Here is a 60,948-nt window from a genome sequence, read left to right on the forward strand (position 1 = left end):
CTTTAAAAAGTACCTGGATGAGCACTTGGCACATCATAACATTCAAGGCTATGGGCCAAGTGCTGGTAAATGGGATTAGGTAGGTAGGTCAGGTGTTTCTCACATGTCGGTGCAGACTCGATGGGCCGAAGGGCCTCTTCTGCACTGTGTGATTCAGTGATTCTGTGAATTACAGGTCACATATTCCTAGCAGAAATTTTTTTTTTATGAATGTAAATATTATACAGTAGAAATTATGATGGGTGAACTTCATGATTGAAGGCTCAATGTTCTCATTCTGCATTCCTGTGCATGCAATTGTTCCACAGAAGTTACTTCACCTGTTTAAAATACCATTCAGGAATGGTGTCCAAAGAAAGACGTATTTCTATAGTGTTTTTCATGACCACCAGATGTCTCAAAATGCTTTACAGCCAATGAAGTACTTTTGAAGAGTCGTCACTGTTGTAATATAGAAAAGCTGGCAGTCAATTTTTGCATAGCAAGCTCCCACAGACAGCAGTGTGATAATCATCAGACAATCTGTTTATGGGAGATTAATTGAGGGATAAATATTGGCCAGGTCACTGGGGGTAATTCTCCTGCTCTGCTTCAGAATAGAAACAATGGGATCTCTTACATCCACCCAAACAAGCAGATGGGGTTTCGGTTTAACGCCTCATCTGAAAGACCGCATCTCCGACAGTGCAGCACTCCTTCAGCACTATGCTGGAGTGTCAGCCTTGATTTTTGTGCTCAGGTCCTGGAGTGGAACTTGAACCCAAGCCTTCTCGCTTACGAGCAAGAATGCTGGTCAACTGGGCCACAGCTGACAAGTGCATTACGTATTCGTATGTGAAGCTCACAGTTCAGAATTCTTACACTTAACATCTCTAAAGCTTATTTTCCCTATTTTCACCTCAGGTGATGTGAGTTTTTGCCCTGCATGTCTAAGTTCTGCATGAGGATGAAAGCTATTGTGTTGGATAATCCAGCGACATCTGTTTATATTGGCCTTGCTGTTCAATAGTTGCTTTAAATGCCAAATTTTCAAACTAGGGTAGATTCTGGGTAGAGAGAGGCGGTAAATTTTCTAAGTTATCTGCCCTAGCAAACAACGAAAAATCATGGGTGTGTTGCTCTGGCAGCAGGCAAGATAGCTCATCATGTATGATTACTGAAAAATTAGAATGATCATGGAAACCTTTTTTCAATCACCAATAAGAAATTATGGGCAGAATCATCCCAGATTTGCATTAAGTGCGGTAACAGGCGTGAATAAAGTCATTTTAACCACCGGCTGCAATAGTGAGTTTCCCAGCATAATGCATTCATGGGAAACACTCCGGATAGTTGGCGGGTGGGCTCGGATTTGCCTGCCAGGCCGTGACCTCAGCGCTTCTTCACTCCAGGTGCCATTTTTCTTTATTCACTCACATGGTGTGGGCATCACTGGCTGGGCCAGCATTTATTGCTCATCCCTAGTTGCCCTTGAGAAGGTGACGGTGAGCTGCCTTCTTGAACCGCTGCAGTCCATGTGGTGTAGGTGCAACCACAGTGCTGTTAGGACGAGAGTTCCAAGATTTTGACCCAGTGACAGTGAAGGAACGGCGATATATTTCCAAGTCGGGATGCTGAGTGACTTGGAGGGGAACTTCCAGGTGGTGGTGTTCCCATCTATCGGCTGCCCTTGTCTTCGAGGTGGTAATGGGCGTTGGTTTGGAAGGTGCTGTTGAAGGAGCCATGGTGAATTCCTGCAGTGCATCTTGTTGATGGTACACACTGCTGCTACTGTGTGTCAGTGGTGGAGGGTGTGAATGTTTGTGCATGTGGTGCCAATCAAGCGGGCTGCTTTGTCCTGGACAGTGTCCAGCTTCTTCAGTGTTGTTGGAACTGCACTCATCCAGGCAAGTGGGGAGTATTCCATCCCACACCTGATTTGTGTCTTGTAGATGGTGGACAGGTTTTGGGGAGTCAGGAGGTGAGTTATTTAAAGCACACCAAAGCGAATACCTACGTCATGTCTACAGATCAGGACTGTTCCAGGTGACAGATGGCTCCAAAAGCAAAGACGACAGCAGCCCCCAAATTTAGTGACGCCTCTCTGGGGTGCCTGCTGGACACAGTGGAAGCCTGCCATGATGGCCTCTACCCCCGCCCTGGTCGCAGGACGTCCACCAGAATCACCAATCCGGCCTGGGAGGCGGTGGCAGCAGCGGTCAGCACCACTGGTGCACAGAGGAGGTCAGCCATCCAGTGCAGGAAGAGGATGAAACCTCTCATCCGTTCCGCCAGGGTAAGTCAACCACCTCATCGCTCTCAACTCTCTCACTCTCAAACCCATCACACATCCACAGGGATCTCACACCTCAAGGGTCAACACCACTAACTCTCACACACACCCTCACATCTCCATCAGTCTTGTATCCTCTCGAGCTTGTGTCCTCATCCCATCCATGGCTCCTCTCGCCACACAAACATTCCACCCAGTGCCATGCGTCCTGCTCACACACTCTCCATCTGTTTTCATACAGGAGAAGCTGGCTCACAACAGCAGGGAGAAGTCCCAGACCGGGGGTGGGGTGGCCCACATTAGGCCCCTCACTCAATTTGAGGACCGTGTTATTGCACTGACTGGTAAGGACGTGGACCATGGCTGCACGATGGTGAAGTTGGCGGCAATGGTGAGGTTGGTGGCAAACACCCCCGTGAGGATCCTGCATTACATCATCCCTCTCTCAGCTGTGAGTGCTCTCTCTCCTGCTTCTGACTCTGCTGCCATGCACTAATTATCTCCACTTTGGTTCACAGGGAGCCCAGCCAAGCAACCGATGGCCTCAGCCAGCTGGTCCCTCAGCTCCATCCAGGTCCTCTAGCGAAGAGAACATCTCATCCATTGAAGAGCTGGAAATAAGCAGCCTGGAAGACCCATCACAGCGCTTACCCATACCCTCTACCAGCTCAGAGAGACACACCTCAGTGTGATCTAGATCTAGAGCAGGCTTGGGTTCACAACCTGGTAGTCACCACATGGGCACCTGTCCGCAGCAGGATGAACCTCTGGATTCGGCCTTCCGACTCATCGTGGAGTGTCAGCAGAAGGCAGGAAACATCACGCAGAGCTGTTGGAAGCTCTCAACAGAGTGGCATGCGAGTTGGAGGAGTGTGTCCACCTGCTCTCTGATGAAGTGGTGCCCACAAGTGCGCGCATGGAGGTCTCCATTGTAAGGATGGAGGACGCCATGGAGACCCTTGTCCAGCAGAACGCAAAGATGCGCGCAGACCTACACTCCATCGCGGTAGCCATGGGTGAGTTTCTGAAGTGGCAACGTGAGAGGGAAACGGGGCACCTCAACATCCCTCCAGGTGCTCCTTCCCCTCGAGGAGTCAGGCCGGAGACCTCGGGCGCCCGAAGAAAGGAGGAGCAGCAGCTGGACACCCCTGGGTCATCCACTCAGGAATCTCAGAGGCTGTCTGCTGCCTCTGAGTCTCCTTTGCCTGTGACCCCCTCAACCTCGTACTCTGTCACTGCAGAAGGAGCTGCTGGCCCACAGGAGGACAGCCAAAGCGGCCAGGGCCCTAAAGGACGCATACCAAAGTCATCAGAGGCAACAGGGCCAACCATTGCACAGGTTGTCTCCACCCCTGCTGCGGATGTCAGGGCAGCACCAAGAAGAAGTGGTAGACCCAGAAAAGTTAAGAGTTTCTGATCACAAGTGGTTGCATAGGTGAACACGTTTTGTCACCTTATAATAGTTATAATATGTTCACTTTCACTCAGTAATGTGTAATGGTGTCTTTCAGCTTCATTGATAGACTCTGCGAGTCCTCTCCCTGCATCCCTCCTACCACTAGCAGTTCAGCTGCACGCAGCTGGACCAGAGTGATTCTGGAGGGAGCAGTGTGTGTGTGTGTGTGTGTGTGTGGCAGGGACTTTCGGAGCCTCTTGCAAGCTCTCTCCCACGCACATGGATCCTTCATCCATCACACTCATCTCAATGTCCTGAGCATTTTCAGTGCTGCCTGCTGGAGTTCACTTTCAGGTGTCCATCTGAGCTGACCTGCATCTCTACCCACCCACTGATCACACTCCCATGCAGCACCTGTGCCCGTCCAACACGAGGCTCCACTGACTTTTGATTTCAACAACCATGTTATTAGTGAAGTGCGCTGTTAGCTCCCACGTCCTTTTCCCTAACCCAGTCACCCATGTCCTTACCCCCCTTCACTGTCAACCCCTGGCATCAACTTCCACCCTCCCCCCGCCTACCAACCCGGACCCTTGTCTTTCCAGGATATCCAGGTGAATGTGCACATTCCCTACCTTCCTGAGAATTCCACCCCCATCCATGTTGACCTCCCTGACCCCCTCTTTCCCACCCCCAAGGTCTGTGTCTGCCTCCGAGTCCCCACCCTTGCTGTCCCTCCTACTGCTACCGATGCACCCTCACCCCCCCCCCCACTCTACTCACTCCCTCTGCCCCCTCCCATACTCACCATTCCCTCCTAACACATCCACCCTCAGTTCGCTCCCCAGGAGGCAGTCATTGACTCTACAGACCCCTCCCTTGCGCATTTACATGGACATCCCCCCCCCCCCACTTATTCCTTCATCTATCCTTACTCCCTTATCCACCCTGACTGCATCGTCCTCATCCATGAATCACAAAAAGCTAACATACAAGGTCAGCAGGTAATAGGGAGGCAAATGGAATGTTGGCCTTTATTTCAAAGGGAATGGAGTATAAAAATAGGGAAATCTTGCTAAAACTATACATGGCCTAGTTAGACCACATCTAGAATACTGTGAACAGTTTTGGTCCCCTTACCTAAGGCAAGATATATTGGCATTGGAGGCAGCCCAGAGAAGGATCACACAGTTGATCCCTGGTAGGGAGGGATTTTCTTATGAGGGGAGGTTGAGTAGGTTGGGCCTGTACTCATTGGAGTTTAGAAGAATGAGAGGCGACCTTATTGAAACATAAAGCTGTAGAGGCTGGGTCGTTAAATATATTCAAGGCTGAGGTAGACAGATTTTTAATCAGTAAGAGAATCAAGGGTTATGGAGAAAGGGCAGGAAATTGAAGTTGAGGATTATCAAATCAGCCTCGATCTCATTGAATGGCAAACAAACTCGATGGGCCAAATGGCCTACTTCTGCTCCTACATCTTATGGTCTTATAGTCTCCCTCCTCTACCCTTACTTTCTACTTCCCCAGACACCTTCCCCTCTCCAAACTCCATCCCCCACCTGACACCTTGCCCCCGCTGAGCTCCTTCACCCCAGTGAACTCCCTTCCTTACACCTTCCTCCCCCCTTACACCATCCTCCCCACTTGCTGCATTCTCCCCCATCATTTGCTCCTCCCCCCATACTCCCTCCTTCCACCCCCAAACCCACCCCATCCAACACCTTTGTTCCCCCCTCCCAATATTACTCACCCCCCCGACACCTTCAGCCCCCCTCCTCCCAACCTCAACTCCCGATCCTTCGTTTCCCACCCCACCCTCTCCACAACATCAACCCCCCTAACACTTTTGTTCCCCCACCTCCCAAACTCACCCGCCCCCCCGACACCTTCGTCCCCACCCTCCCAAACTGACCCCCTGACACCGTTGCTCCCCCCATTGCCAAGCTCACCTCCCCCCTCGATGCCTTCATTCCTCTTCCCCCCACAACCTCACCTGTTCCGGTATACCCTCCTCTCCCACCTCCACTGGTAACACCTTCCTCTCTCACTCACAGCTGCACCTTCCTCTCCCCACCTCCCTGGCCGATCATCCGTAGCAGCCCATGGCCAAGACCATGATGTTCCAAAGCAGACTTGAAGCATCAGCAGAGGCTCCTACCTTCCATGTGCAGCAGCCCTGGGCTGTAAGCACTGAGAGGTGTGCGCGCTGCTGCACTTTAAATATGCTGCCCGGTGTGGTGACGGCGTGGCAGGCAAATCGGAGGCCACCCACCAGCAAAACGGCGTTTTTCCCTGGAATGTCTGATGAATGTGGCAGGATTGGGACAGGATGGCGTGAAAACCCGCCATTGCAGCCAGCGGGTAAAACATCCTTTTTCCCACCCGATACTGCACTTAGTGCAAAGCTGGGACAATTCTGCCCTAAGCATATTAATGTTGACTACATTAACAACCTTGCTGTGTCCTGTTTAAATGGAGCACCTTAACATTTATCCTGGCAGGTATCCAGCAGCAATTTCAAATGAAGTAACTGCAGGAACAGTATAAGGAGGCCATAGCAAAGACTGGCATAATGCCCTGTATTAGTGGGAACCATGAGAGTCATTATTGTTCAAAAACCTTGATTATTCAGGTGTAAGGGACCTATTCTATTTCAAATTCGTCCCAACAGCAAGCAGATTATCTTTAGGCCACACAATGTACAACAGGCAGAATAGATTAAATAATCGTCTCTGGATTTTTTCTAATATTGCCAGAGCAGAAAGTGTTAGAAGCTAAAGAAAAATATTCCAGCATTTCAACTATTAAATGGTAATGATGCATTCTGAAAAAGTGGGTACTCCAGACATGTCAAACTGCACAATCTGAATGAAGCCAGCAGTGGTTTAACTCTGAGCTATTTTGTGTGTGTGTATATATATATATATATATATATATACACACACAATTTATATGCCAACTTTGTCAGATGCTGAGGCTTTAAAGTCATATTTTAATGAGGAATCGAATGATTTTATTTTTAAAAAATAAATATTCACTTTTTGTGTTATTGTGAATACATTTTTATTTTGTTTCCACCCTTACTTTGGACTTAGAAATTTCAGTTACTGAGAAAATGACTCTGACCTTGAAACTTCCAATACAGCACCACCCTCAGGTATCATAGGTAATTACAAAAATGTGAGCATGTTTATTATGAAATTTCCCATAAAGCCTGGTTTACAGATAATGGAATGCAGCCCCAAGCACTAATTTAATATAGACATATATTAGGGCTAAGCGTTAATCAATCGAGTTACTTAGCTATCTACCTATCTAAAAATGGTGCAACCAACTTTCCTGACCTATGCCTCATGGAACATATATTTGTCTGGGTATAAAGGTCAGGAGAAAGAGTCGCAGTCCTCCCACTGCATTCCCCCAACGAGCAGTTCAGCTACACGCAACGAGACAACAAATGATTCTGGAGGGAGAAGTGTGCGTGTTGCAGAGCCTTTCGGAGACTCGTGCAAGCACTTTCCCATGCAGGTGGAGCCGTCACACTTATCTCAATGTCCTGAGCATTCTCAATGTTGCCTGCTGGGGTTTGCTTTCAGATGTCCATCTGAGCCAACCTGCATCTCCGTCCGCCCACTGATCGCACTCACTTGCAGCACCTGTTCCTGCCCAGCACGAGGCTCCGCTCACTTTTAGATTTACAAGCATGGTGCATTTAACATTCTTCTTTAGCTGCCCCATCCTTTCACCTCCCCCAGTTACCCATGTCCTTTCCCCCATCACTGTTGACCATCCCACCCCAACCCCCTCCCTGCACCCCCAAGCATCACTTTCCAGCTCCCAACCGTCACCTACCAGCAGAACCCTTTTCTTTCTGAGGTTGTCCAGGTGAACGTGTACCTACCTTGCTAAGAATCCGACCCCCATTCACATTGACATCCCTGACCTGCTCCTTCCCACTCCTAGTGTCCGTGTCTGCGTCTAAGTGCACACCAACCACCTCGCCATCCTTTCTACCGCTACCATTGCGCCCTCACCTACCCACCCTACCAGCTCACTCTGGCCCTCTCTCATGCTCCCCAGTCCCTCCTACCACACCCACCCTCATTTCGCTCCCCAGGAGGCAGTTATCGACTCCACACACCCTTCCCTTGCACGTTCACCTGGACATCCCGCCCTTACTCCCTCCTCCCGCCAGGCTCCCTCCTCCCCCTGCACCCCCCACCCTGGCCCCGGTGCTCCCTCCTCCGCCCCCCCGGCCTCTCTCCTCCGCTCCCCCCCCAACCCCCCCCCAGACTCCTTCCTGCCCTCACCCCTGGACTCCTTCCTCCCGTTGACTCCTTCCTCCTCCTGTACTCCTTCCCCCCTGCAAACTCCTTCCTCCACCCAAAGTCCTTCCCCTCCCTCCAAACTCCTTCCCTTACACCTTCCTCCCCAGTTGCTGCATTCTCCCCATTACACCCTCCTGCCCCCTACTTCCTCCTGCCTCCCAACCTCACCTTGTCGCTCCCCCCTCCTAACCTCACCCCCCACCCCCCATCAAGACAACACGGTTCCTCCCCCAACAAACTCAACCCCGAGATCATCATTCCACCCCTCCCAACCTCACACCCATGCCTGACCCCCGGTACACCTTCCTATCCCAGTCAAACCTAGACCTTCTTCTCCCATGCCGCCCCACCACCTCCGGTACACCTTGTCTCCAACTCACAGCTGGACCTTCTTTTCCACCCCCTCAACGATCATCCATAGCAGATCGTGGCCAAGACACTGATGTCCTGAAGCAGCCCCTCAACAGTGACCTCCCACCTACTGTGAGCTGCTTTGCAGCAGAACCATGTCCATATAAATCCACACAGCACGCGAGGCATGCATTCTTCCAGGGTCTGGTAGCTGTAGGGCTCTAGCATCTTCTGCTCCTCGGATGCCTGCAATGTGAGCAAGTGTCACGAAGCTATATAATATTATTGGAAATTATTTTTTTTAAATAGAGGTTTAGTCTGTGAGTGTGTTTGTGTATGTCTGAATTGGATTAAAGCCGGCTTGTCTGGGTGCTTTGATGTATACTAGTTTTGAGGTGTAGAGAGGTAGAGGTACATTTGTATTTTGTTGAATAGAGCATTCAAGAAGGTGAGTGAAATCTGGCACCTAGCTAGCAGAGACCAAGCAATATTTATATTACTAATAAAATTGGTACTATGAAAGGGGTTTTATTGTTAGAAGAGGTGGAGCTTAAAGGGGTTGGTGATACAATGAGAATTTACATTCAACGAGCTGTGTTGGGTATAACAGATAGCAGTTTTGTGTGTGTACAGGGCAGAGGCAATGTAAGATCAAAGTAGCTGTCAGCCTACAACTGTCTCCACAGGAACCAAAGTGGAAAGAACCTCATTTTGAATTCGTACGGTGAAAATGCTTTGCCTGGTGTCTGGTTAAGTCTATGGGTTGCTGTTGCCTTAATGGAGATTAGTTTGGGAATTTGTTACAAGTTATGATAGTTTTAATTTGTAGCCATGTGTATGTGTTTAACGTGTTGTAAGTTAATAAAATGTTTCATTAAGATTAACAATGAAACATTTCGAGAACTCGCCCCTGGTGTGACAAATTCTTTATCTATCCCTTCAACCTCTGACTGCTTCATGATTTACCTCACTTTTTCTCCTACTTTTGTCAGTCTAGATGATGTCCTGCACTGACCTTTGGTAGATAAAAAGACTAGGGGAAATTTTCAACTGCCTATTGCTTGCCTGAAAATTTGGAACTGAGGCTCAATCACCCCATTAAAATCCAAGACCTGCGTCAAACTCGGCAACAGCCCCTCCCAAACACGCAAACCCCCATAACCGAGAAGGAAAAGAGAAACAGGACCTGAAAAGCTGCTCAACAGAAGACCCAGCTAACTTGCAGGCCAGAATTGTCCAGCCCCGTTGGTGGCAAGCGTCATAGCAGCCGGGGAGGGACAACATGGTGAGAAGGTCAAAAATGGGTTTTACGCCTGCGAGAAAGCACAGTGGGGATCATCCGATGGTGTCCGCCATGCTGGAACGCGAATCCCACTGGAGGCTGGCGTGAAACCGATTTGCATCCCGGTAATGCAAAGTAAGGCCCCGACTGGAATCATCCCACACTCCCCCCCTCCCCAATGCCGGATTTTCCATTACACCGGCAGGAAAACACACCGGCCCAGAACACATCTGGACAATTGTGACGTGCGGAAGTCGGAACTTACTGTTGGGGCCTTGCTCAGATCGCGGACATCCGAGGGGATGGTGATGCTGGAGCCCTACAGCTACCGGACCTTGGAAGAACACGTGCATCGCCTGCTGGGTGGATTCTCATGGACATGGTTCCAACGCGAAGCAGCTCACAGCAGCAACTGCAAAATGAAGCAATCACCATTTTCAAAATGAACAAGTCATAATTTCCTTTCCATACACAGGCAGGAAAGAGCTAAATTTCAGCAACCAGGCAGCACAAGGAAGCAAACCAGTTTGATCACTCAGATTTTTTTCCAGTTGGTTTTGGTGCCCATGTTAATTTATTGGCCAGCCTGGTTTACACCCAGGAAGTAACATTTAAAGCATTTATAATATAATAAATGTACGTAAAATTAAAAATACGCAACAGAAGTATTAAACCCATACAGTTATCTCTAGACTGGTGCAAGTCCCTGCAAATACCTTCAAGGCTCAGGAGGCTAGAACCATGGTTTTCTGTTACCATCAGTTGGTAAGCTGCTTATTGTCTGCTTTATTGCTCCCCAAAGTCCGCATGCAAAACAAGTTTATTTCCCTTCAGATTTTGCCCAGTTTGCTTCTTTCTGTGGCATTACTGACTGATGCATAGAGTACAAGAGCAGGGAGGTTATGATGGTTAGACCTCAGCTGGAGTATTGTGTACAGTTCTGGGCACCACACTATAGGAAGGATGTGTACGCATTGGAGAGTGCAGAAGAGGTTTACGAGAATGGTTCCAGGGATGAGACACTTCAGTTATGAGCAAAGATTGGGGAAGTTGGGACTGTTTTCCTTGGAGAGGAGTAGGCTAAGAGGAGATTTGATAGAAGTTTTCAAAATAATGAGGGGCCTGGACAGAGTAGATAGGGAGCAACTGTTCCTGCTCATAAACTGATCGAGAACTAGAGGGCACAGTTCTAAAGTGCTTTGCAAAAGAAGCAAATGCAAGGTGAGAAAAAAACGTTTTCACACAGCGAGTAGTTAGTGTTTGGAATGCACTGCCTGGAAGTGTAGTGGAGGCAGGTTTAATTGAGGCATTCAAGAGGGCATTGGATGATTATCTTAATAGAAACAGCGTGGAGGGTGACGGGGAAAAGGCAGGAGATTGGTACTAAGTTAAAATGTTCAGAGCTGGTGCAGACATGATGGGCTGAATGGCCTCCTTCTACACTATAACAATTCTTTGATTCTGTGATGTGGCAATATTTTGTTGCTATCCATTTTAGAAGTTTTTCTAAGAATCGGACTAATATTTCCATCATTACAAGGCATTGTATACTTAAATTCTTCGTAAGAAATAATAGGTAGTAGTATCAGCTAGTGGTTTGGGAAAACAGTGACAACTAATGCCAGTGCTGCAATGTGGTGTGCCACAAAGTTATAGGATGGAGGTTTATGCTGTCAGTTCTGCATGTGGCAAATTCCTAAACTCAGTTATATAGCATCAGTGGCCCTTTACACAGACCACAGTAGACCCCTGGAACAAGCTGGACCTGTTTTATTTGGCGGGCAGAGGAGACTACTTTTTACAAAAGGTAGAAACTGCAAGAAATTCAGGGCCGGTGTGATCTTTTGGACAAGTTTTGAGCTAGATTAGGTAGAGGAATTTCCCATATTTCTTTCCCTCAAATTGGCCTGGGTTTTCGTCTTTTTTGCCTCTCCTAGGACATTACATGGCTTTTGCGTGAGGCAGAGTGTGTATTTTGTTGTGCAACACAAAGAATCACAAATGTGTGGGGATGGCTGGATGGACCAAGAACATAAGAGAAAGGAACAGGGGTCGATCATTCGGCCCCTCTAACCTGCTCCGCCATTCAATAAGATCATGGCTGATCTTCTTGTGTTTCGATTTCCACATTCCCGTCTACCCCGATAACCTTTGATTCCCTTGCCTAACAAGAATCTATCTATCTCTGCCTCAAAAATATTCAATGACCCCCGCCCCCACTGCCTTCTGAGGCAGAGAGTTCCAAAGTTGCACAAGCCTCTGAGGGAAAACATTTCTCCTCATCTCTCTTCTAAAAGGGTGACCCCTAAACAGTGCCCCCTAGTTCTGGACTCACCCAGAGGTTTTTCTTTCCTGTCTGCCATTGTTTGTGTTATGGGGAGGTGATAAGGGATGGAGCTGGACATTCTATCCACTCGAGTGAATTCCTTATCAACCATCTTGAGAGTGGTTTTGGCAGAAGACTGAGAGCACAAGCCTTCTTGCACTCCCACTAATAATTAGTGTGAGCTGCAACATTGTCTCTAATTATTTTATGGAGCGCGTGGACGACCCCGTTAATTTTTTTTTTTGCTCATGATACTTTAAAGGAGTGGACTTGGGCATGACCTGCGCAAGGTTCTTTTGGGTTGTTGCTTGACCATGAAGCTTACAGGGGACGTTAGTGAGCTGCAGAGAGGTCAAACATGATGGGATAGAAATTTAAAAAGGAGAGAATTTTTGTTTTGCTTTAGAGATTAGACCACTAACTTCTGTACTGAGCACATCAAGGTGACAGAATTGTGCAACACTTACAAATAAAGGAGTGTGCAAAGCCCAAGGATTTTGTGATATGTTTGAAGACAAATACTGGAAAGTGTAGTAACTCACTGCGTTTCTAAGTCTACTACCAACAGAGCAAGTTCTTGCCAGTGTTATAAAAAGACATCTATCTGAGGTCCAATTATTTCCAAAAAGTCAGAGGAAGAATGAAAGAAAGACTTGCATTTATATGACACCTTTCATAACTTTGGGATGTCCCAAAGTGCTTTACAGCCATCCCAAAGCAAAGTAGATGGTAGTCACTGTTGGAAGTGAGTCAAACCAAATCTACTTATGCAGTTTCCTAGTGACCAATTATGGAGTAGTGATAGTTTCCCACATTACAACAGTGACTATACATTTCAAAAGCACTTCATTGGCTGCAAAGCACTTTGAGACATCTGGTGGTAGTGAAAAACGTTATATTAAATGCAAGTCTTTCTTTAGTAGTAGAGTTGCCAACTCTGGTTGGATGTATTCCTGAATGTTTCATCAAATGGCCCCCTGCCTCCAACTGCCCCACCTCCTTGCACCCACCATTGGACACCCAACTAAGGCCTTTCTATGTCAACTGGAAAGCAAGAAGACTTTTAATTACCTGATTGGATGATTCGTGACTATCAGCCAAGCATCCATTTCTCCCTCTCCAATATTTTAATATGTAAATATAAGTGTTCAAAGAAACGAAAAATTATTTTCTTAATGCTCCCATAATTTTTCTCCAGTGTCGCTCTCAGCAGTCCTGGGGATTAATCTTTCATTCCTGGAGAATCCAGGTCAATCCTGGAGGGTTGGCAACCTTAGATCGCAGGGTCATGTGACCACACAACCTGCCCATCATTTCAGACAGGCAATGAAAGGGGTGAACTGGAAAAGGAGGGGGAAAAAATTTTTGAAATAAAATTGGGCCTGACGTGTATGTTCTGCAAAATGTTCTTGCTCTATAAAATTTCTTCCCCTCACCTCCTAAAGACATGAACTAATCCAGGGAATTGTACAATTCCACAGGTGTCAATGTTACAGGTGGGATTAGGAACTTAAATTCTCCACTATGAATCTGGCCATCCTGTGTGGTCATTTTACATTTATTGCTTTCCTTTCTATGTGGTCTCCCTTTCTACCTCACTTGGGGCACATGAGTCAGCCAACTGTGGTCAAAAACAACTTTATTCACTGTTGAAGTGAATTTATTGAGTTGGCTGTGCTACAAGCATTCAACAAACAGACTGTACCATCTGGCTAGAAGGTTGAGTTTTTATTGTGAGAACTGAACACCAAAACTTAAGGATATATTTACCTAACTTATATCCTTACTTCTTCACTAAACATCTGTGTAATAATACTTATTGTTACCAAAGAGTTCCCTCTTGTGTACCATCTGTACATTCAGAATTTCCAATCTATACTACTCTTTACTTCAATGTTCATGCAATCTTTCCATCATCTCTTCTTTAGATTAAAATTTTATTTGTTGCTCTTATTTCCTTTGTTCTGTCTCAGATACACTGGAAAGAAGAGATTCAAGCACCCAAATCACATCTATTGTCATGACGACAGGAAACTGACTAAGTGAGATCTACCTATAACTTCACCAGCTAACCAAAAACATATTGAATGTTTAAAGAGGACCTGTTTTTAAAAAACATACAAGAAAAGATACTGACCAAAGATAGCTATCACCAGTCTCCTGATGTCTGGTATTGCAACTTGACCACTTTTCTGGAAAGTTCTGATATGAATCGCACTGCAGACCTGCCCTGACATGTTGCATGGAATTTCACACCTGGGTGGGTGCTAAGGTCCACTTCAAAAATGAGACTTTTGAAAGGAAGGCATTAAAAACGCAAAGTGTTGAATTGTAATCAGCAGCAGGCAGATACGCTCTGAACTCTCTCTCTCTCTCTCGCACGCGCTCTCGCTTTCTCTCACACTCTCAAGCCAAGATTGTCTCCAACAAAGAGCAGTTACCTGGACTTCAGTGCAACTCGAGGATTTTAAAGGAAACCAACTAACTTCAAACGGCTGCAACATTCAACAATCAATGCCTCAAGGAGAAACAAAGCACTTAATCGTATGTTCTCTTAACTTTTATTTGGACCCTAACTTTTCTTACTCCTGACAGCTGTGTGAGTATGTCGGCGTTTTATTATTTTTATTATTTTTTCTCGGTCTTAGTATCTAATAAACTTGCTCCTTCTTTGACTCAAGAAGACCTGGTTTGATTGGCTCCTTATTAAAAAGGAAATACATTTGGATTGGAAAAGGCATCTACGGGGAAACGAAATTTTAAAAAACCTCTTTGCAACCAACTGAAGAGGCTGTATAAAGGGGAGCCAATTCACCCCTTTTCACCCGTTCATACCACAAGATATTAGGAAACTCTTACATAATGCATACACTTCCTCTCCACAAATCCTACTTCCTAATATCATTATTTTGGTGATGCTGTTATATCATTATTTACCAATATAGATGCTATGTCAACATTTCCTGTTACATCTTGCTGTCAACTGTTATGGTGTACTTTGACGATTTGGCTACTAGGTGCCTCTGTTGACACAGTTTTTGAAGTCTGCCATCCAACTCTGCCAGCATCTTGAATATATGATAATATATTTTATACTCATCAATTTGCCAAGGGGAATTTACTAACTATGAAATAAATAAGAAGAGCAAAATTGGAAATCCAGATGTGGCTAGTTACATTTCTGATTAGTAAATAAAATATAACTAATAGACAGCATGGTTGGACTTGTGATCTTAATGCTCAAATTTGCACAGTGCATGCATGTTTAATATTTTTGTCTTTTTTTCAGTAAAATGCTAAGACACAGGGGAGGTGGTGGCATAACGGTATTGTCACTGGACTAGCAATCCAGAGACCCAGGGTAATGCTCTGGGGTCCTGGGTTCGAATCCCACCACAAAATGAAACCATTGTCAACTGCAATAAAAACCCATCTGTTTCACTGATCCCCTTTAGGGAAGGAAATCTGCCATCCTTACCTGGTCTGGCCTGCATGTGACTTCAGACCCACAATAATGTGGTTGACTCTTAAATGCCCTCTGAAATGGCCTAGAAAGCCGCTACGAAATCGATAAGGAATGAAACTGGACCGCTCAGCATCGACTTGGGCATCGGAAACGACAATGGCAAACTCAGCCCTGTCAATTCTGCAAAGTCCTCTTTACTAACATATGGGGGCTTGTGCCAAAATTGGGAGAACTGTCTCACAGACTAGTCAAGCAACAGCCTGACACAGTCATCACAGAATCATACCTCACAGACAATGTCCCAGACATCACCATCACCATTCCTGGGTATGTCCTGTCCCACCGGCAGGACAGACCCAGCAGATGTGGCAGCACAGTGGTGTACAGTCTAGAACAAGTTACTCTGGGAGTCCTCAGCATGGACTCTGGACCCCATGAAATCTCATGGCATCAGGTCAAATATAGCAAGGAAATCTGCTGATTACCACATACTGCCAGCCCCCACCATGGCCTCCCTCCCCCTTAACTGATGAATCCATACTCCTCCATGTTGAACACCACTTGGTGGAAGCACTCAGGGAGGCAAGGGTGCAGAATGTACTCTGGGTGTGGGACTTCAATGCCCATCACCAGTAGCACCAGCACAGATCGAGGTAGCCTAAAGGACATGGGTGCTAGATTGGGTCCTGTGGTGAGGGAACCAGCAATTTGCCTGCCACAGATGCATCTATCCATGACAGCATCAGTAGGACCGCACAGTCCTTGTGGAGAGAAAGTCCCAACTTCATATTGAGGATACCCTCCATCGTGTTTTGTGGTACTACCACCATACTAAATGGGCTAGATTTTGAACAGACCTAGCAACTCAAAACTGGGCATCCATGAGGTGCTGTAAACCATCAGCAGAAGCAGAAAATTACTCAACCACAATCTGTAACCTCATGGCCCGGCATATCCCTCACTCTACCATTACTATCAAGCCAGGAGATCAACCCTGGTTCAATGAAGAGTGCAGGAGAGCATGCCAGGAGCAGGACATTGCATACTTAAAAATGAGGTGTCAACCTGGTGACGCTATAACACAGGACTATTTGCGTGCCAAACAGCACGAGTAGCAAGTGTTAGACAGGGCTAAGTGATCCCACAACCATCGGATTAGATCTAAGCTCTGCAGTCCTGCCACATCCAGTCATGAATCTTGGACGTTTAAACAACTCACCGGAGGAGGACACTCCACAAATATTCCCATCCTCAGTGACGGGGGAACCCAGCAATCAGTGCAAGAGATAAGCCTGAAGTATTTGCAACACAATGTTCAGCCAGAAGTGCCAAGTGGATGATCCATCCCAGACCCCTCCAGAGGTCCCCAGCATCACAGATGCCAGCCTTCAGCCAATTCGATTCACTCCACTCATTATCAAGCAAGGGCTGAAGGCACTGGATACTGCAAAGGCAACAGACCCTGACAATATTCCGGCAATAGTACTGAAGATTGTGTCTCAGAACTTGCCACACCTCTGTCCCAGTACAGCTACAACACTGACATTTTCCCGGCAATGTGGAAAATTGCTCAGGTACATCCTGTACACAAAAAGAAGGACAAATCCAACCCGGCCAATTACTGCCCCATTAGTCTACTCTCGATCATCAATAAAGTAATGGAAGGGATCATTAACGGTGCTATCAAGTGGCAGTTGCTTAGCAATAACCTGCTCACTGACACTCAGTTTGGGTTCCGCCAGGGTCACTCAGCTCCTAAATTCGTTACAGCCTTGGTTCAAACATGGACAGCAGAGGTGAGGAGAGAGTGACTATCCTTGACATCAAGGCAGCATTTGACCAAGTGTGGCATCAAGGAGCCCTAGCAAAACTGGAGCCAATAGGAATCAGGGGGAAAACTCGCCATTGGTTGGAGTCATACCTAGCACAAAGAAGATGTTTATGGTTGTTGGAGGTCAATCATCTCAGTTCCAGGACATCATTGCAGAAGATCCTTGGCCCTACCATCTTGCTTTATCAGTGACCTTCCTTCCATCATAAAGTCAGAAGTGGGGATGCTTGCTGATGATTGCATAATGTTCAGTACCATTCGTGAATCCTTAGATACTGAAGCAGTCCATGTACAAATGCAGCAGGAGCTGGACAATATCCAGGTTTTGGGCTGAAAAGTGACAAGTAACATACACAAGTGCCAGGCAATGATAATCTCCAACAAGAGAGAATCTAACCATCGCCCCTTGACATTCAATGGCATTACCAACGCTGAATCCCCCACTATCAGCACCTGGGGGTTACCATTGACCAGAAACTGAACTGAGTTGGCCACATAAATACTGTGGCTATAAAAGCAGTTCAGAGTTTGGGAATCCTGCGGTGAGTAACTCATCTTTAACATAATAAAATATCCCAAGGTGCTTCACAGGAGTATTATGAAACAAAACCTGACACTGAACCACATAAGGACATATCAGGTCAGATGACCAAAAGATTGGTCAAGGAGGTCGGCAGGTTTTAAGGAGTCTCTTAAAGGAGGAAAGCAAGGTGGAGCAATGGAGAGATGTAGGGAAGTAATTTGAGAGTATGGGACCTAGGCAACTGAAGACATAGCCGCCAATGGTGGAGCAATTAAAATTAAAATCGGGAATGCCCAAGAAGCTGACGAGCATAGGTATCTTGGAATGTTGTTGGGCTGAAGGAGATTACAAAGATAGGGAGGGGTGAGGCCATGGAGTGATTTGAAAACCAGGATGAGAACTTTTAAATCAAGAAATTGCCGGACTAGGAACCAGTGTAAGTTAGTGAACACAGGGGCATTAGGATACATGACATGATACAAGTTAAAACACAGGTAGCAGATATTTCCTGTGACTGATATTTATTTGTTTGCAATACCTTTTCTAAAATAACCAAAAAAGGAGATACTGGGTTGATCTTGTCATCAAAAACCAAACAAAAGTGTCCCCTTTTTAAAGGGACAAATTTAATTATGAAAACAAAAGAAACTTATAAACCTAAATAATAATATTGCTGATGGTGTCCACAAAATACTTCAGTACTTTCAGTGCCCACTGGTCATGGAAGGCCTCACCGGTATTGGTGGGCATTGTATACTTTGTCGTCAGGATGTGGACTGTACCATTGGAAGAGAGGGAGGCAGCCTCCCCACCTCCCCCGCCATCAATCACCCCACCACCCCCTTACGGCCCTGCCTGCCGCGGCAGCATCCACCTGTAGATGTCCACCTTGGTCATGCCCAGGAGCAGATCAGGAGGACCTTCGACTTGCCCACCTTCCCCCCCCCCCCCCACCTCTCCCAATGGGTAAGCAAAGATCAGGAGGGTGGAACTGGTTGGCCAAGAAGTTGAGCAGTTTCTTCAAACAGTGGAAAAGGCGCTGTAACCTCCTGCACTGCACAAAAACGTGGAACTCAGGCCACACAGGTAACAGGCATCCTTGAAGTCTGTAAAACAGTTTAAAAATCTATTGTGGAACTGCTCCATTCAACATTCCCCATGCCAGACCACCAATGGTGCAGGGGAGCACTCTCTCGGACAGAGCTTCCTGCTGGACAGAAAGTTAGCATGGCTGTTTGGCTATGGTAACTTAACATTATATTTATATTGTTAATCGTTGCTTTTGCATTAGTTGGGCATAAACACCATCAAGTCCACTGTGAATTCGAACTCTCTCTCTCCACTTCAACCGTCCCTATTTCAACACCATTCATAAGAACATAAGAACTAGGAGCAGGAGTAGGCAATTCAGCCCCTCGAGCCTGCCCCACCATTCAATACGATCGTGGCTGATCTCATTTCGGCCTCAACTCCAATTTCCCGCCCTCTCCCCATAACCTTTCAACCCGTTACTAAGTAAAAATCTGTCTATCTCCCCCTTATATTTATTCAGCGTCCTGGCATCCACTGCACTCTGAGGTAGTGAATTCCAGATTCACGACCCTTTGAGAAAAGCAATTCCTCCTCATCTCTGATTTAAATCTACCACCCCTTAGCCTAAAACTATGGCCTCTTGTTCTAGAATGCCCCACAAGGGGAAACATCTGCTCCATGTCTACTTTGTCTAACCCCTTTAGCATCTTATATACCTCAATTAAATCTCCCCTCATCCTTCTAAACACTAGCGAGTATAGGCCTAAACTGCTCAATCTCTCATCGTAAGACAAGCCCCGCATCTCTGGAATCAATTTAGTGAACCTCCTCTGAACCGCCTCCAATGCAACTACATCCTTCCTCAAGTAAGGGGACCAAAACTGTGCTCAGTACTCCAGGTGCGGTCTCACCAATGCCTTGTACAGTTGCAACAACACTTCCCTATTTTTATACTCTATTCCTTTAGCAATAAATGCCAAAATTCCATCTGCCTTCCTTATTACCTGCTGTACCTGCATACTAGCTTTCAGCGATTCATGCAGGAGGACACCCAGAGCCCTCTGCACTGAAGCATTCTGAAGTTTCTCTCCATTTAAATAATAAGTCATCTTTTTATTCTTCCGACCAAAATGGATAACCTCACACTTATCCACATTAAACTCCATCTGCCAAATTTTGGCCCATTCAGCTAACCTGTCCATATCCATTTGTAAATTTCTTATTTCTTCATTGCAACTTACTTTCCCGTCATCTGCAAATTTAGTTCTTGTACCTTCTATCCCTGAATCCAAGTCATTAATATAGATTGTAAATAGGTGGGGCCCAAGGACCGAACCCTGTGGCACCCCACTAGTTACAGCTTGCCATCCAGAAAAAGACCCATTTATCCCGACTCTCTGCTATTTGTTCAGGGAGTGCGTGTCTCTTGCTTTGTTTCCTTTGTGCAGTACCTTGCACTGCATAAAGCCTTGTCCACAATTGATCTGTCCACATGTATACTTGTCCAATTCACTTCAATTTCTGAGCTGCTTTCTGATTCTACTGCTCCTCCCAATTTGGTAACGTCATAAAAATGTGACCACTGTCTTTTTTTATTCATTCATGGGATGTAGTCATCACTGGCTGGGGCAGGCCCTAATCGCCCTTGAGAAGGTGGTGCTGAGCTGCCTTCTTGAACCGCTGCATTCCATGTGGTGTAGGTACACTCACAATGATGTTAGGGAAGGCATTCCAGGATTTTGACCCAGCAACAGTGGAGGAATGGTGATATATTTCCAAGTCAGGATGGTGAGTAGCTTGGTGGGGAACTTCCAGGTGTGTGCTGTTCCCTTGTGTCTGCTGCCTTTGTCCTTCTAGATAATAGTGGTCGTGGGTTTGGAAGGTGCTGTCTAGGGAGCCTTGTTGAGTTACTGCAGTGCATCTTGTGAATGGTACACACTGCTGCCACTGTACGTTGGTGGTGGAGGGAGTGAATGTTTGTGGATGGTGTGCCAATTGAGAGGGCTGCTTTGTCCTGAATGATGTCAAGCTTCTTGAGTTTCATTAGAGCTGCACTCATCCAGGCAAGTGGAGAGTATTCCATCACACCCCTGACTTGTACCTTGTAGATGGTGGACAGGTTTTAGGGAGTCAGGAGGTGAGTTACTCGTCACAAGATTCCTAGCCACTGACCTACTCTTATAGCCACAGTATTTATATGGCTAGTCCAGTTCAGTTTCTGGTCAATGGTAACTCCAGGATGTTGATAGTGGGGGATTCAGTGATGGTAATGCCATTAAATGTCAAGAGGCAATGGTTGGATTCTCTCTTGTTGAAGATGGTCATTGCCTAATACTTGTGTGGCACGAATGTTACTTGACACTTGTCAGCCCTAGCCTGAATATTGTCCAGGTTTTGCTGCATTTGGACATGGACTGCTTCAGTATCTGAGGAGTCGCAGATGTTGCAAAACATTGTGTAACCGTCAGCGAACATCCCCACTCCAGGATTTTGACCCAGTGACAGGGAAGGGCGGCAACAGAGTTTCAAGTCAGGATGGTGTGTGGCTTGGAGGGGAAACTTGCAGCTGTTGGTATTCCCCTATCTTCTGCCCTTGTCCTTCTAGATGGTAGAGGTTGTGAGGTTTGGGAAATTTTGAGCCCAAGCCATTGACATAAATGAAAAACATTAGTGGGGTCCACCACTGAGCTCCCTCTCAGTACACTCAACCATCCCACCTAACCCCTCTCATGAATTCGTAAGGCTTTTTCACTGTCGACACTGAACAAGATCCCCAGTTACAGAGCCAATTAAAGAAACAGGGTTGTGTTTTAAGAGTAATATGCATCAAAAACAGATCACACTTTTCAACAAAAAATGAGTGACCCTTGACGTATACCTTTAATAGAACTAATGTTATATTTTTAAAGTTGCATGTTAAAAATTGGCTTCCTTTACCCTTGTTCGAAAAGCTTTTCTCAAAAGATTTTTTGCTTCTTGCTTTATTCAACAGAGGCAAAAGGCAAGAAACATTCACAATACTGTATTTCTGAACTAGTTATGTCACCCGGGCATCTCCAAGACGTTAAGATTTATGGCGCACAACACAGGATAAAGCATCTCCCACGAATTAATGAATGTGCAGATTCATTCCAAATATGGGTGGGTGGGTGCAAGATTGTCAAACGTATTTTAAGCATATTTTTTATTAAGAGTGATTTGCAATGGAACCAACCTGAAAATAATACATGGTTAATATATTTTGCAACAAGGTGGATTTTAAAAAAAAATTAGGTCCTGCTACAAGTCATGCAATGTTATCCGTTCGAAAAGAGATTAAAATTACACCGAATGTGAAGGAATATGCTACACAGCTCCACAGAACGAAAGCTGGTGGGAGCGGTCAATGGTTGCTGGAGGAGGGGGGGTTGTTGGGGGGTTGGAGCAATGCGAATGCAATGCATTGTACAGACGGTTTAAAGAATAGCTTAAACCCCATCATTTGCGCACACGATGCACGCAGTCGCTGGCAAAACAGCAAAACTTCGGTCGAGGGGGCCGCCTGGTGACACACCCCAGCAGCCGAAAAAAACATTGAGGTGATCCGCGCAAGGAATTAAAAAAAATATGGTGCAACCAAAAAAAAAAATGCCTGGAAAAGTGGTGGAGGGGAGGGGGGTTCGCTGCCAAGTCCGGCTGTCGTGAAAGCCTCGACAAGAGGGACGCTGTTATTGCGAATCCTATGATTGCATTATTTTTCAAAAAACAAATGCACGTTTTGCAAAGACGGCCATGCCGCGCTGCAGCAGAGAAACTGTTGCGTAGTTACTGTGGCTGTGCATTATTTCTGTGCCTGTGGCGCGGCGCTGGAGCTGGGCAGAGAGCGCCTGTGGGCAGGAGGTAAAACCACTTGCTTTATTTCATAGTTTGCATTGAGAATCGAAAGGTTTTGCGTCGTGGAATTTGCAATTTTTAATGTTCTTTTAAAAAAAAGAGAAATGTTGCGAGTAAGATGGCGCCCGGGCGCACCCACGTGACCCGCTGTATCTTCTTGTTGTTGTGTTACATCTGTTGCCGACGGATTCGATGGTTGCGGCGCGTGGTCGCCGCCTTTGTTCTCCTGCGCTGGCCGTTGGCTCACTGCCGCTGTCAGTCAGGCGGCTCGCCGTCCCATTGGCCGATCTGCATGTCCATCAGGCACACCCCCTTCCCCCCCATTGGTCCATTGGCATGTCGCTCAACTCAGCATTTTTTTTTCCCCCCCCGTCAATTCTTTGTTAATTATTTTCTCTCCCCCACCACCACCTTCTCTCTCTCTCTCTCTCTCTCTTTGGAGTTGTAGTTAAAAATTGCGTGTGACGCACATTAAAATTTATAGCACTTCATTTGCTCCTGTGCATATGCACAAAAAGTTATAAAAAATAGGCTTTCAACAATTCGAAATTTGCACTTTAAAAAATATTTATTTCTCTCCATGATTGGACAATAAGGTAATTAAATTTTTTGCATGCTAATGAAGAACCCTGCGAGAAGGACGTTGACTTTGTGTGCCTCATGACATGACAATTGCCCTACCATTTTGTTGTGTACAGTAAGCGACTGTTGCTTGGGCGGGGGGGGTGCTGTGTTATTTTGATGACTTGCATTAATGTGTAAACGAAATTGAACGGCGATTTAATTTCTTCTTTGATCGAGGCTGGATTAGTTTTTGCAAGTTTTTTTTAAAGAAAATAAACAACGCCACGTGATGGGTGCTGTATTTCGCCTCCTCCTCCTCTCCCCCCTCCCCAAGCTCTCTCCTTGATAAGGGATCCACAAAAAAATGTTTTAAGGGTTTGATGATGGGAGTTTTTGTAGTAGGGCTGCGTTGCTTGCTCTCGTCTTCTCAAATGTTGCCTTGAATCCCCGTGTGTTTCTCAATTTCAACTATTGCAAAAGGCTGAACTTTCCCAGTGAGGAACTTCTTCGGTTGGGACTATTAAGTTGCAGCAACCCTGTTGTGTTCATCTTAATACGTGTTGAGCTTGATTATAGATTTTATTTTTTCCCGTTTAAAGACAAAAGGAAAGTTGGGCTGGGGTGGCTTTTTTATTTAATGTAACGGGGCGTTTGTGGCATGAGAGCACCCCCCTTTTTTTTTCTATTTGCACCCATATTAAAAAGACGCCATTTGCCACCATGTCTTCGGCTCTGGGCTGCGAAGGGCCATTAAATGCATAGAGAGAGAGAGAGAGGGGGGGAAAAAATCTTTAGCTGCAACCCAACTTAACAGCTTGGAGCTCCCGCCCCTCCACCACCACCAACCCCCCCCCCCCGGGCCACTTCTCCCCTCTGTCATTGGCGAAGCCCTGAGCTGGTGGGATCCTCCTTGGCGGACGGGCATGTCCATCAGTGCAGCCTTGTCCCCGCCCTCCCCCCGGAGTTAGTTATCAAGTTGGGTTGGCTGGGCGGTGTAGTGGCGTGAGGCTGTATTACAAGCAGATCTCTCTCTCCCTGTGTGAAACAGCATTTTGGTGACCACAGACAGCGTTTGACTTCATATTGTGTATAAATCAGCCTTGGTGGCAAAGATGGATATGAAGAAAAGAATTCACTTAGAGCTACGGAATAGGACGCCTTCAGATGTAAGATTGGTCAAAAAAAAATACTTCTAGACTTGATTTAAATCTTGCTCTTTTTTTTCTTTCCCCCCCCCCAAAAAAAGGAGGAAAAATAGTTGATGTGGGGGTCCCCCTGTGTGTTTATACATGGAGCGGTTCCCATACCTGCTTTCCTAGGAATCTAGTTTGCAAGTGTGTGAAATATTTTATCCTGATTTTTTTTTTAAAAGTGCGTGTAGTTATTGTTTTTAATTGTTAAAAAAATTTAATAGTATAGTCAAGGTCTGTAACCTCAGTCGGATTGGATGAAATGCACCAAGAGTTTTGCAAGAGTCTCTTTGAAACTGATTACTTAATATAGCTGGAGCCGGAGCTCGGCAAACTTTTTAACATTTATTTTTAAAAAGTGGAACGTTTGAAGTTTGTAAAACGTGTGAGAAGAACTTAAGTAATTAAAGATACAACGAGATATTCCAATCGGTGATCAAGGGAGAATGGGGGAGCCATATTTGCAACTTCATAGTCATGAACGCGCCCATTCTCGGATATTTTTCTAAATTACAAAATACTCTTAATAATGAACAACAATCGGGGGTTCACAGGACGAGGTGGCTGAGGTTAATCCCTTAGTTGGTTTCTCGGAGAGGTTTTTAACCTTCTACTTCTTTTAACTTTGGATGTAAAATCTTTTTAGAATAAGCGAAAGACCTTGTGGGACAAAAATAGTTGCTGTTTGACATGAATCTCTGCATTACGCGCGTAGGAGAGCCCAGTGTGGATCATTTGGGATACTGTAAATATGTTTAAAATGCACAGGAGACGCAGCTTTTGAAGCTGAAACCTGCAGATTTCGCCTTCCGAAAGATTATAAACTCGAGCAGCCTCGACTGTGACAAAACTTGTTTTTAACGCACTTTTTCGATCTGGTTTTTGAACTCGCTTTTTTAAAAAAAAATTTTTTTTGAAGAGGGAGAGAATGGGGTATTTTCAATTACCGATTGTATTAAAAGTATTATAATTTTATGGAAGGTTTTCGGGGCTGGTGAGGGGTTTTGGGGGGGGTGGGGGAGGTGATTGCATTTTTGTTTCCAATACCTCGATTCCTCAAATATCTCTGTTCGTGGACGATATCCCAGCAGGTTTACAATAGGAGGGAGGGGGGGTGAGGGGGGAAGCAGAATAGCTGTGCGTTACCTCAATTGATGTTTTTGTAACGTTGGTACAGTATCACCGAAAAGGGGGAGGGTGGATTTGAGTTGAGCTTTGCAGCTTAAGCGGTGCTTTATTTTTCTTCTTCTTGATGTTTACAAGACGTTTTAAGCGCAGTCCCCTTTTTTGGGGGGGAAGGAACGGAGAGAAGTGCAAGCGTTAATAATTTACCAAAAAAATAACCTGCCTCAGCTCCCCCCCCCCCCCAGCGACACCAGCATTTGAGAAATTGGGGCCAACTTTGGAACTTTGTACCGCGTTGGCAGGATCCGAACCAGCGGAAAGTAGGACGGCCGCCATTTTATTAAGGGCTTGGAAATAGAAATGAAGGAATATCTTAATACCCGCGCTCCTTGAATGGGGCTTTCTTCCCAATTAACCTGACGGTGGACCAGGAGGGGACGACCCATACCGGATTGGGTTTAAAAGCGCGCTCTCGGGGGCTGTGGTGGAGCCGGGGAAAGGTAACAAGGCGAGAGAGAGAGAAAAACAACACACACACACAAAAAATGCAAGGACGAAAATACAGTAAGGTTACGTCATTGGGGAAATCGAGCCCATCAGCTTTTTCTTTCCACCTCGAGATGATTCTTGGTGTTGGGTTTGGGGATGGGGGGGTTCAACTCTTCAGGAGTTATTATTTTATTAAAGAAAAATTCGCATTCGGAAGCTCTCTGGCTGGTTTGAGACCGGGTGGGGGGGAAGCTGGCGGTCAGGCGGGTAAAAAAAAATATTGATCATATAAATCATTTGAGAATAAGCAGCCCAGGTAAAAGTTTATTTTTTGCCTCCTTTTGATTTGGCCCTGGTTGCCATTTTGTAATGTAGCGATTGTGTGGAAGGCGATGTAACAATTGTTGGTGTCGAACGTTCCAATTTGGAACTCTGCAACTTTCGCAGTGGCAACATTCAACGTTCTATCGGGAGCCGCCGGCCAGCAAGGTCACCAGGGTCCTCCCTCAACTGTTGGGTGGGAGGGGAGGGGGTTCGTTGGCTCATTCTGTAACCAGGACAGGATTTTTAGCGAGTGTGGCCTTCTCTGGTCCAGCCAGATGTGTGTGGATTTTCACTCATTTTAATACATAATTCTTAACCCCCCCACCAAAGATGTTAATTTTCACTGAGTTGGTGTGAATATCTGCAAATCAGTCCTGTTCGTACCCATGCCTTTCTGATGGGTTGTGCTTTTCATGTTATTGTTGCACGGGGGGGTGGGGGGGTGGGGAGGGGAGGGTGAGTTTGGTATAGTTTCTGAGAATTGTGTGAATCCTGCACTACTTAAGCCATGGGAAAGGAGTGCGACTCATACGTGTGAGGCACAATCACACAAAGGCCCTGTGAAATAGCTCCTCCCGAGTTTGTGGTGTGTTTCTTCTAGTTCCGAGTTCTAATCCCATGTTACCACAGCCCCAAATTACAGGACAATTGCTCTATGTTCTGATGCCGTTGTGCCTGTTTTAAAAAAAAACATTTCGATCAAGAACAGGCCACAATTTGACACTGGACAGTTGCACAACTCAGCTCTATATCCAAATTACTGTTTATAAACTTAGCATATTTATGTTATTGTTTCCATTTCTGGCCTGACTTGGATGTGCTTTATTTGTTTCTTGTGTAAGTTTGCAAACAGTTGGTTTGTGGCAGCTTGGTGATTTGCCATGTGCCATTTTTAGTGTAGCCATGAATGGTGACACTCCATACATACAGTATCAAGTGTGAATGACTGTTGCTGATGATATATGGAGTGTGAAGAATCCATTTCTTATGTTGGAATTAGGGGGCAAACAGAAAACACACAGATCGGCCAACATCTTGAAGAGAAGTTTTGAGGCTTTGCCTTGTTTCTTTCATTGTGCAAGGATGAAAATAGAGTAAGAGTTGAAAGGGAGTGTAAACTTGCCAATGATTTTTTTAAAAAAATGTTAGTGCTGGGGCACTGTAAGTTTATTAATTTTGAAAGCATTGTTGGCATCCTGCACTCTTTCGGAATCAAGTTTAGTACAGCCAGCTAAGGAGTTAAAGCTTTATCTCACTACTTTCTGCCCAATGTATGGAGCTTGTAGCCTCTTGAGGGAAATGGACATTAGTGCGATTAATGGTGAGTTTCTGAGCTGTGGGCCATTGCTCTCGAGGGCACATGGAGAGCCCTCAAGCTAAACAGTCTATGCTGTGCTCAGACTTAGAGACCTGAGAGTTTAACCACCTGTGCCATCCAGGCATTATTTTAACATTTTGCTTCCAGTTGAGTATTTCATTGTCAGTGAGGGTGGGTACCTTGGTTACAATATTGAACCTGAAATGGCCAATGTGTTGCTAAATTCAGTGCATTGCAGGCTGATTTCTTAGATATGTGGGGTAGATACTGTACAATTACATTCTGAAGTACTAAAACTTTTAGTTCTTGCAAAAGCTTTTCATAATATTTCTGTTTGGAGGCAGGATCAAGCCATTAGGCCCATTGAAGCCCATCCCTCCACACTGCATCTTAAACATCTTGGCTGTTTATGCCTTAGTTGCACTGTCTGGTAGATCATTTATATGTAATATCTTCATTGGTATAGGCTGCACACAATGTAGCTTGTGTGTTGCATTGACTTTCACTGTGTTAAGATTTGCATCTGAATGTTTAGACTGGTGTAAAGTAGGACTTGACAAATATTGGGCCTTGAAGTAGGATTTTGAGATGTGCACACCTTGACTGGCTCTTAGATTAAGGATTTGATAAGTCTGTCCATATACATACTATCCCATTTGGAGATGTGGAGTGGATGACAATGATGATAACAATGAGCTTTAGATAGTTGTTTTAAAAATCCAGCTGGGTAGTAGACTAGATGGACGTTTTGGGTGAAGAGGTCATGTCAGTGTTGCAGTCTATTCAGAGTAGCAAACATGACCTGACTGCAATTTGTATATTAAAATGAAATGAGGTAATGTAACAGAACCTTTGGATGGATTGGCAAAAGTATACACTGTTGGGAAAGGAACACTTTCCATTTTGGGCATCTGGTGTTAACATCAAGTGCTGTCAGGTCAGGTTTGACATGTGAGACTGTAAGTAAAACTTTGTTCACTACCTCAACAATCTGCCTTAGCCCAAACTCCAAGAGTACTGACGATACACCAATACATCATTGCCAGTTTCCTCTCCATCTCCGTTCAGTGCAGAATTAAGCATGATGTTATGTTCTGGGCAAGCGGGCTGATGCTTTGCATTGTCATTTGAGGTTGGAGGGCACGGTTTAGTATAGAATTTACAGCCATTCAATCCAACTGATCCATGCTGATGTTTATACCCTACACAGGGCACCTCCCATCCTACTTCATCTAACCCTGGTCTAATCCTTCTGTTCATTTCTTCCTCAATCACTTATCTGGCATTTCCTTAAATGCTTTAACACGATTTATCTCTACTCCATTTGGTAAGATCACTTTTTTGGTGTCTCGGCACCTTTCACTATGCTAAAGAGTGCTATATAAGTGTAAGTTGTTGTTGTAATGTGAGCCTGATGACCTTAGTTTGAACCTGTCTCCAACAGTGACTTGTGGACTTCATGTTCTCTCGTTTAAACTCACAAGTTGCCTGTGTTTTGCTTTTGATTGGAAGACAGTGTTGGGGGGGTGGGTTGGTGGTGGCCAAGACCATTTCTGTAGGCTCGGAAATTCTAATATTGTCGTCAACAACATGGGTCGTCTTGATGCTAAGCCTCTCAGAATTATTCAATAATTTTCTTGAGTGGATCATTTCTTATTTGTGAATCAGTTTTTAGCCATGTGTTCCAGGAGAACTATGGAATGCAGCATTATCAGCTTTGGGAACCTGTTGTCAACATTGAGTAACGGCAACAACTTATACATAGCAATTTTAGCATAAACGGACATTCCAAGATGCTTTGTGGGGATATTTTTGAAACAAAATGTGACACCGAGCCCCAAGAGGAGACATTGGGTCAGAAAATCAAAAGCCTGCTCAAAAAGGGATAGGTTTTAAGGAGTGTCTTAAAGGAGGAAAGCGGGGCGGAGAGGTTTACGGAGGGAATTCCAGAGTTGGGGGGGCCCAGGCAACTGAAGACATAGCCGCCAATGGTGGAGTGATTTTAAAATAAAGGATGCTTAAGAAGCCAGACTCCGATGAGTATAGAGGAGGGTTTGTGGGGCTGGAGGAGATTAGAGATGGGGAGGGGTCGAGGCCATGGGAGATTTGAAAACCGGGGATGTGAATTTTAAAATCCGAGACCTTGCTTGAGTGGGAGCCAATGTAGGTCAGCGAGCACGGCAGGGTGGGAGGCCGGGGGGGATAGGGGAATGAGCAGCCGTCTTGTCAGGCATAGCATAAGAGTTGAACAATCTCTACTCTTCCCTTGCTGCATTAGCACAATGTTTCACTTCTACCCTAGACTGAGTTACTGTAATAAGCAAGTTTGAGAATCTGCACTGCAATCCCACATTATTAGGGATTGTATTGACTCGCCAAGGCTGAAAAGGAGCATTGAAACCAGCACGGTCTTCACTGAGTTTGAGCACAGGTCTTGCGTATGAACATACGCGTCAGGAGCAGGAGTAGGCCATTTGGCCCCTGGAGCCTGTTCCGTCATTCAGTAAGATCATGGCTGATCTGATTGTGGCCTCAGCTCCTCATTCACACCTACCTCCAATAACCTTAGATTCTCGACTAACAAAGGAGTCAATCTACCTCTACCTTAAAAATATTCGATGACCCTGCCTCCTCCACTCCCCAGGGAAGAGAGCCAAAAAGACTCATGACCCTGTTGGGGGGAAAAAAATGTCTTCTCATCTCTGTCTTAAATCAGAGACCCCTTATTGGGAGTTGAAAGACTGAACGACTCGAACATTTCTTTTGAAGGCAGTGAAGAGAGTTTATTGTAGGCTTAATTGTATGGATTCTTGGTTTGCTTTTTGTTGACGGCCCTTCAGTAGAAACTGGCCGTAATCTCAGACCGAATAGTTGAATTGCCCTCCAATGAATTAAGTGATTTATATTCTGAATGTGCATTTGTTCAGATTTTCAGTTCGGAGTCATTCACTTGTGGCCAAGCTGTTAGCTTGAACTTTTTATTGGTGCCTCGCACATAATGGAACATGATTGGTTTCAACCTTATGTTGGGGTGTGGTGGAACTTTGACCTGGGTATGTTTTTTTTTTGACCTGATCAAATAAGCCAGGGAGCACAATGGTAACTGTACTGTGGAAATGTGACTTAAAGAAAGACACGGTGGTGCAACTATGGATATTGCAGAGTTTTGTTTCACTATCTGCGGTTAAGCAATGTCTGGATTTTAAAATCCTTATCCTTGTTTTCAGATGCCTCCATGGCCTCACTTTCCCCTATCTCTAATCTCCTCCAACCCCACAACCCTCGGATATCTGCACTGCTCTAATTCTGGCCTCTTGTTCGTTCCCGATCATAATTGCTCCACCATTGGTGGCCGTGCCTTCAGTTGTCTAGGCCCCAAGCTCTGGAATTCCTGCCCTACGCTTTTCAGCCTCTCCCTGTCTTGCTCCTCCTTTGCAGCGCCCCTTAAAACCTACCTCTGACCAAGCTTTTGGTCCTCTGACCTGAACTCTCCTTATGTAGTAGGCGTCATACTTTTGTTTTATAATGCTCCTGTGAAGCACCTTGGGAAATTTTATGTTAAAGGCACTAGATAAATACAAATTGTTGTCAGGAAGAAATTGTAGAATATTACCTCATGGATTAGTACCCAGGCAGTAGATGGCAAGTGCAAGATGGGCTGAATGGCTTTCCCTTGTTCGATCCTTTCTTCCATTCTAGGATGAAGGTTATCTTGCATGTTTAAAAATGTGGAAATTGTGTGTGGTTTTCTGTACTTTCTCTGGTCCCTTGATTTTTAAGAATGCGGAATGAATCCAAAAGCAAATCTTAAGAATTAATTCAAGGCTCAAGTATCAGGACTGCAATCAACTTGCTCAAGGGAAGTTCTGTTCAAAATGACCATCTTTGCTTGTTGCTGCATGAGAAGAATTTGTTAAAATTGTGATTTTCAGTTGTACTCTATTTAAAAAGCGAAGCGGTGGATTTTGCTGTTTTCATGCCTACGAGCTAGAAATAATCTGGGTGATGGGGGTCAAAAGCTTGTCTGTACAGTTGTGGGCATGATTATGGTCTTCAGGTTTGTCACTGTTTTCACTGAGTAGATTTAAGTGGGGAATTGAAAGGTTTGGGCTCGATGTGGATTCCCTCACCTAATTGGTTTTTGAAAGCAATTTTAAGAGGGGCTTGGAGATGGTTGAGAATGGAGGAGTAAGTTGTTACGTTGTACTTTTCACATCCTGGTTGAGTTTTAACAAATTCTGGAGTGACCTCCTCCCCCAGTGACTGTAATGGTCCTTTTCCAGAGTAGAAAGAGACCGTTTTCAATCCATTTCCTGTTGACTTGGGCTTACAGTTTTGCCAGTGTTCTAAAGGTGTAGAGGCAACTTTTCAGGCTCAGCTGCGTTACTGGGATAGAATATTAGAATGTCTTTCTGCAGTTGAAATCTGCTTGAAGCTAAAATGGGGTGCCTGAAATGCTGAGAAGTGTTGCTCTCCCAATACTATAGCGACGAGCTTAAACTTACCACGGGTACGGTTTTTAACTTGATGCCTTTTGTCAAGCAGGCTGGCCCAATTGACTAGTAACCAAGCCAAGTCCCTAGGTTGCAGACAAAATCTAAAATTGTTCAGAGTGCTGGGAAGTATTGATGAGAGTTGGACTAGCCATGAATGTGACAAAGTGCCATTGACTGTCACAGGAGACAATTGGCGTTCAGAACAATGGATAGAAAACCCATTGTTTTTATGGCCGTTAATATTGTGTAGGTTAGAGAAGGTAGTTTAAATAGTTCATGTTCTGCTACAAGAACAACATGCAATTACATCACACCTTTAACCCTATAAAATATCCTGAGACACATCACAGGGAGTGCTATCAAACAAAATTTGACAGGGTCTATTGGGAGATCCACAGTGGCAATGGATGGTTTCTGTTCGTTAGGATTGGGCAGAATGTCAAATGTGGAGAACGAAAAAAGACTTTTTCAGAGCAGTGCTCTTGCCTTGGTTCATTGTTTGGCCTTTTGCTGGGGCATTTATGCCCCTAGAATTGCCACCTCTCAGCTAGTTGGTAATTCAGTTGAAAAGCCTCATTACATGGCACTTTGGAATGCTCCTATTTTGAACCTTTTGAGTCTGGCTTTCAATCGGATACAGTGACAGTCTCTCTGCTGGTGGTAAGAGTCCTTTGTGAATGTTTGGACAGTCTTGACTCATTTCTTGGACATGCGTCACAGCCCAGGCACATGGGAAGTTGTAGGAAAACCTGGCTATGTTCTGGGACTGGTGGGAAAACAGTCTCTGGAATGTTGGCTCTTGCATAGCAGGTGTTGTGGGAATTTATTTACCACACTGAATTCTACAAATGCAGTCGTCTTTCTCTCCCACCCCCCCCCCCCCCTTCTCTGGTCAGAAAATTTCAGATGGGGAGCTCCTTTTTCAAAATGTTAATTTTCCAAATACTGCACCTTTTTATTTCACACAAGTGATTCAAAATGTTTTCAGTTTCCGCTTATTTGATACTTTCCACACGTAATAGTCGGAACGAGGAGTTCTGGAGATCGTTGAAGAATAGTTTGTGGCTCGGAGCTATAATGATGAACAGCTTCCTACCTTACAGCAATGGAAATACAAACTTCACAAAATTGTAACCTGGTAGAACCATGAAAATATGACTGCTTTCCAGTCACTCAATCATTTTGATATGAAACAAATTGAGGGAACCAATTAAAATCTGTAATTTGTAAATGTGGCGTAAAAGATTGAACAGCACATTTTGGGTATTGGGATAGAGATTTTAAAAGTTTCATCTAAACGTGGGCTATTGTCGATTGTTTTGTATAAAGTGATTTGTTTATTCGGTCTGCGCTGACTAGTGCAGTCTTGGAACCAATAGAATTGCTCTCCCAGTTAACTGTTTATATCCTGGAATTCTCTGTACACTCCTTTCTTTAAATACAGTGCGTTGGCAGATAAATTAATCCAGGCCATCAGGAGGTTTTTTTTTAAGTACTAATATTTTATGCCATTGAGTTTTCAAAAGTGTAATCTAGAAGTGGCTTTTTGGCAACTGGGCAATCCAGCTGCCTCGGCAGCTCAGGTGTTTTGCCTAGTCAGTGACTTAGTCTTCCAGAGAATTACACACAATCTACTGAGCAGACACAGACCATTTGGCCCAACTGGCCTGTGATGGTGTTTAAGCTTCACACAAGCCTCCTCCCACCCGACCCTGTATCAGCATATGCAGTAAAATCTTTATCTGGCATGCACAGGGAATGGGTGGTGCCAGTTAATGAAAAATGCTGGTTAACGGAGAGTCCAATTTACTGATGGAATACAGTGTGATACTTGTGGCGTGAACTAATATGCAAGTATTCAGGAAGTAAAGAACGGTTTCCTTCTTGCTTCTAATGTTCAACAGTACATTAAAACATAAAGTATAAAATACAGTCTACAGGGTCCTGAATAACTTTGTAATTGTTTCCACTTAGTAAAGTGACGATTCACATTTGGGAGGAATTCTGGTTGGTGGAGTGCCAGATAAACTCAAAGTTTACTTTACTGCTTTGTCTATCTAAATACAAACCTGGTAGACCCCAGACTTGATTCCTGGGTTGGCTGATCTTGCCGGGGGAAGATGCCTGGGTTTGGGAGGGGGAAAGGTTCTGATCTCAACCGCTGGTGTGGGCGATCGACTTTTGGGAGAGGGATTGTCGTGGTCTTTGACGCAGTGGTTGAGCAGCCATGGTATCAGCACTTGCTTTCAAGGATTACAGAGGAGCAATGCTTCCTTGAGTGAGTTACTGCAGGCTGTTTGGCATCTATGCCATCATCCCCTGCAGGAGGGGAGTGTATTTTGATTTTGATGGGTGGTTTGTGTTTTTGTCTCAAACGAGAGAGACATTTTCCCCGTTTTCTGGAGGCAAGTATGGTTTGTGCGAGCTTTTCTTGTCCTTTTCCATATTAGATTATCTGGTGCCCACGAGGTAGCTATTATGATATGTGGAGACTGGTGATTTCATTTTTTTTTCCAGAGTTTTACAGTACAGCTAACAGGAGTGATGTGGCGCAGAACGTTTAACACTTTTTTTACTTGCGCTATCCGACTTTAAATTCCAACTTTTCATGCTCTCTGTCAGGCTTCTGCCTGGGAAGTTTGTGGTGTGGGCCTCTATGTTGGAATCTCCAGCCTAGGCTTGAAGGATGGATCTGTGTGAAGTAGGAGGGTGGCTGGTTTAAGGGTTAGTGGGAGCCCCTCTTGCCTCGTGAGTTCGAAGGTTCTTTTTTATTCATTCCTGGGATGTGGGCTTCGCTGGCTGGGCCAGCATTTATTGCCCATCCCTAATTGCCCTTGAGAAGGCGGTGCTGAGCTGCCGCCTTGAACCGCTGCAGTCCATGTGGTGCAGGTACACCCACAGTGCTGTTAGGGAGGGAGCTCCAGGATTTTGACCCAGCGACAGTGAAAGAATGGCGATACATTTCCAAAGCAGGGTGGTGAGTGACTAGGTGGGGAATTTCTAGGTGCTGGTGCTCCCATTTTTCTGCTGCCCTTGTCCTTCTAGATGGTAGTGGCCGCAGGTTTGGAAGGTGCTGTTGAAGGAGCCTTGGTGAATTCCTGCAGTGCATCTTGTAGATGGTACACATCTACAAGATGTGAGCTCATAATCTAGGCTGACACTCCCATTGCTGTACTGAGTGCTGCACTGTCTGAGGATATAATGTTGAACTGAGGTCCCACTTCCTCTCTCAGGTAAAAGATCCCACCGTGCTATTTGGAGAAGCGGAGGGGAGTTCACCCAGTGTCCTGATCAATATTTATCTCTCAATCAATGTCTGAAAATAGATTACCAGGCCATTATCATATTGTTGTTTTTGGGAGCTTGCTATGCATCAATTGGCTGCTGCCTTTCCTCCATTACAACAGTGACTACATCCCTAAAGCACTTCATTGGCTGTAAAGCACTTTGGGGAGTCCTGAGGAAGTGAAAGGTTGCAAGTGTTTTCATTTTCCTGTTGGCTTGAGTCAGAGTTTAAGGCTGACTTCTGGAGGAAGATGGAGAACTTTATACCGCATCTGGTCAAAGACGTGGCAGCCATGGGAGCGCTTGATAACGAGGAACTACTGTAAAGGTAAGTTTCCCAAATGACGGCCTCTCGAGTTGGAAAGCATTCCAGGGTGAGGGTACCTGAGCCAAGTCCTGAAAGTCCGGATTGCTGTAACCTGGAGCCGGTTGTCTGAAGGTTCAGATCCCAAATCCCACTGTTCACGGAATTAATGGAATTCTCCTCTGCCTGCAGGATCCTGCGAGAGGATTTTGGCTCCCCTTGTTCCAGTGGGTTTGGGTCAACGGCTCCAAACTTGGGAGTTTTGAGTTGATAATCCTGCTCACTGGCCACCAGGATTGCTGGGGTGGGAAGCGGAAAATTCACTTAGGAGCTGTGGTAGAATAGAAAGAGCTTTTATTGTGCTGAATATTTTAGTACAATGGAGCCTCGGCGGCCATGTGTCAAGTATATGTCAATGCTCCCTGTTTGTGTATCTTTGGATGCTAATACTAACGTTAATAGTGTTCTAATTAGGATTTATCCACCGGTGCGCTATCTGAATAAGCCCTTTTCAAATTTCCAGGCCCAACAAAGCTTGAGGCTAATGAGTGAATAAGAAAAAGGAATGTAAATGACAGCTTGCATATTTAATATAAAACCTCACTAGTTGCTTCACAGGTGTATTATCAAACCCTATTTGGCACTGGGCCACATAATGGTGATGTCAGCAGGGACAGGTATTAAGGAGCTTTCCTAAAGGGAGAGAGATGGAGAAGTTTAGGGAGGGAATTCTGGAATTTGGGGCTAGGGTAGCTGAAGACAAAAGCCACCTGTGTTGGAGCGATTAAAATCGGGGGTGTGTAAGAGGCTAAAAATTGAGGAATATAAAGCTTCTGGTGGGTTGTTGGGCCTGTAGAGGTGAGATGCAGAGATTGGAAGATGTGGATGAAATCGAGATGTTACAAGACCCCGTTGCCACTCTTGGTGTGGGCTGTGGTTCTAGTCCCCGTCCGACCTGATTTTGATACAGGGTAATAAAAATAATAAAAGTTGTGCTAACGCCTCTCCTGGATCTGCGTGAAAATTGCGTAGTAATTGTACAATTTCTATTTGAAGAGGGTCACTCCAGTGGTGCAGTTTACAGCATGACATCACGGCAACCTCTCGGATAGCCAAGGCAGGAATGAAGGTGTGGCATTAGCCACTATTTTTGTGCTAGAGTGAGGATGGGGAGAAACTGGGGCTTGTGCCATTGACAGAGAAAGAAAGTGTGTGGGTGTTGAATGAGGCGAGGCTTGTGATGCTGTCCACAGTTGAATACCCTGCCAGCTCCTGCTGAATACTCTAAAGACTGGCAGCAGGGCACTGGACTATCTTGAACCCTGCAAGACTGCACCTACATCCAAGAGGTAGAATCTGTCAAGCAGAGAGGGAAATCAAATTTGCAAAGATTGTGGTTTAAAGGTTTGGGCATGCACTTAAAAGCTCAATACAGCTTCAAGCTGAAAACTGACCTGCTGTGGGTGGGCACTGTCCTTTCCAGCCTTTTCTTGGCTGGCACTGATGTTCAATCACCCATTGATGACCTGACCTGACCTGAAGCTAAGTATCAGTTATGGTGAACGGCAAATTTTGTGAGGTGCTGAAACACCTAGTTATCCTGCTTGATCACCTAGTTATCCTGCTTGATCACCTAGTTATCCTGCTTGATCACCTAGTTATCCTGCTTGATCACCTAGTTATCCTGCTTGATCACCTAGTTATCCTGCTTGATCACCTAGTTATCCTGCTTGATCACCTAGTTATCCTGCTTGATCAATAAAAAACCCTGAGAGTGCCAACTTGAAATTATTAACAATGCTCTTTGACAGTTGTGGTCAGAATTATTAGGAATTTGTGTGCAAGTTGTTTCCTGTATTCCCCTCTCCAAAGGCGATGTTGACCCTTGCTGATGTCTGGTCCTGTGGTGCCCTCCACCTTTTTTTTTGTAAGCCAAAACTAGGAAAATGCAGTGTCTTGTAAAACCTGCTTAGGATCAACACTTCTTTCACTGCTGCCTCTGAATGGACTATTCCTCAAGGGGAACCAGTAGATCTTCCCAAAACTGGCTGTGGAGGCAAGTCCCAATTAAAATGGGTGATGTTTGTGGTTGTGTACAGTGCGACCAGGACATGCATTACATAATACTTTGGAACATGAAATGTTTCTACGTATAACAGTTTTCAAATAGGAATGGCGCAACACTATACTCCTTGACTTGAACTTGTAGCTCTTGACCAATTTTATCAGCTGGTGTTTGTGTATCGATCATGTTATACCAGACCAACATCACACCTGACTAAGCTAATGTATTTCATTGTTTTGTGTTGCTTTTGATCTATTTATGACCTTTAGCAGCCAACACCCCCACCTGGAAGCTCCCCTCCTAGCCATTCACCATCCTGACTTGGAAATATATTGTTGTTCTTTCACTGTCACTGGGTCAAAATCCTCCCTAACAGCACTGTGGGTGTACCTACAACATATGGACTGCAGCAGTTCAGGAAGGTGGCTCACCACCACCACCACCTCAAGGGCAATTAGGGATAAGCAATAAATGCTGGTCTAGCCAGTGACACCCGCATCCTGTAAATTAATTTTTAAAAAACTATTGGTGCTATTCCCTCATTCAAGCCTTTTGCCACCTGCAGACATGGTTCCTCCCATTTCTTTCCTTGTCAACCTCCATGAAGTTTCAGCTCATTCCAGAATTCCTCTCTAGGCCCTATTCCTAAATCCTGCTTGCTGTCACCACCCCCCCCCGCCACGTCCTTGTTAACCTATATTTAGCCCTGAACCTTAACAACTGAGAATTGAAATCCTTAGCTTAGTTTATATCCCTTTTTGCTGATCTACCATTAGCTTCTGGCTAAGCAATGCCTCAATTTTTAAAAAAAATTCATCCTTCATGGCTTTAACCCCATCCTATCTCTGTGATCTCCTCCGACGCTACTACATCCCTCGGAGATATGTACGCTCCACAGATTCTGGTGTATTACGCATCCCCAATTTTAATCGCTGCAGTTTATAGCTGTGCCAGGGTTCGAAGCTCTGAAATTCCCTCGCTACACCTCCCTGCCCCTCTTTTCCTTTTAAGATATACACTCCTTAAACCTACCTCTCTGGCCAACCTTTTGGGTATCTCTCCTAATATATCTTTCTGTGATGTAGTGTCAGATTTTACTTGATCACAATCCTGTGACTGCGTGTGTTGATGTTTTTAATTCCTGTACATCATAACTGCTACAGTTTTTTTTTAATGCCCTCTCCGTTTCTTCTCTAACCACCTCCAATTGTACTTTTTTTTCTTCTTTCTCTCGATCTTTTCTCTTCACCCCCTCTTCTGCCCCACCCCTCCCAAAACGCCACGACTGATTCCTCCTCTGAATCCAGTTCTTGTGTATATCTCTGTCCTTTTACTCCACCACTAGCAGCTGCGCCTTCTACTGGGTACCCATGTTCTGGAAATTCCCTTGCTAAGGAGAGTGGGGCTGGGGGGGGGTGGGAGAGAGGAGAGTGGGGCTGGGGGGGGGGCGGGAGAGAGGAGAGCGGGGCTGGGGAGGGGGCGGGAGAGAGGAGAGCGGGGCTGGGGAGGGGGCGGGAGAGGGAGAGGGGCTGGGGAGGGGCGAGGAGAGAGCGGGGCTGGGGAGGGGGGCGGGAGAGAGGAGAGCGGGGCTGGGGAGGCGGGCGGGGCAGGAGAGAGGAGAGCGGGGCTGGGGAGCGGGGCGGGGCAGGAGAGAGGAGAGCGGGCTGGGGAGGGGGCGGGGAGAGAGGAGAGCGGGGGGGAGGGGGCGGGCAGAGGAGGAGAGCGGGGCGGGGAGAGAGAGAGCGGGGCTGGGGAGGGGGCGGGAGAGAGGCGAGGCGGGAGAGAGGAGAGCGGGGGCTGGGAGGGGGCGGGAGAGAGGAGAGCGGGCGGGAGAGAGGAGAGCAGTGTGGGGGCTGGGGGGGGGGAGGGGGAGGGCGGGAGAGAGGAGAGCGGGGCGGGGGGGGGCGGGGAGAGGAGAGCGGGGCTGGGGAGGGGGCGGGAGAGAGGAGAGCGGGCGGGGAGGGGCGGGAGGAGGAGAGCGGGGCTGGGGAGGGGCGGGAGAGAGGAGAGCGGGGGGGGGCGGGAGGGACGGGAGAGAGGAGAGCGGGGCTGGGGAGGGGCGGGAGAGAGGAGAGCGGGGCTGGGAGGGACGGAGAGAGGAGAGCGGGGCTGGGGGGGGGCGGGAGAGAGGAGAGCGGGGCTGGGGAGGGGAGGGAGAGAGGAGAGCGGGCTGGGGAGGGGACGGGAGAGAGGAGAGCGGGGGTGGGGGGGAGGGGGGGGGGGGAGGGCGGGAGAGAGGAGAGTGGGGCTGGGGGGGGGGGCGGGGCGGGAGAGAGGAGAGCGGGGCTGGGGAGGGGGCGGGAGAGAGGAGAGCGGGGCTGGGGAGGGGGCGGGAGAGAGGAGAGCAGTGTGGGGCTGGGGAGGGGGCGGGAGAGAGGAGAGCGGGGCTGGGGAGGGGGCGGGAGAGAGGAGAGCGGGGCTGGGGAGGGGGCGGGAGAGAGGAGAGCAGTGTGGGGCTGGGGTGGGGGCGGGTGGGAGAGGCGATTGGTGGGGAGGGGGCGGGAGAGGCGAGCGGAGCTGGGGAGGGGGCGGGAGAGGCGAGCGGGGCTGGGGAGGGGGCGGGAGAGAGGAGAGTGGTGGGGAGGGGGTAGGGGAGATTTTTTTTTGTTTGATCGTCCGTCAGGTCAAATGGGCAATGACAGTGTGTTCTGTTGGTGGTGCTTAATTGTATCTGCATTGTGGACTTCCATTGCTGTTCATCCATTCGGAATAGTGGGTGATTTTTAACAAGGGTTGGGTGACAGCAATCAGGGATTGTCAACAGTTTAATGTTGCTTAGCTGATGGTTTTTAGTCTGGTGGAAAAAGACGACAGCTGGATGTGAAGCTTCTTGCATCAGGAGAATCTAGGGCATTATTAACCTGAGCAACATCCACTGTTACGGTCTGAATCACAATGCAAGGGGAACAGACTGCTGTGTGAGTGCATTTTTATTTTAAAAGATAACCCAGGCTGCAGCACAGCAGGCTGCCCTGTGTGATGGGTCTAAGATCCTTGAACATAAATGGATCTGTTCAGGATCAATTGGCATTACTCGGGGTTAAATTCAGGATTTAAATCCTTCTTTCAGCGGCCCGTTCACACATTTGTCTCAACTGCTCCTTCACTCTGTCATGTTGGTTTGAAGTATGAATGATGATGTGGTATTGGGGAAAAAGATGGGAGAACTTTTCTTTTTTTGAAAGCTAATTTCAGCTGTAATCCTAAAAGCAGGAAGTGCGGCAACTTGAGGATTTTCAATGTGATCCGAAGGCTTCATAATTAGTTTATCCATATATAAAACTTGAGCTGTAAGCATTGTTTTTAAGCTGCATTGTAAGTGAGGTGAAATGAAGTATACCAAATTGTTTTTTTTTCATTCCTTTCCCTGCAATTCCATTTGATATTGCAGCTCTTGTACAGGGCAAACTTGCTGAGCTATTGAGTAGAATGGGTCTTTGTTCTCTGAAGGAATGATTATGTGGTCTTGCTGAAAGGTATAAAATTCTGAGGGTGTTTGACAGGGTAGACGCTGTGGCTATTTCCCCTGGTTGAAGGGCCGAGAATGAGGGGTCATAACCTCAGGCTAAGGGTTGGCAATTTTAGATTGAGATCAGGAGAAATGTCTTGGCACAGAGGGTTGTGAATCTTTGGATTTCTCTGCCCAGAGAGCTGTGGATGCTCAGTTGTTGACCATATTCAGAACTGAAGTTGATATCCTTTTGGGCACCAAAGAAGAGATTAAGGATCAGGCAGGAAAGAGGAGTAGATGTGGAAGATCAGCCATCATCTTATTGACTAATGGAGTAGGCTCGAGGAACCATTTCTATTTCTTGTGTTCTTATCCTCTTAAAAAGAATAAATGCCAAGGATGCATTCATTTTACGAGCTTTTATTATGCTTTCAGAAGGTGGTCCTTGGAACCTGCATTCAAGATTTCTGTGGGGCTACTGTACATTCATGGCTTTCCATAAAATTGACTGGTGCTTGTGGTGTCAACATGTTCTCTCTCTCGATCACTACTTCCCACATAAGTTTTAGTTTTGCTTCTTCACCAGCATTGTCTCAGTTGGTTCATGTGTATTTGTGTCCTGAAATTGGGCTGTTAGGTTTTAACCTGAAGCTAGATCTTCAGGGCTAACTTGCCATTGCCATTAGTTGATGTTGGTATCTGGCTTCAGGATCTTTGACGCAATTGCTGCCACCTTTGTTTAGTATCACATGACTTCAGTACTTGAAGACTTTTATGAAACAGAATTTCCAGGCCTCATCCAGCCCTCTGTGGGTAGCACTGTCTTTCCTCAAGAGTCAGAAGATTGGGTTCAAAAGTCCCATACCAGAGACTTGAGCACAAACATCCTGCAGTCCAGAGCACATGGAAGGAGTGCTGCACTGTTGGAGGTGTCATCTTTTGGATGATCCATTAAACCAAGACCCAGTTTGTCTGCTTGGGTAGATGTAAAAGATCCCATGGCACTATTTCAAAGAAGAGCAAGAGAGTTCTCCCTGCTGTCCTGGCTAACCCTTAACCAACATCACACACTCATTATCCATTCATTATCACATTGCTGCTTTTGGGGGACCTTGCTGTGTGCAAATTGGCTGCTGCATTTCCGACATTAAACCTTTAGCTGTATAATGCTTTGGGACATTCGGAGATAATGAAAATTTCCCCCCCCCCCCCCCTCCCGCTTCGTTTCAGGACCATTATATTGTCAAGAATGTATGAATTACATTCATCTTAGTACAAAGAGTTCTCAAGCTCCACTTTTTTTTCCCCAAAAGGTACAGCTTCAACTCCCAAGTCAAGAGGAGAATTGTGTAAGGGGCACTCTGGAGCAGTGGGAAAAAAGATTATCCAGATAATTGTTTTTAGTGTTGGTTACAAAGCTAGGGAGATGGCCCACAATATCAAAAGAATCCAGTAACAAAAGTGATTAAACCTCTCATTTGCAGAGTTTAATACTCCACATCCATGAAACTTCCAAATATGTTGACTTGATGCCAAAGTGCCCATTGTACAGTGAAGAGCCAAAACCATTGCTGAAGAACTGCCTTGTAGATATTAGGCCAAAGATCTTTTTGGAGGGTATCTTAAACGTTTCCTGTCTTGCTGTGTCCTCTGCTTTTGGCATACCAGCATCTAGTAGGAGCCTTTGACCATTTTCAACTGTCTCCATTTATATGAATGACTCACCTAATGGCCCAGTGAGATCAGAATAAACCATCGTTGGCATTGGGTTTAGCTACCTTGGACAGCAGTCTGTGTAGTTCCTTAATGATGGGATAGAAAACTTGGATCAGTTCATTTCTTCTGTAGGAGCTAAGTTGGCTTTCCCATATTTAAGACTATCCTCTCTATGCAGCTTGTGGCTGAATCCCATATGACTTTTCCATTACTAAACCCACCATGGGGAAACAGCCAGTAAAAACTAAAAGCACCTGTGCCCTCAGAAGACTGTCAAGAAGTTGGAATGATTGCAGCACACACCCTTTTGCTTGAGGAAATTTGACAAAGATAAAAATCCATTGGGTCATGAGTATATGGAGCAAGGAGTTATTTATACCATTTAAAGCTTTTCCTGTTGATCATGTCATCAGCTGTAGGGTGGATCCCCACCCAAAGTAGATCTCCCATGGGAAATCCTGCAGTGTTTCTCTCTGTCCTAGCAGAACTAAATCAGACTCTCAAGCAATAAATGCTGGCCTTGCCAGCAACGCTCATAACCTAAGAGCAAAGAAAAAACAAAACATCAGTGTCTTTTTAACTGTGCAACCTTAATTATTGATGCTTGGCCTAGCATATCTTAAGTAGTTTCAGCATTATGTTTGTTGATGAACTGAATTTTGGAGTACTGTAATTCAACAGCCCAGGTTTTGGTGGAAATAAAACGGTTTAGACAAAACATTTGTTTGGATACCTTTGTTGAGATCCAAGACTGCAGTTACCCATCTCGTTCTTGGGCTCACTGTTCAGGGGAGAATCTATCTTTGCCTACATCCCAAGAGGGAGCTCCATTTGACTTGTAAGGAGTTGGAATTTTTTAAATTCTTTCATGGGATGTGGGTTTTGCTGACAAGGCCAGTATTTGTCGCCCATCCCTAATTGCCCTTGAAATGAGCAGCTTGCTAGGCTGTTTCAGAGGGTGGTTGAAAGTCAACCACATTGCTGTGGATCTGGAGTGACATGTAGACCAGACCGGGCAGGGATGGCAGGTTTCCTTCCCTAAAGGACATTTGTGAACCAGATTGGTTTTTACAGCACTCAGCACTGTCAAAACTGATAACCAGCTTTGAGTTTATCCAATTTTATTAACTGAATTTAAATTGCACCAGCTGCTGTGGGGATATTTGAACCCATGGCCCTGGAGCATGGGCCCCTGGATTACTAGCCCAGTGACATTACCCCAACACCATGGATAAAGAAGACTTTCATCGCTAATAGAGCCATTATGGCATTGAAGGAGGCCATTCAGCTCATCTGTGGCAGCTTCTCAAATTTCTGTGCCTGCCTATCTTTCTTGTGACTAACCCTTTCTGCAATGAAAAGGCATTCACCAGGCTGGGCCATGGGCCTAAGACAGAGTCATCTGGCTTTGTCCGTAGTGCAGAAAGTTTCTGGGAGGATGGGAGAAGTTTATATTGAATATGCTCATCAGATATTGGCACAGTTCTCCCTTCCTATCTCTGGCTAAATGTCATTCTTAGAAGCTGAACAGAGTACATCACTTTTTTTTGATAAGAGAAGATTTGGCTTGTGGATCTTTTTGATGCTGAGTATTATGGCCCTACAGGTGGGAACTGCTGACAGGATTTAGTATCTGGAGCTCAAAGGTGTGATGCAGCAACTGAGGACATCTTGAAAGAACAAATAAGTTATCTTCATGGCATTAAGGCCCATTAAATGGAATGAGTTTTATTGTTTGAGAAAACCTTTGTAACCAGTTAAGACTCTTGATATTCCAGCAAACGGATGTTATTTAATCGGGTTACATGGGAGTTTTGTTCAATTTGTCCCTCGATCGGTGGCACTGTTAGCCACCACTTACCACATCTGCTGAAGGAGAAGTAATACTTCAACTTTCTGAGTATATAAATTTAGAAGTACTTCTTTCTATGTAGTGGTTTCCTCTGTTGAGGGAAGTTTCTAAATTGACACCGGATCTATTTCCTTGCACCTGATGTGGGCTGAATGGGGGCGACTTGTATGCAGCTTGATTTGTATAATCCCGGTCAGTCTCATGGATGGTACCTGTCAGGCTATTTGTAAGGCAGCTATCTGTGCCAGCTCACTACTTTAAACGTGCATCCAGCAGCACATCCCTTTGGCTGTTTGCAGCAGGCAGAGTACTGACCCTGCTCAACCAACCCGTGCTTGCAAAACTCCTTTAACGTTAGACATTATGTTCTGTGGTTGGACAGCACTTGCTGAACAATCCCAAACGCGCTAAGAATTACACTAACAACCAAATCTAAGATTATCAGTTGGGCTTGCAATGTGGCTCACTTCTGCTTGTTAGAAACTACATTTATTCATATGCAGGGCCCAGCCCCTGTAGGCAAAAGAACATGTCCAGGCATTGCACCATTTTTGGAATTTAAACAGAAGCGTTCTGGGTAGGAGATTGGGAGAACAGTCGTTCCCTGGCAATGCCTTGACCAATCAAAAAGTCCCCTTGCCAACCAATCAGCAGCCCCTTCTCATGCAGTATAAATTGTTGCTCCCTTTGAAATTTGGCATTCTTGCATCTGTCCTGATGAGTGCAAGATGGAAAGCTTTAACAGCATGTCTCTCTTTTTTTCCCCCAGCAATAAACATATATTTCTTCATGACTGTTCAGGGCAATGAGAAAAAAATTGACAGTGGCGCTCCCAACTTGAATCCTCAGAATTCTGCTGTTACAGACTGTATTTGAATGGTGTTTTGACGTAGTAGATTGTGCCCATCCTCATTCTTTGTAAAACAGCTTCATTATAAGAAGATCCAAACTGCTGCATATGGTGGATCTGATGCTCTCCTTGTCCCTGCTTGAGTCTCTTGTTGCCTGACAGTGATTTAATTGAGGATGGTAGTTAATGATGACCCGAAATTGAAGAGACGGGCAGTTGCATCTGATGTGAGCTTTTAATATTTCTCAGCATGCCAACATGTCCACAGTTGCCCACACTGTCGCTGGGTCAAAATCCTGGAGCCCACTCCCCTAACCGCACTGTGGGTGTACCTACACCACAGGGACTGCAGCGGTTCAGGAAGGCAGCTCACCACCACCTTCTCAAGGACTATTGGGGATGGGCAATAAATGCTGGCCTAGCCAACGAAGCCAACGGCCTGTAAATGTATTTAAAAAAACTACCTCCTTATCTATCTCTTTCCCCACCTTCCTCTGCTGCTGCTGTTCCTGTGTTGAACAAAGTTGTCTCAACTAAAAAAATGTAATAATTAGAAAAAAGAAATTCAACTCATTGACGCAGTTATTTTTCTGTAACTCAAAGCCAGTTTCTAACCAGTCACTCTCCCTCCCATAGTTAGAGCATGGTTGAACAAATTGTTTTTAAGTTGTGCTCCAGAGCAATAAAGCAGTCATCTGATGAAATTCATGACTGCACTAGTAACCAACTGCCCTATTGGTGAAGTTTTCACCTGTATTTCTGTGGGTTTTGCAAGAGGATTACTGGAAGTCTGCAAGAGCATCTAGTCCCAGCATGTTTGGCCAGGCAGAGCCTGACCAGAACATTTAAAATTCTGTTGACTTGCTAGCACGCGCGAGCAGGTGCAAAAGGACAGTTCCAGTGTACAAATGTTTGAAAACTGCCATCTAGCAGTGAGGCCTCCTGTGCTGTTTTATGTGGGCAGTTGCATCAGTGAAGGCTGCAAAAATCTGTTCTTGCAGGGCATCTGTCTAGTTTGTTTTGCATCTTGTCTCCCCAGGTGAAAGAGCTTGTTCTCGACAACTGTCGTTCAAATGAAGGCAAAATTGAGGGGCTCTCAGATGAGTTTGAAGAATTGGAATTCCTTAGCACGATCAACGTAGGCTTATTGTCAGTCGCGAACCTACCAAAGTTAAACAAGCTAAAGAAGGTAGGTAAAAAGCCTTCTGGCTGCTTTTGATGCCCCCTGTGCTTGCCAGTAGTGCCACATTAAGTAGCTGCATGATTCTGGGGTGAAATAATATCGGGTGGGGTTTTAAAAAAAAAAAGCCATTTGACTGAAATCTGAGGCAAGAGTTGACCACTGTCAATGTGCATTACTGATCACTTGACATCTACACAGGAAGCTTCTTGGGCAGTTGCTCAGTAAATAGTCCTGCTTGTAACTGATGTGTAGATTTGTTGGTGGAAGTGGCTCCATGGTGCACAAACTTGTTTATTTGACATTCTAACACTGTTGGCTCTTCAACCCTAATTTTGAGCTCTCCTTAAATTTTAGCTTGGCAGTTAATAAATTAATCTGGCATTCCAAGAACGTTAATGGCTGCTATTGGGTTGAGTTCATTGGTCAACAGAGTCTTAACAATTATGTTTCTAGCTGTTCTTTATAAGATGACAGCTGTCCACCTGCAGTGTTTTTCCACATTGCCCTAATTCTTGTATCAAAGAACTTGCCATGTTGTTCTATTCAATTTCTCTTTCTGTTTGTGGCTAGAAGTAGTGGGTGGCATCATAGACTTGATGACCTTCCTCCACCTTCATTTGGTGTAGAACCTGCCCCCACTGGCAGTGGATTAAAACTTTGGTATTAATTCAGGAAAAGCTTGGCAAAGGAATACTTAATACCCTGCTTGTCAAAGTGAAGGGAGGTCCATGATTGAATGTTGAATGATTGAACGTGTTAGCAGTCGTTCTGGGAAGGTTCGCTCGACTCAATCCTGAGATTGGGGGCTTACTTATGAGGAAAAGTTGGATAGGTTGGGCCTGTATCTATTGGAGTTGAGAAGATAGAGAGGTGATCTTATTGAAACGCATATGATCCTGAGGAGACTTGACAGGGTGGATGCTGAAAGGATGTTTTCCCCTTGTGGGAGAAACTAGAACAGTTTTTAAAATAAAGGAGTCTCCCATTTAAGACGAAGATTAGAAGAATTTTTTTCCCTGAGGGTTGTGAATATTTGGAACTCTTTCCCCAAAGACTGGTGGGGGCAGGGTCAATGAATATTTTTAAGGCAGAGGTAGATAAATTCTTGACTATCAAAGGAGTCAAAGGTTATCAGGGCAGGTGGGAATGAGAAGTTGAAGCCACAATCCATTCAGCCATGATCTTATTGAATGGCAGAGCAGGCTTGAGGGGCCGAATGGCCTATTCCTAGTCTGTGCGTATGAATACATGGACTCTACTTGATGGACTGAGTGCTGCTTTTCTTACTCCCAGGTTAAAAAAAATTACACTGATTTCTAGTTTACATCAATGCTAACGGTGCAATGTTTAATATATTTACTTATAGCTTGAGCTAAGCGATAACAGAATCTCAGGCGGGCTAGAAGTGTTGGCAGAAAAATGTCCGAACCTCACACATCTCAACCTCAGCGGCAACAAAATCAAAGATCTCAGTACAATAGAACCTCTGGTGAGTACCTTGCGCCTGAAGTCTTGAGTCATGGTTGATCTCAGCATGAAGTATTATCCACCCAGAACTGGGTGTGAGTGTAGATATTGATAAAGCTATAAACAGTGATGTGCGGAGAATCTGCTTTCACAATAAATCCCAACTGGGTGAAGGCCATGCGCTTGGTAAATTTCTTCTTTCTCCATCTGCTAATTCTCACTGGGTGTTCCTCTGATTTATAAATCCGCTTATCACTTCTAAGTCATTTACCTGGTGGGATTTATTTCAAAAAGTGACATTGAGTTTTAAGGAAAGAGCAAAAGTTCAAAAAATTAAGACCATTTATTGAAGATGAAGCCTGTTACAAAAATTTGAGTAATGGACTCTTAAAAAAGAAAATCCTATTTGTATCCAATTCCACCTTTTTGGATCACGTTACAAAGGTGCTGATTGAACGCAATTCCTCAAATTGATGGGCAGGTGTTTGGGATTTTAAAATTTGTAATCGTTATTAACCTTGTGTTGCTTCAGAAGCCAACTATATAATGTTAACTCAGTTCCCCGGCAAAGTTGGCTCCAGTGAACCTTTTTAAGCCCATAAACTCCTGCAAAGTTGCCTCCATTGGAAGGAACCTGCTATCTGGTGGCTCCAGTGTATAACTCAGGAATAAAATCAATGGAGGAAAAGACACAGCTCGACATTGGTTAATGAGGGAATGATGGCGTGGTGGGAATGTCACTGGACTAGTAACCCAGAGGCCCAGGCTAATGCTCTGGAGACATGGGTTCAAATCTCACCAAATTCAATCAATAAATCTAGAATATAAAGCTTGTCTCTGTAATGATGACCATGAAACTATCATCAATTGTCATTTTAAAAAAACCATCTGGTTCACTAATGTCCTTTAGGGAAGGAAATCTGCCATCCTTACCTGGTCTGGTCTACATGTGACTCCCAACCCACAGCAATGTGGTTGACTCTTAACTCCCCTCAGAAATGGCCTAGCAAGCCTCTTGGTTAAAGGACAATTGGGGATGGACAACAAATGCTGGAGCAACACCCAGATCCCATGAAAGAATAAAGGGAAAAAAAGAAACATATTTCTTGGAATCATAGAACGGAAGTAGGACATTTGGTCTATTGTCCTTGTGCTGACTCTTTGAAAGTGTTATTCAGTCGGTCCTGGAAATTTGCAAATTTTTCTTCTAATTATACATCCGATTCTCTTGTCGTTATTTGTATGGGATTGTAAGACACTCAAGAATTTGGAAGAAATCTTCAATGGGGTGCACCTAAAGTAATTTTAATCTCCATCTCTGGTAGACTGGCTTTTTGGAGGGTTTGAACTGTCTCTTCTGCCTTGTGATCCAAATTCAAACCTAACACTTTCTGGGTTTTTTTCCCCCCTTCCCTCCCCTTTTTTTCTCTCAGAAAAAGTTGGATAACCTGCGGAGTCTAGACCTTTTCAATTGCGAGGTAACAAACTTAAACGATTACAGAGAAAATGTTTTCAAGTTTCTCCCACAACTGACGTACCTAGATGGATACGATCGTGAAGACAAAGAAGCACCAGACTCGGACACTGAAGCATATGTAGAGGGGCTAGACGACGACGAGGAGGAGGAAGATGGTACTTTATCAGATTTTTGTGATTAGGCTCCTCCTGTCTTTCTCCCTTCTTCAATGTTATAGCTGTTGCTGTGCAAACTTACCCCAGTATTGTCCATAAGGTATTGACTTGTGATCTGGTGTGGCTCCATTCACTGACCATTAGGAACCTGGTGGGAAAGAGGATAGCAGCAGATGAGTGAGTCTGTCCTCTCCACTATCAGATTTTCCCTCTTTTCCCCCCCACCCTGAATCTCTTGAGAGGTGGAAAGAAGCCATCAGCCAATCACAACAGGGGGTGGGGGGGGTGAGAAATAATACTGGGAAGTTTCGCTTTGACCCTGAAGGCAGTCAAAAAAAAAAGCTCCAAGAGATCAACGTAACTGTCCCCTTAAAGCCTTTTATATTTCATCTTCACATGAGCTTGGACCGTCTTGAGTGTGCCCACCCAGTTATTATAACCTGGGCTAGTTTACCACAACAATCTGATTTCTCCTTGTACTGTTTGAAGAAAGGGTGAGTGAGAGCAAAGTTGGGAAGTGTCGGCAGTTGCCTCTAAAGACTTGACAGTAAGAACCTCCAGGGAAGCAGGTTTGATTTATAAGGTAGCAGAATGATATGTATAGGCTGCACTCCAACTTAACCTGCAAATTGGCTGCAATTTTCTAAAGCAAATGAAGTTAATAGAGTAACGTGTGGGTTTTTGTAAGAAATTCTGTTACCCTAGACTATAACATCAAGGGCCACACGTGCCACATCACCCAGCAGCATCTGATTATGATTATAGTAGGCTGGCCTCCCCTGTGACCCCAGTGTTTTGGTATTCCATCCTGTTTCCACAGCAACCGTTGAAACATGGAACCTAACGCTGAATACAACACGACCCCGTCGGCTAATTCTCAAACTGCTCCACTTGTCAGCTCCGCCCCCAAAAGGTCAAACAGATGGCACCGAGGTTTTGGCTGCTGTCCAACTCAGCACATCTGAAGGTGACTGTTCACCATTTGCCAAGCATGACTTTTTTTCCTGGGTTCATCACGTGGAAATCTATCAATTCAATTACTGAACGTTTAGCGCAGTCGTATCAATCTTCCCCCTGTCTCCTAAATGCACTAACCCATTTATTTAAAATGGGTTAATACCCAGAGTAAAATAGAGAAACTTGATACAGGCCCATTAACATTATTGAAGACGGGCAGTCACGTCTAGTCTGTATTGTAATTTGAGGTTTTGCTTCCAACACTTCGGGGGTTTAATTCTGACTGGTTGTGCCCCAGTTAATTTGCTTGTCTAAAATTCCTTTGTGTGCTATTTTAACAGTTATTAAATGGGTTAGTGACTGCAGTGTGTAGATGTATTAACCAGTGTGCCATCAGACCAAATTAAATCCTCCATATTTCATAAAAGCATACTGTTTTAAAGATTCCTAATCAATAGGGAAATCTAGGCTTTCAAATAATCTCCAGGAATTGAGAGGGGAAGAGACAGAAAAGCTGAACTGTGCCGAACAAGTGTTAAACTTTATCAGATGTCACACAAATGGAAAAAAATTATCAGAAGTTACCTAGAAATCTCCTTATCCTATTGCAGCTGTAATACTTGTATGAATTATGTTCCCATCCTTCCTTTATTAGCTATACTAATCTAATTTTACAAATTAAAAGAAATAAACTCCAAATCCTGGAAATAATAATAAAGCTGCTGTGACTGCACGATTGCCCCCAGGGAAAGGGATGGGTATGTAACCTGAGTATTGCTCGACAGGTTGTGTGCATTTCCAGCATTTTTCTTTGTTTTTCTTGCAGAATAAATACCACACACCAAACGCATAAAGTTTGTGAAATTAAGTTTGTAGTGGTTGCAGAAGCAGATTTTTTTTCACTTGAGAGTTGGTGAACATTGTGTGTTCTCACACTTACTGAACATTTAGCACCTAGCAATTTTGGGACCAATGAATCAAGTCCTGCATGAGCAGCGGAAGTGTTAAATTACACACTTCCCCCAGCTTTTGTGTTAATGTCTGTGGGGGTTGACCAGCATGTATCTGCATGTAGACGTACAGAATCATCCTGCCAACTGAATACTTTATAATGCTGCATTCAAATGAAAAATTTTAACCTGGGACAACTTTATTAAAATTGAAGCATGAACTGTAGAGTCAAGTCAACGACCAGCTACAATATCGTCAAATCCTGCACTAGTTTTCCAGCTCTGCAGTGTCCTCAGTCTGGTGATGAGACGGTCATTCCTCTAATTGTTCATTGGTCATGCATTCGCTATCGTTAGTCTCTGTTCATTTTGAACTTCCTTTCTGTTGAGCTAAAGTGGAAGCAAAGTCGGGCAGCGTTTTTGTATTTAAATTGTAACCCCATCCATTTTATACCGAAGAACGAAACCTATCTCTGATCTGCAGTGTCAAATTCTCGTGTCTGGGCCATTGCAGTGTCTTGGAGGAACCCTGTGCATGCCCTACTGGCTGCATTGAGGGTTGTTCCCTGGAGATGACCTATTTGGAGAAAATGGGCTGCACTCCCATAGAAGGGGGAGGGGGAAAGTCTGTTGTGTTTATTTCTTCACTCTCCAACCCCTTAAGGCCTTGATCGTATAAAAGAATAGCCTTTTTTTCCCCCTATTTTCTCATGGGATGCAATGATCATTGGCAAGGCCAGCTTTTATTAGCTGTCCCTAACTGCCCTCGAAGGTGATGGTGAGCCACGTAATCCTGTTAGGGAGGGAGTTTCAGGATTTTGACCCAGTAACAGTGATTATAGTTCCAAGTCAGGGTGGTGTGTGATTTGGAGGGTAACTTGCAAGCGTTGGTGTTCCCTTGCACTTGCTGCCCTTGTTCTTCTAGGTGGTAGAGGCTGTGGGTGTGGGAGGTGATGTCAAAGGAGGCTTGACGAGTTGCTGCAGAGAATCTTGTAAACGGCGCTGACTTAATATTGAGCTCTGTCCAAGAGTAGCAACATCAGGACTGCGGGATGCAGCCTGATATATGTGCACAAACTCAGCCGTCTCCAGTCGTATTTTAGGCTAGTTGTGGCAACTAATACCCACTTGAGGAAAATAACCTAGCGCTATAGATTAATATTCTTGTGAAAGTTGTCTTGCACTTAAACGCAGCTCTAAAATATTTGTCTGTGGCTATGTAACTGAAACCAGTTGTTGAGATAGTCATAGTTCTAGCTGATGTGCGAGTGGTGTCGTATTGGATGTCTTTCAGTTGTGCTCCATTTATTTCTTTCTTCTACCTTTCTTAAGTACATTTTGTAGGGAAGGGATGAGAGACTGAGAAACAATATTGTTGCCTGTTTCAAGTGATGTGTTTATGGGCAATTTCTTTTCAAAATCTGCCTCCTGTGTGGACTTGTTTAGCCACTCGTTAGGTCATTATCAATAATTCATGGTGGCATAGTGGATTCTGGAGAACCAGCTGCTTGACCCAGTTTTAAGGATATACTACATAGTCCCAATTCTCTCAACATTACATTCATGACAGTTTAGATCATGTATGTGCATTTTAAATTGCCCACATTCTAAAGATATTTGGATGCTGTTATTATAACCTCCATTAAGGATGTAATGTATAATTTAGAGAGCATTGATTTCCTTTCATGTTGTCTTGCATTGATTTAATTATTTATTTTAAATGTACAGAAGTTGACGAAGAGGAGGAATATGATGCAGTTCAGTGTGAAGAGGATGAAGATGATGAAGGGGAGGAGGAAGAGGAAGATGAAGATGAAGAGGAGGAAGATGGGGAAGAGGAAGAAGAAGCCCTCAGTGTAGAGGAAGAGGTATGATAAAAGGCCCCTACAATAACATAGTGAATCAGTGACTGGCATTTGAAAAAGTACCTCATTGATGCTAAACTCCTTTGAGACATCTTGAAGATGTGATAAGGTGCTATGTAAATGCACTGCCTAACTTTTAGTTTGAATTGGGTTATGTTCATTTTCCTGTTGAGCTGCAATTTTGGATCAGCAGTACAAATTTAGTCAAGTTGAATTGGCACATGAAGCAGTACAGCCCTTCACTACGCACCATAACTGAGGGGATCTTCTCCCAGTGGGTTAATCACATACCCACTATATTCAGCAGTGTGCCTGCTATTGTCAGTTTTCAGTATGGTAGTGAGGGAGTGCTACATCGTCAGATGAAACTTCAAACTGAAGCCCCGTCTGTCCCTTTGGGTGAATGTTAAGACCATAAGTCATAGGAGCAGAAGTAGGCCATTCGGCCCATCAAGTCTGCTCTGCCATTCAATGAGATCATGGCTGATCTGATAATCCTCAACTCCACTTTCCTGCCTTTTCCCCTAAACCCTTGATTGCCTTACTGATTAAAATTCTGTCTATCTCAACCTTGGATGTACTTAACGACCCAGCAAGTACAGCCCTCTGCAGTAAAGAATTCCACAGATTCACCACCTTCTGAGAGAAGAAATTCCTCCTCATCTCTGTCTTAAATGGGTGACCCTCTGGTCCTAGACTCTCCCACAAGGGGAAACAACCTCTCAGCATCTACCCTATCAAGCCCCTTAAGAATCTTATGTTTCAGTAATGTTGCCTCTCAATTCTTCTAAACTCCAATGAGTACAGGCCCAACCTACTCAACCTCTCCTCATAAGAAAATCCCTCCATACCCGGGATCAACCTAGTGAACCTTCTCTGGACTGCCTCCAATGCCGGTATATCTTTCCTTGGATAAGGGGACCAAAACTCTTCAGTGTTCTAGGCGTGGTCTAACTAGTGCCTTGTATAGTTTTAGCAAGACTTCCCTATTTTTATACTCCATTCCCTTTGAAATTAAAAGTCCAACATTCTATTTGCCTTCCCTATTACCTGCTGAACTTGTATGTTAGCTTTTTGTGATTCATGCATGAGGAACCCCAAATCCCTCTGTGCCGCAGCCTTCTGCAGACTTTCTCCATTTAAATAATGTTCAGCTCCTCTTCTCCTGCCAAAAGTGCACAGCCTCACATTTTCCTGCATTATATTCCATCTGCCAAGTTTTTGCCCACTTGCTGAACCTGTCTATATCCCTCTGTAGACTTTGTGTCATCCTCGCCACTTGCCCTCCCACCTATTTTTGTAAAAGATTCCATGGCACTGTTTCAAAGGGCAGGGATGTTCGTCCCGATTTCTTGGCCGATATCTATCCCTCAAATCTCAATCACTTTTTTTTTAAAAAAGAAAACAGACTATCTGGTTATTATCTCATTGCTGTTTATGGGAGCTTGCTGTGTGAAAATGGACTGGCTGCCGGACTTCCTATTTAATTAACAACAGTGACTACACTTCAACAGCACTTCATTTGCTGTAAAGTGCCTTGGGCACTTCCAAGAAAGCACTCATAGAACTTGTATAAATGCAAGTTCTGCTTTCCATTTGCAGATTTTGAGTAATTAGATAGGCCGACCTAATTGCTAGGGTGGGGAAGGCTCCTGACCACTGGTTCTGAGCGTCCTGTGTAAAGTAAACTCAACAACTTGCATTTATATGGCACCTTTTTAACATAGTAAAATGCCCGAAGGTGCTTCACAAGTCAAAAAACTGAACCACTAGAAAACTATTAGTCCAGGAAAGCCGCAACCCTGTCTTGGAAGCTAACTGACTTTCAGCTCTAATGTTCTGAAATTGTACAAATTCAGTCACAATGAGTTTCATTTTTTAAAATGTGCGCACCAAACCAGGAGGTTTCAACTATTGTGTGCTCTCACCACTCCATAGGCATCTCAATCTTCAGCAGCTGTTATGCCAACTCACACTGAAACTCCTTTCATCATAGAATGTAACTTCCTCCCCTTCAGAGGCTTCTCTTTTTTTCTCTCCCCGCCCTCCCCGACCCCATAAGATGTCCTCTCTCCTAAATTCTGGTTTTCTTCCTCCTTTCTTTTCTTTCTTTCTTTCCCCCCCCCCCCCCCCCCCCAGCCCCCTACAATCTCACTACTTTTCCCAAATCCTCTGAAGTAACTTGGGAGAGTTTAACTAGGTTAAAGGTGCTACCTGAGTGCATTTACTTGCTGAACACTGCCCCCCCACCCCACTTCTGAAAGTATGGAAAAATCCCCAAATAATTATATGTGTATGTCCTGTAATCTAACTTGGCCAAACAGATTTTTGGGGACAGTGGTCAGTGTAGTTTAAATGGACATGTCTTTATCAGATTGGCAACCAAAAATCATCTCTAGATATTCTGATAATCTGAATCTTGGAGAGGTGGTACAGAGGGAGTGTGCTTTGCAGAGGATGAACAATACGTGCTTTTAGTTTTTTGTTTGTATATTTAAAAGCGCACACAGGAGGGGAGCTAAGTGGTTCAGTCCACAAGACACTGGCCTTTCACCTTTTGAGACCAACCTGTAACTTGCACTAGTAGGGAGCGGGCTTCTATCCACTGGTCCTGAACATCCAATGTAAAAATTAACTCAACAACAGCTTGCGTTGACGTAGCACCTTTTTTAAATAAATGCCCCAAGGCACTTCACAAGAGTATAATCAAACAGAATTTGAAACCAAGCCACATAAGGCGATAATAGGGCAGGTGACCAAAAGTTTGGTGAAGAGGCAGTGTTTAAGAAGTGTCTTGCAGGAGGAGAGTGAGAGGCAGAGAGGTTTAGGCAGGGAATTCCAGAGTTCTGGCAGTTGAAGATTCGGCCACCATTAATGGAGCTGTTAAAGTTGTGGAATGTGCAAGAGGCCAGATTAGGAGGAGCAACGGCTGGGGTCCTCCGCGAAAGGTGGAGCATGACTATTCTGACTGGCAAAGCACATTCATTTGATTACAATCTTAACTGAACTGTTTCCATTAATATTACAGCATTGGATTTTTTTTTTTTTTTTAACCATTTCTAGAGAAACATGAGAAATTCTCAAGAATGGGTTGAGTCCAGGTTCGCTTTGCATTGCATTTCAGTGATAATTGTAAAGTTGTGTGTAGTGAAAGATATTGGTTGGTAATAAAGGCTTAGCGTTTCATAAGCTGTTTGTTTACTGTGATGCTGTACTGGATGAAGTGATTCCAGACTCATTTGGTACAGACTGGAATCTCGTGAGAGGGTGGAAATTGTTCTTTGTGGTATGTAAATATGGTGCTTGTTTGGTTTGAAAGCTGTGGCAAAGGAATGATGGCCTGAAAAATTAGTTCCCTAGGAAAAGATATGCATTTGTAGTGTCCTCTCAAGTCCCTCAAATATTTCAATGTTTCAGGGATATTGAATTGCACTCGCTGCCCTGGGACAAACAGTAGCCATTTTGTGCACAGCAAGGAAAAATCCTCTTCACTCTGGGAGAACTAGCTGTTTGCCCTAGAATCCTTTATACTCACCTGAACTACTGGAATGTGGAGCCGTATGCCTCAAATTAAATCTCGCCCAAAGGATTGCACCTCTGGAAATGCAACATTTCCCTTCAGCCTAGCTCACCGTTTAGAGGCCAGCCCTAAGCTCTGGAATTCCCTCCTTAAACCCCTCTACCTCGTGCTGTATAAGACACTCCTTAAAACCTGCCTTCTAATCATCTGTTTGTATATCACGTTATGTGGCTCAGTCTCATGTTTTGTTTGATAATGCTCCTGTGAAGTGCCTGGGTATGCTTTGCTGTGTTAAAGGCACTATGTAAATGCAACTTGTTGCGTGCTTAAGCCCAGGAATGGGGCTTGATCATAAAGCCTTGCAACCGGTGAGAATGGTGCCAATTTCGGGTCATGTTGAGCAGTGTGTTTATGGTACGTTGTTACTACTCAGTAACAGAGGGCTGTCCTGATATTATAGGAGGATGAGGAAGAGGATTTCAATGATGGTGAACTAGAGGAAGAGGAGGAGGAGGATGAACAATCAGGTGAGTATCAGGGGCTCCTGATTTGTGCCTTTTGATGGTTGTGGTTGGGCGTTGCTAGGCTGATGAGGCTTTGAGATCGGAGTTTCCTCGTCAGTATATTCTAATGTTGGACATATATGTTTTTAATACACCAACCGAATCCTGCCTTGTGCTCCTGAAGTGGATTTACTAAAATCGGAATTGCCTCATTCATGGTAGGATTTCATGGGGTATAACCTGAGCTGCTAGTTTTGAAGTATTTATTACTTGAGAATCTGGCTTCGTAACTGGATCATATTTCATGGTTTCATCAGACCCTCAAACCAGAGGTCTCGGGTATACTTTTTTTTTCAACCATAATTCTTTCTCTGGGACATATCTAATGCCTTCTCTGGGACACATCTAATGCCCTAGATCCATTTATCTCCAGGCTAGTTAAATGTGGAGGTTGGAGGAGGTGATATTTGCTGCCTGGATGAGTGCAGCTCCCAAAACACTCGAGAAGCTTGACACCATCCAAGACAAAGCAGCCCACTTGATTGGCACCCCTTCCATAAACATTTGCTGTCTCCACCACCGACGCACAGTGGCAGCAGTGTGTACCATCTACAAGATGCACTACAGAAACTTACCACGGCTCCTTAGACAGCCTCTTCCAAACCCACAACCACTACTATCTAGAAGGGCAAAGGCAGCAGATGCATGGGAACACCATCACCTGGAAGTTCCCCTCCAAGCTATTCACCATCCTGACTTGGAAATATATCGCCCTTCCTTCACTGTCATAGGGTTAAAATCCTGGAACTGTTTCCCTAACTGCACTGTGGGTGTACCTACACCATATGGACTGCTGCGGTTCAAGAAGGCAGCTCACCACCACCTTCAAGGGTCATTAGGGATGGGCAATAAATGCTGGCTTAGCCAGTGACGCCCACATCCGTAAATGAACTTTTTAAAAAAAAAACATGGAGATCGGTTGTATGGCGTGTCCAGTAAACTTTGGACTTTGTTCTTGGCTCTGGCATAATGTCGTCTTGTTTTCTCTTCCCCACCTCCCCCCCCCCCCCCTTTCAAAATAGGAGTCAAAGGACAGAAGAGGAAACGAGAGCCTGAAGATGAAGGCGAGGAAGATGATTAAATAAGTTTCAGATGTTAACCTACTGTGATTGTTTTTACCTGTTTTCTCTCCCCCTGCCCCAAATTCCGCACCCCCACCCCCCCCCCCCCCATGTTGCTATGGGAACGATGAGTTGGAAGAAATCTCCCGTTACTGCTGCTCTGGGATGTTCAATTTTGTTGGGTTTTTTTTTTTAGCTGTTGTGAATTTGGATGAGTTACAAATGTGGGTGAGGCCCAAAACTGTGTAACATCATCTCCTTTTTAAAAAGAAAAAAAATGGTGGGTGGGTGGCTGGAGCAGCGATGATAAACCCAACCCAAATCATTTCCACAGCAACATATACCAAATAGCATATTCTAAAGAAAACAAAAAAGAGGGTGTGCTTGTATTGTGCAGAAAATGGCTGCCAGTTTTGGAAACTGAAGCTGATTTTTTTTTAATTCCCCTTCTCACACCCTGCCCCATTTCCCACCCCCCACCGGCCCCCATTCCCGGCTTTCGTAGGTGTGAGTAAAGTTTTCTGTAAATAGTGACCAAAACTCACTTGTTCTTTTCCACCATTTCCCTCCCCCGGCCCCCATTCATAGCCCAAATTCTGAAAATGGCACCCATTTGAGTAATAGTCCTAATCGATGATTGATAGTGTAATAAAACACAGTTGTAATAAAAAAAATTTAAGTTTCAACTCTGTTTCCCGGCACCCGTGTACTACTTTTTGGTCTGTAAAATATAATCTGAATACCATGGAGGGGAAGAAATACCTGCATTTATTTCCCCCTTGTGCTGTACACTTTGATGAATTTTTTTACAAGCCTCATTATGCAGAAGAATAGACATAGCGTGTAGTGTTGAATGGGCATGTTTTCATACATTCGAGGGCATCATACTAATGCAGAATTGTATTTTCTTATCTTGGTGAAGTCAGTAAAATTGACTTGGGGTGGGAAAAAAAAATGCCTAGTGAATGTACAGAGTTTTACTTTCATATCCGGGGTGACTGTATTCCTAGTCGATATTTCATCTGTACAAAAGATCACCGCAGTTTTTTCTCAGCAAAGCCAAACCTTTAGTTTTGTGTCTGTTTTTTTGTCATTCAACAGTTTCAATAAATCCTTTTTTTTATATACAATTTTTGTGACTTCTTAACAGAGTTAACAATCTGGAATGCATTGTCTGAAAAGGATGGTGAAAGCAGATTCAGTGGTAGCTTCCAAAAGGGAATTGGACAAATGCTTGGAATGCAGAAAGAGATGGGGGGAGGGGGGGCTTTGACTAATGGAAAGAGTCAACATGGGTGTGCACAGTGGGTCAAATAGTGTCCTCCTTGGTTATATGCTTCAATGATACTGCACCAGTGACCTTTACCAACATTGGGGCACTGCAGCCTGAGCCAAGTTACCAGATATGGGGCCGTTACTGTGAACGTCAGCTAGATTTGAGTCCCAAACTCTTCGTTCAGAAGCCCTACAGCTATCAGTCTTCAATTCCATCTGGGGCACCCAATTCCCCCACCTCCTCCAACGCTTGATCTTCCGACATAAAGGTGCTCAATACTCGTGCAACATAATTACTCATGATCGTACAAGCCTTTGTAATTGAACATCAAAAGTGCAAGGGATAGTAATGGGAGCAGCAATTCTAGATTTAGACATTATTGCTCTGTTTCAGGCACTGACTTTGCAAATGGAATGGATGCCTACTTCTAGGTGATTGAAACTGATGATTTCATTGAGGAAGTTGAGATCCGGAAATTAAGTTGGCAGTCTCGTTTGAGGGGCTAAGGCTTGCATGGCCTGCAACGGTTCAAGAAGGCAGCTCGCCGCCATCTTCAAGGGGCAATTAGGGATGGCAAAAATGCTGGCCTAGCCAGCGATGCCCACAAATTCTTTTTTTTTAAAAAGGCTTCTCTTGGGCCGGTTAGGTGGTTTTAGGAATTCTGTGAACTGGGACACGGTGACCCTACCCACAATATAAAAGCAGCTTTGACAATATATTGAAGAATGTATATATGAAGTTAAAATGCACATTGTTAATAAC

At 44.9% G+C, this 60,948-nt stretch overlaps 1 protein-coding gene across 1 annotated transcript; it reads left to right on the plus strand.

Moving 5' to 3' along the window:
* Positions 1-24,044: 24,044 nt before the first annotated feature.
* On the plus strand, positions 24,045-60,032 carry anp32a (acidic (leucine-rich) nuclear phosphoprotein 32 family, member A). The gene is made up of 7 exons (XM_078530059.1): positions 24,045-24,413; positions 46,752-46,901; positions 48,262-48,384; positions 49,796-49,994; positions 53,630-53,769; positions 57,747-57,813; positions 58,872-60,032. Exons 1-7 carry the CDS (start codon positions 24,360-24,362, stop codon positions 58,928-58,930), a joined length of 792 nt encoding a protein of 263 aa, XP_078386185.1. The 5' UTR covers positions 24,045-24,359; the 3' UTR covers positions 58,931-60,032.
* Positions 60,033-60,948: the final 916 nt, after the last annotated feature.

Source organism: Cetorhinus maximus, chromosome 26, assembly GCF_964194155.1.
Source record: "Cetorhinus maximus chromosome 26, sCetMax3.hap1.1, whole genome shotgun sequence".
Taxonomy (NCBI): domain Eukaryota; kingdom Metazoa; phylum Chordata; class Chondrichthyes; order Lamniformes; family Cetorhinidae; genus Cetorhinus; species Cetorhinus maximus.

What these genes read in the sequence shown, in the direction of transcription:
- anp32a (XM_078530059.1), top strand. Translation starts at nt 24,360, where the DNA reads ATGGATATGAAGAAAAGAATTCACTTAGAGCTACGGAATAGGACGCCT. An exon ending in CGACGAGGAGGAGGAAGATG is followed by an intron (nt 49,995 to 53,629) that starts GTACTTTATCAG and finishes TTAAATGTACAG; the next exon opens with AAGTTGACGAAGAGGAGGAA. An exon ending in GGAGGAGGATGAACAATCAG is followed by an intron (nt 57,814 to 58,871) that starts GTGAGTATCAGG and finishes CTTTCAAAATAG; the next exon opens with GAGTCAAAGGACAGAAGAGG.